The sequence below is a fragment of the Electrophorus electricus genome, chromosome 6, assembly GCF_013358815.1.
Source record: "Electrophorus electricus isolate fEleEle1 chromosome 6, fEleEle1.pri, whole genome shotgun sequence".
In the NCBI taxonomy this organism is placed as follows: Eukaryota; Metazoa; Chordata; class Actinopteri; order Gymnotiformes; family Gymnotidae; genus Electrophorus; species Electrophorus electricus.
In genome coordinates, this window is record NC_049540.1 from 27,214,933 (window position 1) to 27,283,164 (window position 68,232).

Here is a 68,232-nt window from a genome sequence, read left to right on the forward strand (position 1 = left end):
ATTCTATATACCACTCCATGGCATACTGCTGGGATATGTCCAGTCCTAACAATGCTTTACTCTATATACCACTCCACAGCATACTGCTGGGATATGTCCAGTCCTAACAATGCTTTACTCTATATACCACTCCATGGCATACTGCTGGGATATGTCCAGTCCTAACAATGCTGTATTCTATATACCACTCCATGGCATACTGCTGGGATATGTCCAGTCCTAACAATGCTTTACTCTATATACCACTCCACAGCATACTGCTGGGATATGTCCAGTCCTAACAATGCTTTACTCTATATACCACTCCATGGCATACTGCTGGGATGTCTTTCTTTGTTGAATTAGTTATATAGCAGGGAAGCATAATTTAACAGAGTTCCTAGATTGGCACAATCAATGTAGTATACTACATGCTTTTTGGCATCGCTGGCTCCTAGGTTATGTTTGTTAATTGGAAGCCTAAATGATTCAGGCCTGTGTTACATTTTGTCCCAAGATGCAAGTTAGATTCAACTTATTCCGAATCATTTAGACCTCTCACTTTATAGTGCCATCTGGTCACTAAAAACTATTGTGCATTAAACGTTATTAGTAAATCAGTACAAAGGTTAATGCAAAGAGTGTAAATGGTGTTTTAAAAGGTAAATTAGGAAAAGCACCTATTTATATATATAAAAAAAGATCAAAACAAACAAACAAACAATAACAACTCTCACCGTCGCAGTAACCGCGCATGCGACACAATGCCCGATGTCTCGTGGGTACGTTTCGTGCAGCAAGTTTACGGCATTTAGCCAGTAACGGCTAAAGTAACGGACACTCGGTGAGCTAAAACCGTTTATTACCCTCAACCAAATAAAATGACCGAACAGTCATCACTTCTTCTTAGAAAACAGCTAGCAGGTAATATGATGACTTACTTAATTGTTTATATACTTAATTGTACTTTTTGTGTTGTGTGGACAGCTAGCTATCTGGCTAGCCTAGGTTAGCTAACTAGCTACCCAGGCAGCTAGTTGGCAGTTGGCAAAGGGAAACTTTAGTTACCCATCGTTGTTTCAGGTGTTTTCAGCGTAATGTCAGCTTTTATCGGCTTTCACGAGTGATGATTTCAGATCACCGTGGAAACTCTGTAAAATTGTACGTGTGAGATGACTTATGTAGTTCGTGTGGCTAGCTGGCACGTAGCTAATAGCTAAATAGGTCAGCAAACGACGTTCTCCATGACATCTCTTTATTAGCCAGTCGCTAACGTTATATGCTACTGGTTTATCCACCATAGCTGATTCATCTTTAGGTTCACAGCTATGTTATCAACGTTACTAACAGGGCATGCTCGTTCGCTAGGTTGTGTTTACTCACAAAAGCCTAGCCTAACTAGCTACTAGCCAGGTGCGTTAGCTATGGACACTTGTGTCCAAGTACACGTGTTATCAGCCAAGAAGAGGACTGGCCGTCTAGTTACTCCGGGCCTGGTTTTCTAAAAGCCCAGTGAACACACTATTAAAGCAAATGATACAAGCCAAAACCTTAGAGCGAGTATGCTCTTAAAAAACTGTAAAATAACTAGTCACCGCCTTTGGAGGACATGACACAGAAACGTCAGCTCTTGCGCAATGACTTAGAAGTTGTTGAAAAACACGCTCAGGTTAATGTCACGTCAGGTTTGTATGTGGGAAATGTTTGCATTTGATCACAGAGCTCAACAAAAACCCTGTTGAGGGCTTTTCGGCTGGTCTAATCGATGATGACGATATCTATCAGTGGGAGGTCCTCATCATCGGGCCACCAGACACGTTGTTGTAAGTACATTATAAACGGCGCTCACTGGTTTTACTGTTATTTAACGAGTTTCCCTTAAGCGCTTTAAGATCATAAAATGGCCGATCGCTTAAGCATCATGTCACTGAGCAAACGTTGTTCTAATTTAAACATTCGATGACCTTGTATTTTCTTTTATAGCGAGGGTGGATTTTTTAAAGCAAATCTCACCTTTCCTCATGACTACCCACTTCGACCCCCAAAGATGAAATTTATTACAGAAATTTGGCACCCAAATGGTGAGTGCAGGCGACCCGTATTGTAGATACATGTACTCAGAACAGAATTACTGCATCCAGTATTCTTCTTGGGTAGCTGCCACTGCCTCAAATCCCATCTGTTCTGCCACTTTATTTTTAAAACTCTTTCTCCATGTACTTTTGAGCTGTTATTGTTGGTTAGCAGGATAACAGACATTAATACTTTTAATGTTCTTTAATCCCATGAAGGATTGTATTTGTACAGGGTATTTTTAAATATCAGGGTTTTTGATAGGCTACCTGTCAGCATGGGGGGAAAAAAACTTGTTTAGCTAAACTAGTTTCAGTATTGCCTTTACATCTTTACAGTAACATGGTAGGAGGATGTGGTTAATGTGATTAATCTCTCTTAAACAAATCTGTGGTTGTGCCATTGGATGACAGTTTGCGACCACCACCTCTCTATCATCTCCAGTGGCAAAGAACGGGGACGTGTGCATCTCCATCTTGCATGAGCCTGGAGAGGACAAGTACGGATACGAGAAGCCAGAGGAGCGTTGGCTACCAATCCACACAGTCGAGACCATTATGATCAGTGTCATCTCCATGCTGGCCGACCCGAACGGTGACTCACCTGCCAATGTGGATGCAGCTGTAAGTCCTGATGCAAAATAATATGGCATGGTCCAAGATCATCATGTCTCCAGATAGGGCTTTAGTGTAATGCTGGTATTGGATTTTACGCAGTTGTTATAGCATAAAGACGAGTATCCTTGAGTGATGCAAAGCACCCTTTTCAGTCACTTTGGATAACGTTTGCTATTGGTAGTTAGTGTGCTCATGTATAAGTTTGTGTTTGTTCAACAGAAGGAGTGGCGAGAGGATCCCAGCGGGGACTTTAAGAGGAAGGTAGCCCGCTGTGTGAGGAAAAGCCAGGAGATGGCCTTTGACTAGGCCCATCTGTGACCGCAGCACTCGCTTAAATGGTAATTTTTCTACATAGCATCTATCTGCTTTGAACTCTGAACTGTGGAGTGCCAATTGGTGAAGTATCCAAGTTTTGCAGTGCCAGGGGCTATTTTAATCCTGACCTAGGCTCAGTTCCAGCTGTGTCAAGTTCCCTACGGACATCTGGATTGCCTGCACGTTTCACTGCTGTGGAAACTGATTGCTTCAAAATTCTACAAGATGGAAAATTAGCATCCAAAAATACTTGCCCTGCAGTATATCTTTGACCCCAGCACATCCATCCTTTACACTTTACGCCTTTAACTAGCAGAGATGTTATTAAAAATGTCTCAGATTTAAAGAGGCAGTAATTGATATAAATGTATCATTTTAACCCAGCAGTCACTGACTTTTTTTTTTGTTGTTGTTTTTGTTTTGTTTTGGGAACATTGCATTTAGCTCAGAAAGGTAGGGCTGATGTTATATATTGAGCATCCAAACTGGCTGTCAGATATGTTGCTTGGATAGTACCAACAAAGAGCATTAGGATAAAAATGGAAAAACTGGTAATCTATCAGGGCAACCCAGTCCTCCCCACCTTTTGCGTGTAACCATACATAATGAAGTGTGTCATTATCCCTTACTGCCATCAAAATAAATTTTCCTCTGGCCCCACATAGTTATGAAACCCAGGGGATGTACATCTGTCACCATCTACTGTTGCACCATTTTTTTGATAATAGGGAGATGGAAGTCAATCCAGCCATTTTAAGCAAGAGGATTTCCTTTGTGTGAGAATATGATCATGTTTTGAAATGAGCTGATTTCCCTAAATCCCGTGTGTGTGTGTGTGTGTGTGTGTGTGTGTGTGTGTGTGTGACAGACTTATTTATTGTCTGGAGTGTGATGAAGCGTAATGCATTTTTGACTTGGTTTTAATAACCTGCGTCTGAGCCATCAACTCTGGATAAGGTCTCTTATGCAATTTTGCAATATTCTGTGCATTTGTTGTAAAAGATTTTGAGAGTAACATGCTGATTCTCTCACATGCTCTAATTGCGGATATCCCTGTGCCCTGGGAAAAATTCACCAGAAATGTCTCTTGCCGAGGAATCAGTACTCTCTGCTGCCTTAGTCTATTTTACTGTATGGAAGGGAGTTTGACTAATTGATGCCATGTCTGTCAGAATGCTTCTGTTCTTCAGCAAGAATCTCTTACTTTTTTTGAGGAGAGGGGTGACAAACCAAAAAGTTACATATTTGCATGAGAGAATATTTTTTTGTACAAAATGCAAGCTCAAATTTTTTTTGTGTGTATGTAAATGATATACCATAGCTGTGTTTAAACATATCTTGTTTTGTGTTGGCCTGCACTTGCCTTAACCTCATCCACTTAATTTGTGGATAGTTGGTGAAAAGACTATTGGTGGTGCACTTCTCAATCTCACTGCCCACCTAGGCTAGCTGTCTCCTCCTGCAGCCTATGTATTTATTTGTTGGTTATTTTTTTATGTTTGCTCTCCTATGCCAAGTTGTTTTGGTATCTGTCCATTAAACCAGTGTCTGTCTTAAGATACATACCTTCAAGTTTGTTGTGCATGTCCGTCACCTGTCTTACGTTTTTGTGTAACATTGGTTTAATTAACCTTCTTAAGTGCATATCAGTAACCTGTTTTTATTTGTGAGAAACATTTCGGGGGGGTTCTTGCAAGTGTTGTTTTTTTGTTGCTAAACTTGATTACAAATAACCCATTAAAAGCAATAAGTGAAAAAGGTGCTACATGTGGGAACTGAACATTAAAATGTTCACCTTTTAAAAGGTTATACTGTGAACAATTCATTGATGTTTCACTGGCAGTGAGCATCCAGCAGAAAGCTTTTCAGCATTAATACAAGTAGCAAACCAAGTCTTGCTTCCAGTTTCTAATTCTATTCCTACATGTAGCAGTGAATGGTGTACATCAAGCTATTCGTGAACTATTCGGTGTAATTATTTGACTCTCCTCAGGTGCATCACATTTTGCATCTGAAAATAATTCTGAAGTAGGCACTTGTAGCCGTAGAATGACATCTGCTCATGTAGTCCCCATTTCTGCAAGTTTAGCCAAATTAAGACGAATAAAAGACCCTGCTCATGCAGCAAATGTTGGAAGTATTGTTTCTATTAATGGATCAAATATACCACTTATTTTTAATATTTTTATTTGATTACCTCAGTTTTCACATATGGTGTATGGTTGTGAAAAGGAAATCAAATATTTGGCTGCAGTATAAAATTAACTTTAAATCTGGTAGCCTTTGATGGCAAAAAAAAAAAGACAAAACGCAAGAAAACATAACCATACTGGAAAAATAATGTTCCAAATGAAAATCTCAGTTTTTGCCTATTGTCCAGGTGCAGAGAGACTCTTGTTCATGAACTGTTTCTTTACAAAGCACACCCACCACTGTGAAAGAAATAGACATTTAAACGATTAGCTATGGGCCACTGTATTGTGCGACAGATCACATTCACATCAATGTGCATTCCATGCTGTAGCATACCAATATGCTTTCTTGGATCTGCTTAGAAACCTGATGCAACTTAGTCATGAGCCAGGAACAGTGAACACATCCCATATGTACTGTCAGTGATGGTTTACATTTGGATTGTAAAAGTCATATGATTTCGCATCACCCAGTTGATTTCAGCAATTAAATTCCACTTACTGGCTTAAGCTATTTAGAAAATACGGGCAACTAGCACAAAGTCCTGGGGAGGATTTTTATGTTCTGGGTCTGAACTGTCCAGTGATGATTATGGAGCTTACCTTGCTTGGCTTGTCAGTCTGTGGGTCAAACACGCGGTCGCACAACCTCAGACCCGTTTCCTGCCGCACTTGCTGTAGGTAAGCCCTCATAGTCTCTGTTGAGCATAAACAAATACCGAGTCAGCACCACAGAGGGTGCGGAAAACAATTAGGATGCTTTTCAAATGGGTGCGTTAACAGCCACTCAAACACACCTTGTAAGTGTACAGGTAGGTTCTATTGCTACTTTTCCATCCCTTCATCAGTGGTCCTCTTCTAACCACAGGACCACTTTGGCTAGCGTAACACGCTCACTTCAGCAGTGAGACTTGACGCATGTTAAACCGCCCAGCAACACTGCTGTGTGCGATCAGCCCGAATCCGCATGACACACACTACCCTATGAGCGCTAGTGGTGAATTGAGAATGGATATTGTTTGCATAGCTGACCCATCAGCTGTGGTGAGGAAGTGATGGTGCAGAAGAGCCAGTTTGTAAGTCCACGCTTAGTAAATGCATCTAAAAGGGAGCTATAGCCAATACACTATGCAGTAAGATCAGATACATGCTGGCTGTGTCAAAGAGGCTATAAATGTACAGAAGGCCTAACATATTCCAGTTACAAATATATTGGGATTATTGGGGCAATTAAAGCAGGTGGAGGGTACAGTTCACTGTGCCATACCTTCTTCCTGTTTGTTGGAGGGTTTGACATACATGGCATTCAGTGGGAAGCCAGGCTCTCCTGGGATAGGGAAGTTAGTGATGCCCAGTGTATACATCTCTTTCTCTCCTTGGCCCCGTGAGCTACACTGGATCGCAAAGAAGGATACGCTCGTCAGTAAGGGTCTTGCAGTTTAAGTGTTTTTGTTTATTTGTTTTTTAGTCACATGCAGTGTTAGTAAGAATGCTTTATCTCTTTAGTACACCTCAGACCCGAACTGCAAGATGCTAAGAAACTGTCTCATGCTTTTGTTTTTCCACTGAGAATACTATAAAGCCCTAAAGCACAAAATACAGATGACAACTTGTTTAAAAAGCAGCTCAAATATTAACACTGTTTGGAACAGATAACCTGTTCTAAAATCATTACAGTGACTGTTACAATGTCTGCCTGTTGCTCAGGTTTAATGATGCACAAACCCAAGGAAAGCTGACATATGTTCAAATAGGGTTTTACAATCAAGTGCTGGTTTACTAAATATCCAAAGCACAGCGAAAGACCGTTTTCTTTAGTATATCAATCATTTCCTTTGAGCCATTAGAACTTTTATTATTGTGCTTGACTAACGCGCATGCGCACCGACCTTCTGCAGCTTCTTAAGGCATTCGGAGATGTACAAGGTGACGTAGATCAATGTTCGATCAGCCTCGTTCTTAAAATAAATAAACAAAAACAAATAAAATGATTATACAAAGAAAATAATGCCAGGAAGAGGCACTTGAAAATGGTGTGTACACAGCTATGCAAGGGAGGAGAGGTTCATCATACGATTAGTAGCAAAGAACGTGTAACTTCACGCAGACGTAACGCAATGCCCTTCTCCAAATGTAGAAGGCAGAAAGGAGGGTGGTGGATCTTTCTGCGTCGACAAACGCAGAGCAGTCACTGACTACACAGCTGAGCATTGTCCTCAGGTGGTGCAGGTAGAACGTGCAGGTTGAGGCACGAGTGCATGCTTTTGTGCAGTCCCCCAACCCCTCACCTTAATTTCGTAATTCTTGAAGAAAACGTTAGCTTTGAAGTAGTAGATGGCCTCGTCGATGATGTCTTGGTCTTTGGCTGAAAAATCGAAAACGGGAACAGAAGCAGCGCTGACGACCATTTAAGGAAGCGAAATGGCAATGTCGGTGCAGGAGTTATCAAAGTGAATAAAAGAGTACACGGTTTACAAACAAAAAAGAATCCAACAACACAGCTTACTTTCTTTTGGAGCCGGGCCCTTAAACTGTGTTTTGAGGGGCAACAATGCCATATTCCCGACCAATTTGGTGTCGGCATCCATCAGATTGGAGTGGTAAGCCTGGGACAACGTTAAAAAGTGTAGCAAATGCAATGAAGCACGATTAAAGATTGTGGCTAGGATGGCCAGCTAAAGATGCAATGTCTATAACCTTTTAAGACTAAAGATGTCTATAACCTGCTCAATTATGGATAACCACAGCATGTAAACGTTATTGTATACATGAGAAGCATCGTTAGCTAGCCAACTAGTTTCCATTATTAAAAGTGCGTGTTTTAACAAATACACGAGTATGTATTTCAGATTTTTTAAAATAGATTATTTTCAAAAATATATTAAGGCTGTATATTAAATATAGTGATGGCTGGTTAACCGTGTAGCTACCTAGTTAGCTCGTTAGCAAGCTATCGTAATGTGGTTTCTCAAGAAATCTTTTCTCAAATTGTCAAAGAGGCTAACAAGACACATTTATCGTAGTTGAATTTATACATCGTCTCACCGGCATCTTGGTAAAATGTATCCCGAGTGTGGTAGGGTAGAATTAATAATGTCAGCGAGGCGATACGCCGCTTCCGCTGTCCCACCCAGTACCAATACAGGAAGCGGATAGGCTTGTAAATTCCATTGCAACTGCCCGTATGGTCCACGAGGGGGCGCCAATCACCTAACATATAAACTTATATACTTAACTTATACATACTTAACTTATATAAAACGGTTCAATCCTATAAATGACATTTTTGGACTTCCAAAAGATGCCCCAATAGCACGACACTTCTCCAATTTAGGCATTTTTATTGAAAAAAATACTTAAATATACAACTCTGAGTATTGTACTATACTATAAGAGAAAGCATTGCTCAGGATAAAGAAAGAATCACGCAGTCAGTGATGAACAGATTCTTGAGGACCCTGGTCTGTGTCAGTCCCTGGGGCCCTGTTCTACAGCAATGTCTTGCACTTCCAGGTTTGGAGAGCCCCAATATCAATGGAACTAAGATTTTCCTTTTTTTTAAATGTCCTTCCAGCTCTCATTTGCTGAATTTGTCACAGGCAGAGAAATTATATTTCTATGACAACAACATTGCCTGGGCCTTTAGGAATCCACTCTGTCTTGGAAGAACTCATCATAATTTGTGTTGCTTGGTTCCTCGTCAACTTCCTGAGGAAGAAAAACAATTAAATAATAATAAAAAAAAGCGCGCGCACACACACACACACACACACACACACACACACACACACACACACATATATATATATAAAGTAACAGTCATGTGAAGTAATTTTGCTATTTTAATAGGAAAAAACACAATTTAGGTTCTTATTAACTGTTAGGTTCTTATTAACTGTTTTGTTTTGTTTTTTACCTTTGGCTCTTTGAATTCTAGATCCTCCCCATACTGGATAGAGAAATCAATGTGTTGAAGAACAATGTTGATACCTTCCTCATCAGTGCGGTCAAAGGGCAGGAATCGCACCATGCTGAAGTCATCGATCTATGAAGAAACAGAACAGTTTTAACCATTTCAAATATAGGTTTAAGTTTTAACTTTTTTGCATTGCATTCTATTAGATTTTATTACATTCTTGTACTAAATGTTGCAGTAGATTTGATTATTCTACTACTGCTACTGATATATTTAGTTTCATTTGTTTGTTATAGATGTTCATAACGGACTGCCACCGGTCAGCTTCTGACTACAGGACCACTGCTGACAGGATGTCATTTAACTAGGGCCAAAACAACAGTGGCAATATTTGCATACAAAGAACTTCATCAGGCTGGATGTGTTCATTCCAAATGACAACTTTCAGTAAAATGCTTATATGCCCCCTAAACAGCAGTGCTCTGAAAACACAGGTGTGATAATAAATGTAAAAATTAACGTGCATGTGATGAGCTCCGTTTAGTGCTCAAGTTGTCATGACAACTAAAAGCTCCTGGATAGCTTATAAGCATGTTAGGTGTGTGGTGCACCTTCCTCGGTCCACCTTGTTTTTGACATCACTTAAAACATAGCCGCCCCAGGCACGTAGGCTCTTTGTGTAGCTAATTTACTGAATGCAAAATAAGAATTATTCTAACCTGCTGTTAATGACCTTTGTGTTAAGATATTAATTGAATTACATTTAACTTTTTGCCAACACTTTTCAATTATTTACAAACCTTTGAACATTTATAGCATTAGCTTTTTTTAATTAGTTTTTTCCCCCCACCAGAACAGTATTTGCTACCATGGTTTTCTCAGTGTGAAGGAAAGGAAAGCATGCAAAAAGTCTGATTATAAAGGGCTATTAGGCATCACGTAACTGTAGACACTGACACCAATAGCAGAGTGCCACAGTAGCTGGTATTGTAGTGGCACAGAAGTATTGGACACAGCAGTGTTACAGGAGGTTTTTTTACAAATCTGCTGAGTGTCTTGGTATCCTCCAGTCAGCTGAAGTCCTGCAGTCGGGAAAACTGACCACAGGTGAGAAATTTATGGATGACAGAAAATATGCATGGTGCCAGATAACAGTTAACAGGCAACAGACAATATCTGTACAACAAGGTGCTTCTAGTAAATAAATGTGCTGCTTTGGAAACAAAATCTGGCTCATTCAATGCAGTAGTTCCCCATGGCTTACCAAACCGCAGATAGCTTTGGTGAGTTTCTTAAATTTTTTGCTTCTCAGTGTGGTCGAGCTGTCCTCCATCATTGAATACATATCTGGGTCCAGATATCTGATGTGAACAAATTACCCCTTTGTTTATTTGTGTATTATTATTATATAGAGTCTACAGTATTTGACCACACAAATGAATAGATTTGATAAAATTTAAAAACCTTACTGAAGCTCTTACTTCTCAATTTCTTTCTTGGATTTTGGGTTAAGCAGGTCCATTTTGGTCATAAGGTTGACCTGAGGGATTTCTAGCACCACCATGGCACTCAAAGCTGCCATTACACCGGAAATAAACTAGAATGCAGAGAGAAACCCCTTTAACATGCTACCTTTGCTACTAGTTCATATGACTGTGGTAAAATCAATGACAGTGTGAACTGAGGAAAAATTGCATTATTCACGAAGGGAAGAATGAACACTTGGGCATCTCCAGGTCTGTTCTTTTACCTTGAAGCTCTCCACCATGAACTGAGAGTCGACCAAGAACACACCACACACACGGAATTCCCACTGCTGCAGCTGCTCCACCAACTGCTTCATGACCGGAAGATGAGTGTACAGCTCAATCTGACCTGCACGCAGAGGGAATCACTCTAGAATAATCAGGATTTAAGCAGAGGCCTGAACATTTATTCGGAATAATGTGGATTTGTGCAAAGACCTGACCATTTATTCATCATCCTTAAGCATTTTTCAACAGGTTCAACAACTCAGGAGAATTTATTGCCTTTCATAAATAAATGAATTTCCCTGCTCAGTGTGATCCAGCAATGTCTTTAAGTCCCAAATCTGTTTGATGATTCAGCTCTACCGAGATCTTCAAACTCATAGTAAACAACTGAGGCTATAAGCACCACAACTAAAGCTCTGAAGATGAACTGGCTCCCAACATTCAACTCCATTACAAATCCCACTACCTTGCTCATCATGGCCAATAGAAATGAATTAAACAGCTAATAACCTGGGCAGTCAAAAAGAATGTAGTCATCCTCTGTATGACCAAGACTTTCCTCCAGCCAGTCAAAGTTACTGGCAAAGTATTCCATGCAGAACACCAGTCCTCCATTGGGGCCAAACCTCAACGTGTCATCCTCCATCACATCGTCGACCTGGATCAGCTCTCGGATATCTGTCCATTTAATTCCCCCCCAAAAAAGCAAAAAAAAAAAATTTAAAAAATCATCACATTAACACCTTTCTATGCGTTGACGGTAAGAACCTGTATGACTTCTAAGGACATGCCTACCACAGATGGTGTTTCCATGGCTCTAGGCCTCCGCCACCCTGGCCGTTCTTACCTGCCATAACTGGGTAGTTAAAGTGCTCTGCCGCGGGGTCAAGGTTCACAACCTGTACAGAGCGGTTGATGGCCTCTGCGTGCTGTATCATCGTGGAGCAGTATGTGCTCTGTGAAGGTAATGAAACAGAGCTTTCATAGTCCTGGCAGTGGCGCTCTATGCATGACAGGCCTTATCGTGGGAACCTGATAGACTCCATAACGGAGCCAAATGACTGGTATACGGTAGATCATGCAGTGTTAAAAAAAACTGGCGTTTTTGTTTTTTTTTTATCCAGAGGGACTTAAAGGCAGCGACCAAAACTACTGTGTGTGGCAAATAAAACATTAACGTGAGCTAGCACAGCTCACCCACGCAACCTGACATGCGAGTGGCTTTACTCCTTTTACCTTCCCACTTCCAGCGGGCCCCATTACGAGCTGCGCATAGCGGGGCATTTTCACCAGTATCACCAGCTCCTCACGTAATACCGAATAGACTCCACCAAATCTAATCTAAATCGCCGCTGTAAAGTCCCTGTTCAAATGCCGTACATAAAACATGTTGCACAAAGCGTCCATTCTGATTTTTTTGGTCAACATCCTGTCGGCAAGTGCTGACGTCGGAGGATGCCTACGGATGTCAAAATAAAAGACAACATTTCAAAATACGAGAGCGGAGAGTCATTAATCAGACAGCCGATACCCAGATCGTGAAAGGGTGAGAACCCTGTAAGTTCAGGATTTCTGTCAAGTTATACAAGCGTACCGGACCATCTAGTACTGGTTGTTCGAAAATGGCATGACATTAAAACACAAAATACACGATTTCCATTGAAAACCAGTAGTACCCCCCCCCCCCGACCGTCAAGGTGAGTTGCTTTCAATCGGAGATCAGTGTAATGAATATCTATCGCAAATAGATTGATCGATTGATCAATAGAAAATATTTGTTTAATAGTTTAAATTAAATGATTGTGTGGTGTGGGCGCGGTCATCAGGATTAATATGTTAGTAATATTGAATACGTGGTTAGTAAAATTCACTATCTTATGTCATTTTATAGCCAGAATATTAAACTAGGATACGTGGTCTACAGGTAACAGGTAGCGTAAGGATTCATTATTTCACAACATTTAAGTTTTTATATTATGAAGTGTTTCTCACCTCGTTTTCTGATATCTATTTATGCCCATTGCACCTTTGTCTGTCAGTCATGCATCATTTACTAATGCGTTTTCTCCGTCCCCATATGCCATAAAATGTATCTGATTTCTCTAAATACATGTTCCTTTTTTCTTTTGCTTTTACACGCACTTGATTAACCAAAGTTGTACATGTACAAATGCCAGTGTACAAATTACACAAATTGTGTTGCCAGTGTACAAATTACAGGTCTACAGTGAAATTTGTATTTATTTTTAAAAAAAAATTCTTAAAATCCAGTAAAGTGTAGCTAAGTCTTTCTTGCAACCTGATAAGTGCTTTTTTTCCCATGTGGTGTGTGGACGCTAAAGAAACATTACACTTGCAACAAACAAGACGAGTCTCTCCTTGGTGTTGAGCCTATTGAATTCAAAAATCTTAATGTGCAAATGTAATTCACTTATGAACATTTGACCATCTTTTATACCCTGATGACTTTACAAACTCAGAAAGCATAATGTCCATTACATTTTTAAATTTCTATATTTTTTAGATTTTCTGTTGACTTGATTTCGACGTGTGGATTCCAGTGTGACCTGAGAGTCCTGGTAAATAGGCTCAGTACATGTGCAAAACAGGTATGCAGCAGCTGACAATAGTCCTGGATACTTACAACCCTGTTCACATTCCAAGGGCAATGATAACATATCCATTTCTACAGGTACGACTAACTCAATACCTCTAACCCAAAAAAGTAATTAAACTGCCCACTGAAATGATCTTGGATTCTCCACTGACTTATTTATTTTTTCCATCCAAATCTGAATGTGTGTGGAAACTCCCTTTTGGCTCAATCTATAACAGTATAACAAATATAAATATCTAATTAAATTTAACTGATATTCTAAATCTGAATGAATAAATACCTTAATAAAAATCCAAGCCCGTGGTGAAGTGTGTACACGTTCTCTGTTTCAGCACCCAGGCTTGACGCCAGGACAAAAGCACTATTTGTATACAGTGGATGAATTTTATGGCAAGAATTATGTATGGCAGCTGCTACAGCAGTACTACATAAATGTGACTCGCAGAGCTATCCGGACAGGTGCACAGACACCTGAGTGGCCCTCTACAGACGCAGACTTCGTTGCCAACCTGCAACTGAGTGCCTGTACCCCAGAGCTGCAACACAGCTCGAAGCCCCAGAAAAAGCACTCTGGTGCGAAAGAAAATGGACAGAAACCTCAAGTGGCATCAGGCAAAAAGACACTTGTTCTGCCTAAAATCGGTCATCGGAAAAGGTGACAAATTACACTGACCTAAAATAATACTTCACATAAAAATGATTGAGGCCAGCATTTCACTACTGTGACAATTACAGCTTGATCTCAAGGGTTCCAGAATCGAATGTAAGAAAACCAAAACAAACTGCGAAAAAGATCAAAAATGCTTCAAGTAAGTCCTTCCCAACAGGAGACTATTGAAGATGCACAGTATGTGTAATATAAAGATATACTGCCATATTGACTTTTGCCACTGTCCAGTAGCATCTCCCTGATGTTAGACGGAACACACCTTCTGAACTCTCATTTTCAGGACCAAGCCAAAGAAAGGCAGAAGTAGAGTGGGATGTGACTGAGGAGGACTCACTATCTGGCATCAGCTCCCTGTCTCTTAGTGGAAAGGAGTTTCCAGGCATCATATAAAGCAACATCTTCACTTGTGTACTGTTTGGCAGGAAGTCAGCATGGGCTTACTCTAAACATTTCACTGCTGCAGCTTGTTACATTCCAGTGTCCATTTCACTATTCATGTACTACACATTTTGTGTTTGTTACTGACATTTCTGCCTTTCTATATCTTTTGAATGCTTATATCCTTGTTGATGCAAAGCACTCTGACTTGTCTATGAAACGTGCTGTAGAAATTAACTTGCCTTGTCTAGAAAATATCAGCGGCACCTGCACACCAATACACTTCGAAGATGTCAACAATCACTGTTCTCGATGATCATACCTAAATGTTTTCTTCAAACTGCTTTTGTGTCTGTTGATGGATTTTGCTTACACAGGAATATAAATAACAAGCATTTTAGGACGTTGATATACATGATATGTGACTTTATTGTATGAAATATTTTTGAATTAAGGCCTTAAAGCAGAGAAGGCCTTGAAAAACAGGACATAAACATGAAAAACAGCACAAGTATACTGTACTAATATTAAGCAAATAAAACATTATTGCATTCTAAACAACCATTTGCTGATGAAGAGAAGACAAGCAAATACAGATGGCATATAAACAGTATTATACACGTCACTGAAGTAGGAGAACGTTGTGGTATAGCATCTGCTCTGGGCTCACGTCCTGGGCCGTGGTCAAGGAGAAAGGAGATAACAGAATCCTGAACAAAGGCAACCGGCATTCTCCGTCATTCTCTTACGACTTCTTGTATTCGATTCTCTCGACCTTTACGTCATCGCCAATGAGCTGGTACACATACGTGACAACCGTGGATGCTTGGATGTCCATCAGAACAAAAGATGGTGTGATGTTGCTGTGGAGACACACAGGTAGAAAATGAACACACGGTCGCAATACATAATGCAACTTCCACATTTTAAAAAAAATGTAATGCCCTTTTCTTTTAAGTTCTCTCATTGCTGCAAGCTTTCCTTAAAACCAAATCCCCGCGGTTAAAGGAAGGATGATTCTCATGAGGTTTAACACCATTCTACTGCATATTCAAACGGACCTTTTCTGATTCTGATGTGCTATAAATGTTAAGTTGGTGATGGCATTTGAAAATGAGGGAATATAAAGGGAGGAAGAAGACAAAAAAAGGTGGAAGATCTTAGCCCTGAAGTTGATCTGTTACAGCAGACGTGAAAGCATCACTTACAAAGCTGAATTTCATAAAGACTTTTGCGATGGAGCTGTTGTGTTTGCACGACCTGTCCCAGCAAGGGGCTCATTTGAAAGCTTATTTTCCAGTATGTACAAATGAATCTAATCTGGTCAGTGCCAAACTGACTTCACGGATTGGAGGGAAAAAAAGTGTAAACTCACGGGAAGGAGGGAGGGATAATTAAAACAACAACAAAAACCTTTACAAGGCTCGAATTCCTACTTTATGAGACTGTACCGTTTTATCAGTGCCCCTTCAGGCAAATGAACAGATCTTCATTACGCAAGTGAACGGAATCTCTTAGATCCGGTGAAGCGTGATGTCGGTGCCGTACCTCTCCAGCGCATTATAGGCTCCCGTAGCTGAGCCAGGGTTGATGTAGAACTTGTTCTCATTCTCGAAGGCCTCAAACTTGTGTGTGTGGCCCGAGATGAGGATGTCCACATCCAGCTGTCTTTGCAACAGGGCAAGGCTGGCCATGTCACCCCACGGGATCACCTGGTGTCCATGGATCAGCCCAATTTTAAACTGCCCCACAGTTACCACCTTCTGCTCTGGGTAATTCAGGTTCTGTCATTCAAAGGACAAAAACAAAGCAAACAAACAAACAAATAAATAAATAAATAATGATTCGATTTGGCATTTTTGCTCAAATAAGCCACACTGAAGGGAGCCTTTTTCTCCCAGATTGTGCAATGTAAAAGAAAAAAAAAAGCAGGAAAAGAAGACAAAAAAAAAATAGGACCTGAAAGATTTTTGTAGATTTAAAAAGATGTTATCTGATACAGTTTTGAGAAAGAATAACACAATAACCTCATCAAAGTCCCCTCTGACGATGTGCACATCTCCAGCCAGCGTTTTGAGGTAGTCATAGCTTTCCTTTGTGCAGAGGTTCCCAGTGCAGAGAATATGCTGAATCTTGCCTGGCACCAGCAGCTTTTTGAATTTGGCTGGCAGGGTATTGCATCGGTGGGGAATGTGCAGGTCACCCAATACAAGCACCAGCTGGGAATACACGAGAAAGGGTTAAGATGAAATATCACTTCACTCTGAAAGACATCATCAACAAAGCCATTCTTGCTATATAAACACTGACGCTGACAGATAAGAGTTATGCACAAAGATAATGGTTGACAAGTGAAACTATACTTACTTCAATGATATTTACTTTGTTTGCACACACATTAGACCATTACTCTATGTGTTAGTGAGTTAAAAGTCAACTTGGTTATATTCTTTTATATGCTCTTATATTCTTCAAATGACTAAACCTGTTTGTTGTTGGTGATGCTCAGTAAAATGTTTGTCTCATAAACAAAGAATAAATCAAAAGGAGGCATTAGGATAAGAAATGTGATTTAGAACTAGATCCTCACCAAATTCACACATGCCTTTTCTATCAGCAAGATGATCAATAGCTATTACTAACAAATTACCAAATTCCAAATATGCTATTGAGCATTGATCATACTCAGCCTTCGTTACAAGAGTGTTTTAAGGATTGTAATTAAATCCATTGCAGTCAAGTGTCAACAAGTGTGGGAGGAGTTTACCAAGCACATCCAAGGACATCTTTACATGTTTCCTATACAAAGCAGCACTCAGACTAGTTCCAGCAGCCCAGTGGGAGCAGGGTTACTATGAGAACATCCCGTTAGTCTGCGATAGAAGCCTCCATAAAGCAGTGTGGAGCGAACCGTGGCGCACTTACTCTGTGACCAGCCTGAATACAATGCATGTTGATTGGAGACAGGATGGGGTACAGTGGGTGAGAAGGAGTGGTGGGGGGGGGAGAGATCAAAATGATGCGTAATCACAAATAAAGGAACAACAATAAGACAAGGTTGTGAGACAGAAAAAAAGGAAACTGAAATACCAAGTGGACAAAATCAACATCAAATGAACACGTAAAACACAAATCCAAATGTTAGGTGATGGTGGTTAATAAAAGGTTAGTAATGTGTGGTTAGTGTGAAGATTGGGAGCCTAGAGCCTTGTTTGTTTTCATTTAGGAAAAGTTGTGAACACCAAACTTAAACTGCAAATGAGAATATGATTTATGAAAGATAAAATTCTTTCATTTAAACAGCAGTTGAAAACTAATCTTAGTTCATGTATTTGAAAGGTTGCCAGCGATGCACGTTATTAGGCTACAGTTGAAGCGTTTAACAGCATGCCTGTATTTGGCCTTCCAGCACTATTCATTGAAACCTTAGACGTTTCATTTATCCAGCCTTTGGGAACTTTTAGAGAAACATCTGCACTAGTCCTACTTCTGGACCACAGCGGTTTATTATGTTTTATACTAGGCAAACCCCACTGTCAACAGACAGACATAATGCTTGTTTTAACTCCATGTAACAAAAAGCGCAACGCACAAACCCAGTTTTTTTTAAGATGTTGCACCTCTTGACAGCAAAACCGAAAAAAAACACCGAAAGGATAGACGGCTAACGGGTTAAGCACTCACAAAGCAGTGGGCTATTACAATACCATCAGTGGTCCTACTGACAGCAGAAAATGAAACGAATTTAAGAACAAACTGGTCAACATAAGAAAGAAAATATCAGGCGGCGTTAGCTAGCTAGCTAACATATCTAGCGAACAGAGAGGGCTTCGATTTACGAGACATGACACGCTCCAAATATAAAGGGACATTCATTAACATGAAGCTTTCCCAGTAAAGCATCCTGAACTAACCTATTAATTATTACCGTGACGGGACAACAGGGCTTCACTCCACCTAGCCGTGGTGGCTATCTTAGCTAGCGCTAGCCGGCTAACTCCATGGGATTACTATGGTGAACGCTAGCCAGTTAGCTAGTTAGTTTGCTGCGTCCGCGTACGTTTTCAGTTTGTACGGATAATCCCGATTGTATGGTGTGAACACCAGGCCAGTCTAAATGTATAAAACGCTGTGATAAATTTAAAGCTTACCATTTTCTTTAAACTGTAAGTTTCTACTGGCTCCCCGGAAGCGACTAGTCACGCGATATGCAGCACAACTATTAGAGACGAGCGGGTTTCCGATTGGCCCCTCAGACGTATTGGCCCTTTCAAAATAAAAGCCCTCGGAATAATTTGGAAACAAACTTCGTGATTAGATTTTGCAATATATATATATATAACATATTTCTATATATTGTTTTTTGCGTTTGTGTTTTATATGATCTAAAATTTATTATTTAATAGTCATGTAGTCATGTTCGTCAAAGTTGGAACGAATAGTATACAGCGATCTTTTCCTCCACCGGACCGTTCACTCGAACGGACATGTTTTCCTAAATCAAGTGTAACGTTATTGTTGATGTCTTAATGCAGAAAATGGTTTGGTATTTCACACAGTTTGAGAGTAGAGTCCGCTAAAGATCCCCAGCAATGGATATGACAGTAAACAGCACTACTTTAGTTACGGAACCTGTGAGCGAAGGGAATGGTAAATTACTGGATGCACCACTTGCGTCGGGCAGCACAGCAACGCTGTCTTTAACAGACAAAAAGCTCGTTTGTGTGGAGTATCCTGGTTTTGTTATTAGTGTGGATAACATGCTGGACAGCGTTGGAGGTGAACAAGCACTGACCAAGGTGATCATTTACTTACTGCTAGTACTTCAGAGAGGAAGATACGGACACTTTTGGTTTCTATTTGAATGCTGATTACTCAGTAGACACAGGCACAGACATACACATGTATAATATGTAGCTCTGTTTTTAGATGTTGTACTGAATGTTACATATGTAAGATGCAATGAAATAGATTAAATATAAGCAGTATAACAAGATAAAAAAAACGTCCTTGTTGCCCTATTAGGTGTGATTCAAATACTGCAAAGCATACTACTTAAACCATTTTCTTTTGCATGTTTATAGACATATGCGGATTCATCCAAACGGCTTGAGCTACGGTTCCGCCCCAAAGATCCGTACTGTCACCCTGTTTGTGGGAACCGCTATTCCTCCAACAACCTGCTCCTCCGAGTGTGTCGCAGGAAGCGCAAAGGGAGTAGCGGCGAAGCTCACATCACCATGGAGATCCTCGGCCTCATTGGGACCACGTATAAATTTCAAGGTGGACCTCTCTATCCATGCACCTTGGCTAGGAAAAACACTGGTGTCTTCCCTCAGTCTGAACCAATCTAACTCATTCATCATCATCATCATCATCATCATCATCATCTTCTTCTTCTTCTTCTTCTTTTTTTAAGGAATGGCAGATTTTCAGTACCTTGCCATGCACAATGAGCCAGATGGCTCCAAGGTCTCTTTGTATGACAAGGTGATTTTGCGCAAACCTGAGAAGAAGGAATTCTTTGACCTTTCCGTGCCACTGTTTCTCCCACCTCCACTCTTCTCTCGACTGGATGGGCCTGTGGATTACTTCTATCGGCCAGACAGCATGCACAGGTGAGCTTTGGCTTTCTGAGGCTCAGGGGATTTGCTTTATTACACCACATTTAATGTACTAAGGGGGCTAATAATAGTAAACAAAAATAGCTCTAGACCACTGAGGAGAAAGTGTTAAAGTATGCTGCATGTTTTCTATAATGTAAATTCTATAATGTACATTTTCTATAATGTAAATTCTACCGACTTTATTGTAGAAAAAAATAGTTTAGAAAGTATTATAATCTTTGCAACCTTTAAATGTTGTCATTGGTTTTAGCTGTTGTGTTTTAAGATCTGTTTTAATGCATGATTTTATATGTATAGTATTCTTTGTATTCAATTTGAATGACTTATTCTGTTGTCTCAAACTGTACAGGGAAGGAAACATGCAGTCATTGCTCTTAAATGAGAACCTCATTGGTCCAAACCGAGCCAGGAGGCCACACAATGCCATTTTTGTTAATTTTGATGAGAAGAGTATTCCAACAGAACCCCTAGAGGCTGCCAAGATTAACTGGAAGAAGAATTCTATCCACCACAGTGATATTAAGGCAGAGGAAGAAATGAGAAAGGTTAGTTTTTAAATAAATAAGATACAATATAATACTGGAAGTGTTTTATCTGTATGTAATGGTCAGTTTGTCTTAAGATATTATTGTAACAGTCTTGATGTGGATGGGGAAAGACTTCATTCATCTGACTAAAACTGGATGAATGAGCAGAAATTTCAAAAACGTTTTAGAGCAACAAATGATTACAGATTAACCTGTCAAAGAATATTGGGGTTGCATATTATTTCTGTTGAGGAGTCTATTATTCTGAAACAGGCTTATCCACTTGAATGGCCCCCTAATTAAATTTACAACATCAGCCGCTTAAGTAATGAATATCCCTTTAATTAATACATATGTTCCCTAGTAATTTATTTAATTAATTAAATTAACTGAAGCCTGGTCACACGTTTTTTGGTCTGCTTTCTGCATTTGTTTTATATAAGCGGCTGATGTTTTTATAAGTGGCTGATGTTGTAAATTTACAACATCAGCCGCTTAAGTAATGAATATCCCCTTAATTAATACATATGTTCCCTAGTAATTTAATTAATTATTAATTAAATTAACTGAAGCCTGGTCACACGTTTTTTGGTCTGCTTTCTGCATTTGTTTTATATTTTATTGTTTTAAGAATACAGTTACTTTATATAAGTTTTGGATGATTTTAGAATGCCTCAAAACCAGTGAAAATACACACTTGTTTTAAAGAAATGCCATCAGTGTCTATGATGAGTGTCTATGACAAGTCTATGAGAGGAACACATGAGTGTGTGTGCTACCATCACTGCAGGAATGTCGGAAATCTCACTGCAGTTGCTTTAATCCAGAGTCGGCTCTGCTTTAAACCAATCTGGTTGGAACACCGTTGCTAAGCAACTGGACATCTAAACAAGTTAGGCTAAAGCAATGATTGCTTCTTCATTTTTTTTGTTGTTTTTTTTTTTTAAAGAAAATTGCTGATAACTGAACAACCATAGGTTTCAGAAAACTTAAAAAAAAAACTTTTGTCCTTAATCATTGGTAGAAAGCACAAGGGGGTAAAGCCTAAAACACAAAATGAAAAATAAACAAGTGCTAGCTAAACAAATAACATTATGATTATCTCAGGAGAAAGACAGTAAACTGTCCACTCCTGTTTTGCATTCTTGCATAATGTAGGTCTAATTTTTTCCTTTCTTTTAATTCAGCTGTTTGAGAGACGGCCCATATGGTCCCGCAATGCTGTCAAAGCGAACGTGGACATCCACCCAGAGAAGCTGAAATTGCTGCTTCCTTACCTGGCCTACTACATGGTGAGAAAGAAGCCCAGACTGAAAGCTAGCAGTCAGAATGTTTCCTCTCTCACCCATTTGCTCATGATGGAGGAGTACAAAAACTGTGTACTGTGATGATACCTTTTGGTGTTGAGTTAGAACTAGGGGGTGTCTTTGTTTGTATACATGGGGCATATGCTTGTGAAAAGGAACACCCTGATTTTATTCAGTGAACATGTTACTCTGAATGAAGTGTGTGTGTGTGTGTGTGTGTGTGTGTGTGTGTGTGTGTGTGTGTGTGTGTGTGTGTGTGCGCGTGTGCGTGCGTGTGTGTGTGTGTATCCGTCTGTAACTGCATCAGTTGACTGGGCCATGGAGAAGTCTTTGGGTAAGATTTGGATATGATCCTCGAACGAACCCAGAGGCTAAAATCTACCAGGTTCTCGACTTCCGGATCCGCTGTGGTATGAAACATGGTGAGGACCATCAGCACATCATTGTATCAGCAAAGCTACGAGAATGACACTGACCTCACCCTGATTAACAAAATTATGAGTTTCTACCATAAATGAATTTAAGACTGAAAACTAGCTCACTTCCCAGTCCTTTCTGATGGTTGTACTGGTTAGTTGTTCATTGAGCAGAATGCTTGTGTTATTCTCTCGCTATAGGATATGGTGTCAATGACATGCCAGTTAAGGCTAAAAGAAGTGCCTACCACTACTGTCTCCCAACCACTGTCAACAAAGCAGGTGAAAGAACCGAGGAAGGCTTCTTACCTGACGACATCACGCTTACTTTACTCGATAATGGACCAACAGCAAAACTAGAACAAGAGAGTTGTGGCTACAACATCTGACCAACTGGTTGTTTGCCTTTTATGTATCTTTAGTTCCCCAGCCAGCCAGTCTAAAGGAATTCACCCAAGATGGTACTTCACCCTCAAGCGCCAAACCCTCTTCATTACGATACATTCTCAAGGTGCGTTCACATTGTATCAGACTATAGCTGTATGTTCTTTCGCAGGTCACTTTGGCATTTTTCCTTACCAGATATATCAAAAGCTTTCTTCTGTGCAGACATGTTCTTATGGGTGACATTAAAAGCACAGAACATTGGGGAAACTAAGAAGAGGGAGAAACAGACAGAAGGGTGCATTTTACTGTGGCATCCTATGACCCTGTATGACCTTCCCATCTTTTGCAGGAGTCTGCTTATGTATTCCGTGAGGGAATGTTGCCTCCCTACAGACAGATGTTATATCAGCTGTGTGATCTGGACGTGGAGCAGTAAGGATCCGTTTTTGCCTGATAATCCATCCTTCCATCCCTGTAAAATCGGCATGAAAAGTCAAGTGTGACTTGGGGATGTGTTACTGAACCTCTTTCCTCGAGATAAACCCTAGTGCTAAACGTTGGAGCGTAGGGGCAGATATCAGGTGGCAGCTCACGATCGGCATTCATGTTAATGCATCCTCAGAATAAAGGGCATTATCCAAAGGAATGATGGGAAGGAGGAAGTGTGTGATGAGAGGGACGGTTGGTGTTTGCCCCAGACTGCAGATGATCTCAGGGACATCATCTCCTCCATGATCACCCAGGTCGTGCGAGCCAAGAGACCTGGTAAAAGCACCGCACACTAGATACCGCAAATATTTTTAAATACCTTTCGTATCCACTAGCTACAGCAAATGTGACTGATTTTGTTTTTGCAAGATTAGAACTAGGTTTTACACCGGTTCGCTCACTCCCAGCGTTCTGAAAGCAGTATAAACTCATTAGCAGTGAGATTCCTCTCTGTTCTTCCATGTACACATTTTAATTTGGCTACGGATTTGCACCTGTACATTTGGGACCCTTGCAATGTGCTGCTTTTCTGTTTTCTTTTGTTGGCAGCACTGGGTTAGTTGAGTATTAACTAGCTTTCAGGATCAAGAAAACACCTGCATTCTTTCCATTGCTATTTTGGGCGTGAGGTCAGGAGTTATGCGATGCAGTCTTTATTGCTCATATTTTACCACTTGTGTTGATTTAAAGGTAGCAGGCATTGCTGTTATTTAAATATACAGTGTAAATCTGCATCTGAGTGTGGGAATCTCACTCTGTAATATTTCACCGGCACCTTTAGCACTCAGTAGCTTGCAGTGGTCATGCATTAACCAGGCACTACCGAATGGTTGTTCTTTAGACTGGACGATGACTTCAGTCTGTTGCCAAGTTGAGCATTTAAATTAAACTGACGGTCGTTGTGTTTCTGAGAGGAGTGTATATTTGTAAAATGTAATTTTAAAAAATGACCTTTAAATTTTTGTCCCTTCCTCTCTCGTAGCATCATCTTCCCCAAAGCTGAAGCCAGTGAGGGCTGGACGCAAGATGGAAGAAAGTGATGAAGATGACGAAGAAGAATATGATGATGAATACAAGCCCTCCGAAGGGAGTGAAAATGAAATGGAGACAGAAATGCTTGATTATATGTAAACCTGTTCTGGAATTCTGGAACAGGACCAGGAACGTGTACATGTGCAGAACATCAGTGCACCAGCTCAAACTGTATTTTTAACATCTTTGTGAAATAAATGCTTTCTCAGCAATTCAAATATGTGTGTGTCAGTCTAAAAGCTCATGAATGCTGTTTGGCTGCTGTTGAATCAGAAATACATCCAGTCAGAAACTGCAAAAATTACGGGGTATCGGTGCAGTCAGAAAAAATGCAAATTAATGAAAAAATGTAGCAACCTTATGTGACAGGAAGGTAGACAGGTGTAAGATGGCAAGAACTTCTCACATGAAAACACTGTTTCTGGCATCACTAGCAACTTACCACTCTCCATGGTTTCAGACTGGCAGCACTTCATGATTACACAATACTCCTGTTGTCTTCCTCTGTTCATATCACAGTGCTCAAACGTGCGTGGACATGTACTGAGACATATTATCTTCTAATGCTGAAATGCACAGAACTTTTTCTTCGAATTACTGTTTCATGCACCTCAGTAGCTCAAAGCAACTCCATGACCTCATAGTGTGGGGTCAGTTTTATGTTTTCATCTCAGGTTGGTCTTTGTACAAATCACACTAACAGGTTGAATTGTGTATGGGTGGGTGGGTGTGATTGGTATTAAAAGCCCACTGAGGAACACCCTGAACTGTGCTTATGCTAACACTGGGACTAGTAATAAGCTGCTTTCATGCTGTGATAAACCTGCCTGCTCTGGTGTGTTCTGGTTGAAAGGTCTCACAATTAGTTTGTCTCTAGCGTATGTTTCAGAAAAAAAGTAAATGCAGACTAAACGTAATTTTCACCGGGTCCTGAACTAGACTTGGTACTGAATTCTGTACCCAAGTGTTTAACTATGAGAACTAAAGATAAAAACCCACATGTTGACCCTTGAGATAAGAATAGAAAGTACATCTTTTTTTTTCTTTTTTTTAAGAGATATGAGCAGACATGTTTATATATTTAAATATACACACAGTAAATAAAAGGAGAAAGACAGATCATCTGTTTCACACCTGTGCCTGGTGAATGATGATGGAGGTGTGGAGGCTTTTCGCAGCATTGTGCCTGTTGCTTAGTACTGCACATGCCACAAGTGTGAGTGAATATTTACATTTTAATATTACAACAGTTTCATAATTAAAATGTACTTTTTGTACTTAAAAAATTATATATATATATATTTTAAAGAAAGCTTCAGATTAGGTATGCTAATGGTTGCATTAACTAACTGATGATCCTGAGAACAAACTGACTGCGAGAGCTATTTCAAATGTATGAATGCTATTTTAATTGACTCCCTTCATTTATCAATTCTTTGATCACAAATCACACGTCCCAGTTTGGAAGCACTCATTTTCGATCGAAGAGTTTCTGGTGATTTATTCAAGCTCCATGTGCTGTAGCTGGGAGCTGTATACACAGAAGGTGGCATGGTGGAGGGGACAAACCACAAGGTAGGACTGTTCCGCTCCATGGATGTCTTTAAGGGAGTCCCTTTTGCTGCCCAGCCTGGGCGATTCGAGAAACCCAAACCTCACCCTGGCTGGAGTGGTGAGTGCATTTAGCTCTGCAGACACAGCAACTCATTCCAACATATCAGTTTAATTTGTTTGAATTTATATTTGTGGTCATTTACGTATATGCCCAAACATGCGTGTGCCTGCATACAGAAAGTTGAATGTGAAATTGCATAAATAGTAGGCTGTGTCCAAGTTCTTCATATGTTGGTAAGCGATAAATAATTTGTTTCGTTGAATTTGGACTGTGTAACTATGTAATCAACTACATTACAGTTATAATTAACACTGTAATCCAGATATGTTTGTGTGCTCAGGCGTTTGGCACAATTAACATAGTTTTTCTGCATCATAAATTAAAAAAGCAAGGCATGCTTTTATTTTTTTATTTGATTTCTGTGGTCCAAATTCTTCCACCTGTTTCTGCACAGGTATTCTGAAGACCAAGGACTTTGCTAAGCGGTGTCTGCAGTTAACGTTACTTCAAAATAATAAAAGAGGCAGTGAAGACTGCCTGTACCTCAACATCTGGGTCCCCCATGGCCGAAAAGGTAAGTAATCGGCACGCCTGACCATTGACCTCCATGATAGCACTAAGCCATGGTGTATGTATTAGGTGTCTGATTTCCCTCTGTAGTCTCCACTGGCCTTCCTGTCATGTTGTACATCTTTGGAGGCGGCTACCTGGTCGGGGGTTCTCAGGGCGCTAACTTCCTAAATAACTACCTGTACAGCGGAGAGGAGATTGCTGACAGAGGAGACGTCATCGTGGTGACCGTAAACTACCGTGTCGGCACCCTCGGGTTCCTCAGCTCAGGAGATTCTGAATTACCTGGTACAAGCTAGGAAATGAGTGCTTTGCCAAGCAAATTAACGCCATTTCAGTGAAAGAGTATTAACATGAGTCTTGAAACATGACATGAGAATTTAACAATTTGGATCTAATTAACTGGATCCTGTTGACATGAGAATTTAACAAATTTGGATCTAATTAAATTACTACACCTTGATTTACAGGGAACTATGGCCTCTGGGATCAGCAAGCTGCTATAGCGTGGGTGCACAGAAACATCAGGGCTTTTGGAGGAGACGCCGAGAACATTACCATCTTTGGAGAATCTGCTGGAGCCGCCAGTGTGAACTTCCAGGTAGAGTGGTGCTTTACATCCTTTCATCTAGTACCTGCATAGCTACTGTGTAGGTACTGTTTATTATACACGTGCGTACGTCTGTGTGTGTGTGTGTGTGTGTGTGTGTGTGTGTCTGCCTGCACAGATGCTGACCCCCCACAACAAAGGCTTAATTCGCAGGGCTATATCTCAGAGTGGTGTCGCTCTGTGTCCCTGGGCGGTTAACAGGAATCCTAGAGCATTTGCAGAGGAGGTACGTGTGTGTAAAAAACCTACTGCCTAAAGATGTGCATCTGTAAATATAAGGGAGGTTTAACTGACATTTAACTTTTATTTAACTTAACCCAGAGAAGTCGTAAAACGTTTTTGTACCGACCTTCCTCACCTACACTCAAATCTGTTTACTTACTACCCTCAGCAGTCAATTTGTGGCAAACAGTAATATGCCAGTGCCAATTCAGTCATATTTGGCACTGTTACCACTGCATTTAAAAATCTGCTTTTAGGCCTTAAGAAAACAGGAGACCGTTATCTTGTGTGATAAACACGGTTAAGAAAATGCTTAGTATTTTATGCTGCGTTGCTTACTCGGCTGGCAGGTTGCTAGGAAGGTAGGCTGCCCCACTGATGCGGGCATGGTGAACTGTCTGAAGATGACTGACCCTGTTGAGCTCACTCTCGCTGGAACCCTCAACCTGAAGGGCTCTCCTGCACGTAAGCAGAGCGATTACGATAATCGAAGGCAAAATAATGACCAGAATAATTCCTGCGTCAGCTACTGTCGCTGAGAAACACACACGCATGCACGCACACACACGCGCGCACACACACACACACACACACACACACACACACACACACACACACACACACTCTACTACTCTATGTGGCATTGTGATAGCATTTTGTTTTACACATTTTACACTAACAGCAAAGTTGAAAGTTTTTAGAAACAAACTGGAAGCAAAAGCTAATTAGTTCCTCTGTGTATAAAAAATATTGGTGACCATATATGTAAACAAATCGTACTTGGAGCTCCTTTATCAATTTTCCTTGTTTCGCTGTTTATTGTAACTTTCTATTCAGCAGCGTATATAATCCAGTTCATTTAAGACCCAAACACAGCTAAGCCTTGACCGTGCTTAAGTTGCCAGTTATGTCCATAATCCTCCAGACCCCATTGTGCAGAACCTGGTCCTCTCCCCCGTAATTGATGGTGATTTCCTCCCTGATGACCCCAGCACCCTGTTCCACAACGCCGCTGACATTGACTATATTGCTGGCATCAACGACATGGATGGGCATATCTTCACTGGCTTTGACGTCCCGTCTGTAAATCAGCCTATCCAGTCGACTCCAGTGTAAGTGCCTCTGCTTCTGTGTCTTCCTCTAAAGCTTCTCAGCACGTTGTAGGAGATCGTATCAGAGGAGACATTTGATCTCCTCGCCTGTGCTTTGTCCCTCAAAACACGCGCACACCTCGAGAGATTCTCCTTCACATTCTCATGTCAGCTAAATGCCGTAGATGTAGAAATGTGATTTTGGCTCTTCCATTTATGACATCACATCTCATATTTACCAGTATCTTTCAGTGCTGGTTTGGGATATAAGGACCACGATCAAGCCCAATTTAACTGAAAATAGCCCAGCTATGTTGAATTCATGTTTACCCTCATGCATATACTGTACAAGTGCACAGTATAAATAATATGTAAATATTCCTTCTATTATTCCCACAATGCAAAGCTGGAAAACATTTAGCATTTAAAAGACAAAACTATGTGTTGGACAAAACTATGAAAAACATCAATAAATAAATAAAGATGCAGATAATATTTCTGGAGCAGCAATGTTATTAGAGACTAGAAGTTATACATACAAACTAAAATGTTATGGTCCTTTGATCGACTGACACCCTGTGCAAGGTTGGGTCCTGCCAAGGGAAGAATTTCACTATTCACTTCTTTATGGACTTTGATTTGAAAGTCGTCTGAAAAATGTGGAAACTGTTCTGAGATCAGCAGTTTCAGTCTGAGAAGTCTGTGTATTCTTTTATTCTTCTACATTTTGCTGTTCCCCTCCACGCAGGGAGGACGTGCAGCAGCTCCTGACGGCCCTGACCAGGGCAAAGGGCCCAGCTGCAGCGGCTGCTGCCATGCAGCAATACACTTCCAGCTGGGGAGGAAAACCTGGCAAGGACGAAATCAAAAGAACCATCGTGGAAATTGAGACTGACTACATCTTCCTCGTCCCGACCCAAATAGCCCTGTATCTGCACGCCAAGCACGCCAAGTGAGCGACGCGCCCCACGTGTGTTAGGATTCCCAAACCACGGAAACAAGGCTGACGATCATAAAATAAACTTACTGTTCAGGCCTAAATGTGAACCGGCTTCTGGAGCTGAATGTAATGCTCCCCATTTTCTTGCATCCTTCTGCTTTCATCAGACTTGTCGTTCCGTTTTCCCGACAGAACGGCGCGCACCTACTCCTACCTGTTCTCTGAGCCCAGCCGACTCCCCGCCTACCCGTCTTGGATGGGGGCGGACCACGCTGACGACCTGCAGTACGTGTTTGGGAAGCCCTTCACCACTCCCCTGGGCTACTTCCCTCGCCATCGCAAGGTCTCCAAACACTTCATCTCCTACTGGACCAACTTCGCCAAGACTGGGTAACATATGCGACAGCCCTGCTTATGTCTTTGGGGAATTAAACCACCGATAAGAAGTGGAAACAGTTTGCTGCTTTATTAGTTGAGTTATGAACACTAAGCGTATCGCATCTTCAAAGGTTAGAAGCTCTTTAAGCATGTTCTTTCTATCATACATTTTTGACGATAGAAAGATGTTCAAAAAAATTCATGAATGGTTTCCTTGAGTTGCCCAATACTCTTTCCCCTTTTCCTTCTCTTGCTACTTCACAGAGACCCCAATGTCGGTGGCTCTGAGATACCGGTGTTCTGGCCCAGGTTCATTGGTGAAGGGCACCAGTTTGTGGACATCAACCATAACACGGGCAAGGACTCTGTCAAACAGAAGATGAGGAGTCGCTTTGTCTACTTCTGGACCACCACCTACATGAGCTTCCCAAATGTGAACGAAACAGTTTCACTTCCCGTTGATCAGTATCTGTCTTAGACACTCTGCACAGCTTCCTGTGATTGCCAAAAAAAATGGACCCAATAAAACAAACCATCTCTCTGCTTAAGGGCTTAACATTTGTTAGTTGTTTTATGAAACATTCCCGTCACCAAATTCCTGCTTGTACCAACCATATACAGTAAAATGATGATACAATTTTTCCCTTTCTATGTCAAAATCCAAATATGTACCCCTTTTCACATTAAACCTCATTATATAGCAACCACGGGTTGTATACTGTATACACATACAAGGGAATGCAGATGCCATCACGTGAATACTGTGGTACTCTCACCACTAGAGGACAGTGGAGTTCTGTACACAGTTATTACCGCCTCTTTACCTTCCAGCTTCCTCTCAGTCCTTGTGTGGTCAGTGTCTTCTTAGCTGTAGCAGGTGTGTTAGATTCGGTTTAGCACTGCAAGAAGGCAGATCTTAGTTAGACGGACAACTGGAAGCTGTGAGAGTGCAAACGTGAACAGCAATGCACAAGGTTAATGGATCCGCCAGAGTGCTAAACGTATTCGGCTTGCTTTAGAACAGAGTGCATGCTCTGGTCTTGAAAGGCTGTAGTCCAGCATTTTGGGAACGTTTTCCTGCACAAAGACACCCTTATTTATTGCACAACTTGAAGATTAAGCAAAGCGTCTGGAATATTCCATCCCTGAGGCTCCGCGCGTGCTTTAAACACAGAGGGCCGATAAAGGCTGGGGCGAAATACCACTAAAACGACAGCAATCACATTTTAGGGAAATCTGAGCCTTTTCCTTCAAGAAAGCGCTTTTCATCGTGATAAAAATTAAACAGCTCTCGTATTTAAAAAGACCGAACTACCAGACTAACCACGACTATGGGCTTTGAGATTTCTGACCAGATCCTGGATCCCGTATCGCTGTGCATGCTGGATTCTGCAGCTATATGGCCACGTGCCGAACTACATTACCACTGGAGCTATTGAATTTTTATTTATTTATTTAAATTTCCATTTTAATTTCAGCAAGTAACTCGCACTCTCGACAATGCAGTACGGTCTTCTCGGCTGTCCCAATGAGTCAAGACTATGACAAAAACACGACTCACGAAAGCCGTGCATCCCCGACCGCCTCGTGACTCTCACCTGCGGAGGCGTGTCAGCCACCGCATCGCGTTTCCAGGGCGCGTTGGACTCGCGAGCTCATTTCGGACGCGTCCGTGGGGCGCGTGCGTAAACAGGTCGCCTACAGCTCACCTGTCTACTGTCTAAGACGGACGATGCGGCATCGTGCAGCTCTCGCGGAGGGGACGTGGGTCGCGCTCGCTGGTCTTAACAGTGTGTTTCCGTGACGGTGCGTTAGTGGCGCACGCGCACACACACGCGCGCGCGCGCGCGCGTTTGACTGTCGGTTGCACCGCGCGGGGAGCACTAATCGAGCATCATGGAGAGTTGTGGCAGTTCACTGCTCTTCAAAGCGCTCGCTATAGGCGCGATCGTCCTGACCGCCGCCGTGCTGATGCACGCCCGGGATCCCTGCGACCTGCTCTTCGGTGCGGCGTACCCCGAGCTGTGGAGGAAAACCGGGCTGGCCGGAGCCCCGGCGCGGGCCGCGGCGTGCATCTCCGCGGGGGTGCTGCTTCTCGCAGCGGGCTGGCTTTACCGCTTGCTGTTCGCTCCCCTGGAGCTGCTGCGAAGCCCGGACGACGTGGGCTACATCGCCGCGGATGGTCGCTCCCGCGCCCAAGCCGCGAACGAGGTGCGTCGGAGGCGCAAGACCGGAGAGCTGCCGCCGGTTTACCCGAACGGGTGGTACCGGGCCTTAGACTCGCACATGCTGGAGCGAGGAGACGTGAGGAGCGTGACCGTCCTGGGTATGTATCTAGTGTTCACCAAAACGCGCCCGGGAGCGCGCTTGCGGAAAGCCGTGCCTTCCCGAAAACGGCCAATTCCTTTCTGTGTGGCACCCTCAGGTTTCTGTCAATTTCTTCTGTTCTTGACAAGTTTTATTAAAGGTCAGGGAGGTGAGCTACGCGATCCGAGCGTACCGGCGCATCCCTCCCCTCCTCCTGTATCTCTGTGGCTCTGTGTCTGGGCTACGTGTGTGCATGTGGTATAAAAATAGCGTTCCTCACTATCGCAACCGTTTTTCAGGTCACTCCAATCACTCTTCTCACACTAACTTGCTGTGCACCCTCTAAAAACTACAGTGCTTTGTATGGAGTGCGACATGCCCGCTTCAATTCTCAAAGCATTGCGTTCACGTTTATCAAAAGTCTGCATTCATCGGTTTATGGGAAACCGATATGTCCCCATTACTCAAGTGCATGCTTTTGTGTGTGAGTAAAAAAAGTAAAGAATTAGAACTGTAACCTGTCCACGTCATTAGATTATGTGAAATGTGTGATGTCCGTCAGGTTTCTTTAGTATTGTACGGGGGGTGGGCGGTGTCAACTCTTGGAAGCCACAGCACTAGTAGAGTTGTTGGCTTTAGCCTGTTCTACCACACCGTGTATCATATGGCTTTGCTCATATCTACCACACCGTGTGTCATATGGCTTTGCTCATAACTAACTAATTCAGTCAGATGTTAAGTCAGTTAAATATATGAACATTTTGAACATCCTGTGTAGGGCTGGAGTCTGTACTCTGGAATACAGTAGTTACATGGGGGATTTTAAAAAAAGTAAATATATTCATTGAAATTAATTCAAAGTTGAAAATTTGGGTCAGATCTCTTCTTATCTTCTCAGCATATTCACTTGACACTTTGAATGGCTACATACTTTTTTTATGCATAGCATGTAGGTGAGATATAAGGAGAACAGTACATCAGTTAGCTGGTGATGTTCATAGTCTGTGTGTAAAAACGGGGTGTAGCATAACGTGCAACCCAGAGCAGACCTCAACAAATCATATTCCTAAACAATTTAATTCCTTGCAAAGACTAGCTTTGTTGAATAAAGAAACAAGTGGTTTTATGTATTTATTTATTTTAAATATAAGTCATAAAATAATAAAAATAGTATTAAAAATAAGACTGAAAATAAATTGGTTATGTGTGTATTACTTAAGTAAAATCACTGCTGTTTCAATCAGACAATATTAGTATCAGTGTAACAGTTTGCAATATCCTACTCAATACAAAATAACAGATATACAGTGTATAACACTGTATAAATCTTAACTTTTTTTTGCTATAGGAGGACCTTATAGTACATTTTACACTGAATTCGAATGTGTTTTTAGAATCTTTCTATCACATATGGTCTGTGATACCATAATAATACAATTTTATATTAATTATATATTACTTATTCATAAATGAAGCCTAAAATATGTGCAGACCTCTAATATGTACAGTGTATGATTTTTGCCTACATTAGGTCTCAGGAACATTCATCTGTAGTGTCCAGCAGTAATCTGCCAACACAGAGGGGCTCCACTTTCCTTGGTACCGCTTTTTTGCACTATACATAATGACATATGAGTATACTTGCACAAATAACTATGGGTGAGAGATACATTCTGAAAACATATTTGGATTCAGCATGCAAATATAGACAATAGACAGATATTTTTGCAGGAAAGCAAAATCATTATTGACCAGTGTAATCTATGCAGCACATCAGCTAAGCCTTTGGAACTCCAAGAGGTAAATCGGAAAAAGCACAAGAATCAGCACAGGCGTCCCTGGGGACTGGACGGCCAGAAATGCTGACCCCGAGCATGTCACCAGTCCTGCTAGTATTGCTGTATCACTGACCTGCTCCGACCCTTCTGCTGCAAACAGAGGATTCAACTCTTTTGAATCTTGTTGCTAAGGCAGTTCAGCATCTTTGGTTACTTTTCCTGCCCTTTGTTCTTTCTAACGTGTCCTTCGGTGGGCCAGCCAGGTTGCTAGGAGAGACCTTATTATGTTGCACACTCCTTTGGGTTTTCAGTGTAAACTTCAAACAAACCACCTTTGTTAATTGTCTGGATACATCTTAGCCACTTAGAAACGATTCTTTTCATGTCTCTGTTGAAGTGTCTCTTGGATGACCATGGAGAAGGCCCGGGAACAGACCAGAGTCCTCGCAAAACATCACAGTACAAAGATGCAGTTGGAGAAAAAGGTTTTTGCAAAGCTTGATGAAACTGCTTTTCCTTTCAAATGGTGCCTCTAAGCACAGGTTATTCCAATAGTATTTTTCACCTGTGTAGCTTAATTAAATCACTCGGAACATCCTCCAGAGAGCAACTCATTCACTCTCCTACCTCTCGTATGCTCTGCTGTGAGCGAAATGGTAGCACTGAGTTCTTGGAGAGAACTCATATTGAAATAAAGCTGCATTTTTATTACTGTTAGGTTCTGGTCTTGGCGGCCAAGCAGGCACGTGAAGAACGAGGGCACTAATGTGGAGTCAGCAAAAACCCCCACACACGTAGGAATTAAGTGCAGTTGATAAGGAAACGTGTATAATACAATAATAACGCACAATAATGTAACCAAAACAAACACCACAAACACAATACCGGGTGAATATTTACAGGAAGGTATACAAAAGGTGAACCCAAAACACAGGCGCTAATCTGGAATGAGCCTTGGCAGTGCCTAAGCACAGAAAGAATCTAAACACGCCAAACTGTTCTGGGGTGCGTTTCCCGATAGCGATTAATCTCACTGATATATGAACTACTTTAAGAACGATGAACCTTTAAGAATGCCAAAAGACCAAAAACCAAAAGAATACCTTTTGCGAATGTTTCCCAGAAGCCTTCTTAGTGTCCAAACTTAGAAACGAGTTTTAAGTACTTCTTTACTGACTCCGCCTCGGCATCCCTGCTGGAAAAGCACTGGCAGTCGGAAACCGAAAATTTAAATAAATACATTTACATACATTTTCTCATTATTATATCACAAACGTAAATAATTATTAAAAACTAATAACTAATAAGTATTTAAATTACTGGTGTAAAGTAAAACATGTAAAACATTACACTTGCAATTCCTTCCTATTGCATAATAGGCACACAGTAAATCTTTCAGTCCAGAAGTACGGCAAAGCGTTGCATAAACTGAATTTTCCTAAAGCTACAGATATGGTGTATTAGAAAAAAAGATGCAAAGACAAGATTTTTGTCAATGATTGTTCAATTTAATTATCTTTCGTGTGGTGGGCACAACGTTTAGTGAAAGTAAAACTTGCACCACAATAAATGCATATTCATGTTTATAACAGAAACAACAAGCACAGGTCACTCACTCAGTGTGTCCTCCACTGCACCAACAATTCCAGGAATGTTCCCATTTTGATGCAATGCAATGCATCTCTAGTGAATGAAAATGTGAAAAATCTGGCCTTACTCTAGTCTGGCCTTACTCTAGTCCGGCCTTACTCCGAGTTACTTATTTGTGAGAATGATTAATCAGTTTGACTGGTTATGTCATAATAAGCTTATTAGAATAACTGTAGTCATTTCTTTGCAAAGAATACATTAATTTACTACTACTGCTACTACTACACTGGAAAATGTATTTAATTTAATTAAAATAATTTAATTTAATTGAAAATAAATTTTTTAAAAAGTCTAGGCTACAGCAATAAATAATCTCGTGTTCGTCACTAATTTAATGTTTAATTAGTTAATTTAATACTGGGAACATACTAACTACATAATTCAAGCGAATAGCATCAATATTTGTTGGCATTGGATGTAGTGAACACCGTTTATTTTGTGAGATTTTTCGGTACATTTGCTATATATTTCCTGCTTACCTTGCATTGCCTGAGATTTAAAAGTCCATGGGGGATTTCAATGACTGTCCTTTCACCCCTACCCTGCACAGACAGGTTTGAGCAAAGGTTTACTGCATGTACAGTTTAAGGAAATGATCTGACTCCTTATGAAAAGGTTGGGAAGGGCACATTATCCTGTATACTGTTATATTGGTGTCACCAGCACAAAACCACAGCTGGTTCTTAGATAGTTGTTCTCTCCGGTTAGCTAATATTTAAGTATTTACATAACAAATGCTTACTTGAAAGAGTTTCGCACGGCTTCAAGATAACACAGCATTTGTAATAAGGTGATAAAATGATATTGTAAATAAAAGAAATGCAGGATTGAAAAACTACAACCTGACTACTACATGGAAAAATGCAAAGGCTAGAATAACTATAGAATGAATCGGACACGTCGCATCCCCAGAGAACCATGTGTCTCATGCTTTGTTTTATTAACCATGGAAAAGTTTCAAACAGAACCGTGTTTTAGAACCACGTTAACCAGTCGGATCAGTGGAATTTGGAGATGACCGCTGGGTCCACTAATAAAAAGAGAGCAATAAACACAAGAGTGGGAGATACATTGTCTTCTACACAAATATGCTGTAGATCAAGCTAATACAAATTTCATTTCTTGACGTAAAAGGATGAGCTTAGGAATGTATCCTGATGGTCCCCACACAGCTAAGGACAACCATGTGCTAACACATTCCTCCAGCAGGACGTGCTGTGACCTGTCCTGCAGAAGGAGTGTGAGATTTGTGCCCTCGACATCCACTCTCACCATGCCTGCCTCTGCTGGGTTTCATGTTTTCTCTGCAGCAAAAGCACATCGAGTCTCCTGAGTCAGCAAGACCGTTTAATGTGTGTGTGTGTGTGTGTGTGTGTGTGTGTGTGTGTGTGTGTGTGTGTGTGTGTGTGTGTGTGTGTGTGTGTGTGTGTGTGTGTGTGTGTGTGTGTAGAACGGAAGCAGGGAGTGGGTGTGGTCCGGAGCTGCTTCCAGCATACTGCAAGGTTAACACCCAAGAGTGCTTAAGTACTAACACCCATTCTGGAGTCATGCAGGTTGTACAGTATGTTGTTCATTAAAGATGTGTTGGGCTGTTCATGAAGACTGTGTGCTTATATCTAAGCATTTCCTTGTGTCTGTGAGATTCTTCTTCCTTGCCTGTTGTTGAACTGTGCTGGGTATTGAATGTGTAAGGCTGACTGTGAAAGCATGATTTGATAATGAACATAGCCTTCTATGTAGTAATGCTCAATATGACATGAATAAAACCTAGTACCTAATAATGCCTGATGTGATCGCGAATATAGTGTGTTATGTTTTAATGCATGATGTGATAATGAACATTATCTTCCCACATAATAATTCCTGATGTAATAAAGAATATAGTGTTCTACATAATAATGCACAATGTGATAATGGATCTAGTCTTCTGTATAATAATTCCTAATGTAATAATGAACATACTCTATAATATTTTTTTTCCTAATTAACCAATGAAAGGTGCAGATTCATTAGTGATTCTGCAACTGAAATATGTAATACCCCCCCCCCCCCCCCCCCCCCCCCCGCCAGCCAGCCGCCACACCCCTACCTCATGTAGCTTGTGGAAGGCATATTTGCTAAATCTCAGGCGTGTCTCTGTGTGCAGTATTCTTTTACCATGCAGAGCTACTGGGGGCGCCCATTCTGCTCCCAGCACCATGAGGCTGTGCTAATTTGCTAAAGTCACCCTCAGGGATGAGTCACTTATGGCACGGTTAATATTTTATAGTGCTCTCCAAAGTCCACTTTCAGGCAAGTATTATTTAATTAGCCTTTAAGCAGTGAGAGCGTAGTTATCGATCTACATGCCTCGGCGTTGCACTGATGAGGAGCAGTCAGTCATCGGAGATAAAGTGGCATGATGCTCAAATGTGGGTCACAGCTGTGTGAAGGGTCTGCAGTTTGAGAGACAGCGTGCGATGTACCTCACTTGACAGGATGCAGCAGCTGGTCAGAGATTGTCACACTCAAACAGCAGATTTGCTGTACATGAATTCATGTTTCTCATACTTCTCCCCACACCTCTTTCGTCTCTCTGCTTTCACTTTTTCCTCATTCATGTTTTATTTCTTTGACTGACGCCCCCTTTTTAAATGACACTTATCCCTGTCCCAGATTCAGATCTGACGCAAGTCAGTTCAGCCTGTGTGTTTCATGGTACTTTACTTACCTACTACCCATAATGTATTCCCCGTTCACCCTAAGGGAGGTGTCACCTTTGATCCTTTAACAGAATGTTCTGGACACTAGGAGCATAAATGGCCTGTATGTGTTTTGTAACATTTGGCACTTCGCCACCTGGGGCCAATATTCACTTGCCTGGTGGTGTTTATCACTTAGCACTAGCTTTCCATATCTAAATAAATGTTAATAAATGCAAATTTAAAATTAAGATCGTTGGCCTACTGGTCTTATGTGTGACCCTGGAGTTGGCACTTTGCTTCAAAACCCACAGGGATCAATTGCACAATGCTGCCCTCTTCAGGTTATTTTCTGCATTTTCATGATGAGTTTTCTAGTGTGGGTTACTGAGGATAATATCAGTAATATTTCCAAAACGTCATGATTTATAAATGCTCTGCTTGGGTCTTTAGGTGAGCAGGTGGCCGTGTTCCGTGGTCAGGACGGGAAGGCCTATGTTGTGGGTGCCTACTGCCCTCACCTGGGAGCCAATTTGGCAGTTGGTGGGAGAGTGATAGGCAGCTGCATAGAATGCCCCTTCCATGGGTGGCAGTTCCGCGGGAGCGATGGAAAGTGCGTCAAGATCCCATATGCTGAGAGAGGTAATCGGCACGATGAGGTTGACCAGAGCTTCAGCTTGAGACACTGATGACATCCCTGTGACCTCACTGGGTTCTGTGTAAATACATAGATAGATAGACAGTATGCACCTCCAGAGAGCTAATTTGTAGTACTGTATACGTGCCTTTGTGTGTGTGTGTGTGACTGCATGCATGGCCAGTGCCTGAGTTTGCTAAGGTTCGCTGCTGGCCAAGTTGTGAGATCAATGGGCAGATCCTGGTGTGGTTCCACTGTGATGGAGAAGAGCCAGCTTGGAGCGTCCCCGAGCAGAAGGAGATCAGCCGTGGAGAGTGGGTGTACCGTGGGCGAACCGAGCACTTCATCAACGCACACATAGAGGTACTGCAGGCTTAACACAGGAACTTAAAATAGACTAAAATAAATATAAGCAGGGCTGAAAAAACATACAAAAATGAACGTCTCCACGAACATTTGACTAATCCAAAAGTCTCTTTGAAAAGTGAGAGTATGTATACATATGGCTATGTCCAATAGTTACCGCACTGATGGCCTTTTTATATATCCGTATAATACCTAAAATGCAGTTCGGCAAGAGGAAAATAACTGATTCCTAACTGCCCCTCTACTCCCACCACCCTGTAGGAGATCCCAGAAAATGCTGCAGATATCGCTCATCTGGCCCACCTTCACACGCCAGGCATTGTGAGTGGAGTGGATCTGCGCTACACCAACAGCAAGACCTGGGAGTTCCTTCGGCACAACTGGAAGGTGAGCTTCCCTACAGGCTGACATATCCAAAATTCATTTAAGTGTCCCATGGGAAATTGAACTGTCCTGTGGGGAATTAGATTTTTCCCATATGGAAGCTCGTTTTGGACACAAAGGCTGCCAAGAACTGCACAAAACTAGACTACAGTCATGCAGAAAACTAAACCACAACTACAGTGTAGCAGTACCACATGAAACCAGTCCTAAAATCTGTAGCGAACAGCACATTGCAGACAATGTCTGGGGGAGCAAATTAAGATTTTGGTAAACAAAAAAAGTTCATTTTAATTGTTCATATATTAATGAGATTAAAAATTATATTAAAATGAGCATTTTAGTAATGCAGACTTTGCATGCAATCTCTTATGGTCAAACTGGTTGTAGTTGCAGTTACACTTGTTTTAGTATCTGTATAAGGTTTTCTAAGTTGATTTGCACTGCTTTCCGGTCCTTTTTGTTTTATATAAATGCAGAGTAGTAATGCAACACAACCAAGTTAATCTTATTTCTTTTTATTCATCTATTTGAAGTCAAAGAAATGGCTAAATTGGTTGGTCTTAGAAACCACCCCATCCAAAATTGAGGACAAGTATGACTATAAATGAATATGAATGAATATAAATGAATATGAATGCCTCTGAGCTTGGCTGAGACTGCTGCACCTGCCAGTGTTTATACTGTATTATAGTTGTTGTGTTTTATAACCCACCAAAGTTCTGATTGTGGAGTTCTGTATTAGTTGGCTCAGTGGTTGAGCGCCAGGCAATAAAAGTTACTTTACCAGTAATTGTGGTTGTAGGAGATGTTAATCCCCTAAAGTACAGCTCCCTCTGCTGTGCATTGAAAAGCCAGTGCACTGGCTGGACCGGTTAAACGCCATCGTTCCAGATATGAAGCAGCTGTCCCATGAGCCCTCTCTCGTCACCTCTTATCGACAGATCACAGCGCTGTTTTTAAGTCTGCAGGGTTCCTGTCTGAAAGTCGCCCTCGAGCTTTGTATCTGCACGACTGTTCTGCTATAGCAAAGGGACTGTTGTGTCTCTGATCGATAAGGCTATTTTCTCAGGAGCACAGAAGGCTTAGACATCTTACAACGTGTTTAAACCAGTCAGCCAAGACGAGCTGAACAAGTGTGAGTAGAAAATGCTCCTCTCTAAGGTGACTCACTCCATCAAAAACAAGCAAAGAGGAATAAGTATGAGACTGATACTCACCCACCTTTAGAACTTGGCTCGAGGAATCTTTTATGAGTTGGTTAAGTCTGTTGGGAGCTGTGGAGAATGGAGGTGAGAAAGGAGCTCGCACCCTGCAGCAGGGCGAATGTGAGACTCTTAGCATACCTTTCTCCTCTGTCTGGAAGGACGCTGCCGCTAACATGCCTACTCCAGAAGATGTACCGTCAGTGTTGGTATGCTGACCGACATGCACCTTGAGGATTGGTGAGGCTAAACTGCTTCTCCGAAAATGTAACTGCTTCAGGTCAGAAGAGAAGGATGGGTTTCCGGCATAGGTGAACTACAGTGAAGAATTAGCACTTGTACTAACAATTCTGTAGAATTCTTGTCTGATAGCGGGTCGGGTTCTTACTCAGTGGAAGGATTCAGTGGTCTGTGCTGAACCAATACACAGCACACCACTGTTCCTTCAGGACTTTAGGCAGATATCCTTGCTTAGTATATGAGTATAGACAGACAAGATATGTGAAGGAATCTTAAAAAAAAACCAAACAGTCAGCCTGAAAATGCAATCAGAATCACAGGTTCATGAAGAACAGATTGACTGTTTCCTCTCTCCTACAAGCTCACACTGTATGTATCAACTTCTTCGGGGCCTTCGATACAGTTGATCATGGTCAACTTCTGTCTACATTAGCCGTCTGTGGTATTTCCCAAATTCTATGGCTGGTCCTGAATGTCTATCTGATGGAGAGGCAACAAGCTGTATTCTGGGGGAACCTTTGTTCTCAGCACAGTGTGTACAAGCTGGCCTTCCTTGATGTGTATGAATACACTAGACCAGATGTTGCCTTGTGGTGCGGAGCCGTCACGTATGCTGAAGTGACGTTGAGTGAGCTGTTGATGTGATCTCCTCCTGGATAAATACAAGCTGCTGTTGATGTGATCTACGGTTACGCAGGAGAGGCAGAATCTTTTTGCCTGTTACCTAATCCTTTAAAAACAAAAGATGTGGTTATCAATTTCAGGAAGCCTCAAAACAAACCTGATCCTCTTAAAGGAACAGGGGCTAGAGTGTGTGGAGTCAGATTAGCTCAGACCTGACATCGTCAGGAGAGTCCAGCCATGCATACATGCCATGAGGAGCTTGCATGCCTATCACCACTTGCTCTGCTGAATGTTTGTTGGACCTTCTTCTAGCCTTGCTATGCTTCTCCTGTCTTGGCAAGGTTACCTAAGTGTGTTGTGCAAGATCCGAGTCCATCCATTTCCTACAAAATAGTAAGAAATGTTTACAACCATTAAGCCCCATGTCTAGGGCATTTAAACTACTATAATCAAACTTTTGTTTATATGGGATTGACATTGGACTAATATCATGAATATTTTTAGTAAGTACTGTATTGCACTGGTTGATATCAATGGTAGTGTTGGATTTGTTTACTGAGCTGTATTGTTTTTCATCTGGTTGTACAAATTCTTATTTCATGTACTTCAGTGTCCTGTTTATTAATAAACCTGAACTTACAATAGGGAAAATGATTCAAAACACTACTTATGCTGTATGATAAAATTTTTTCCACACCACTGTAAAGTACTGATGTGCTTAGTTGCAAAGGATTGAAACTAAATCTGCAAAGCATCCTACTGGTTTGAAAATGAAAGGTTGGCTCCTTGGTGGACATTGGATTTAAACATTCCTAAGGTTTTGTTACATTTAACTTAATGACTCCACATATTCACCAGTATTGTATGATGCAACCGTAAAGCTGCTATCATCTTGTTCACATCGATGTTTCTATGTCCTCCTGTGTCTCTTGCGTGTGTGTGTGTGTGTTCCAGGTGGAGTGGACTCCAGAACCAGAGCCATATAAACACTGCTCTCAGATGCTGGTGAAGCATGCTCTTACTGTGTTCGGCAAACACTGGCCTCTTTTGGATCTTAACGTGGTGGCTAGGCAGGTAATGCCACAGCAGAGCAGCAGGGGGCACCAGTGGGTGTCACCGGGGAATCAGTGCAGTGCTTCAGTCTTGTTAATCATGCATTCAGAGACATAAGAACCGTGGTTTCTTTGTCCCACCACTGCAGTCACAACATATGTTTTTTATTTGTTTATGTACATCTTGTTAAATTAAAGCTCCGAGATTGATCCTTAGCTTTTGCATATAGGGTGCATATGTCCAGATTGGATGCATATGTCCAGATTGGGTGCATATGTCCAGATTGGGTGCATATGTCCAGATTGCATGCATATGTCCAGATTGGGTGCATATGTCCAGATTGCATGCATATGTCCAGATTGGGTGCATATGTCCAGATTGGGTGCATATGTCCATTGTTACTTTTATGAAATGTAAAATCTATTTTGTGTTATCAGTTGTATGCGTAATGTGTATTTTATGTCGTTGCCAAAGTCCAATTTCTATGATTTGGGTGGACGTAATGCTTCAATTAAAAGAGTCTACCTCCCACACAATATGAAGGATTTCGTACACGTAAAAGGAACTCATTCAAATAGGTCTGAGTGCCTTTATTCATTCCTAGACAAGAGGGGTTTTGTTGCACGAAACATTCCAAGTCCTTCACATACAATTCACCATCAGCACTCATTTATTTGAGCCTTGAATATGTGTTTGTGGTGCCTTTCAAAAAGACTACCTCGTAACCATGGCGATGCTAATTAAACACAGTGGTACGTGGGAGAGGTGTCGTTACTTAAAGCTGCACGGGGAAGTGTCGGACAGCTGCGCCCCTCATCGGGTGAAGCGCCATGCTCTATGACCGGGCTGTAGACCTGTTCTCTGCAGCTGAGGATTTGGGGTACGGCCTCGTGATGTGACGTGACGTGGAGTAACTAGGTGTGATGTGTTGGCATGCGATGCAGATGGACTGTGACGTGGCGGAAAATGATCTAAGGCAACATTGATTGCAAAGCAAACAGTGCATCAGGTTTGGGGCACACGTGTAAGAAGAGCCAGTGATGCAGTTCTTCAGCACATGTCTTTGCGCTGCTGTACGGTTGAGCTGATTAGCACTGAGAGGAGATGTGTGTTTGTGTCCAGGTGGGGCCTGGTGTGGTATTCCTGCTGTTTGACCACAGCTTCCTGGGTCGGGGGGTTATCATGCACTGTGTGACCCCATTGGAACCACTGCTGCAGTGTGTGTCACACACCATCTTCTACCAGAGCGGCATCCCCCCGCTGGTGCCCAAGTTTATCCTGCGAGCAGAGTGTATCCAGGTAACACACAACCATTTATAAACACACACACACACACACACACACACACACACACACACACACACACACACACACACACACTGCAGTAATCGTATTCTAATGGCTCTATTGGTCTAAACATTAGACATATCCCCTCTGTATGTGTGTGTGTGTATGAGAGGGTGTTAAGGTATTGTCTCACAGTTTATAGTGTTTATATTTTCTTCGTGTTTAACAATTTTGTATCTATAAATGTTTAGATGAGAGACATAGTTTTTTGTGTTTAGTCACCTTACGTTTATGTTCTGTTTACTTTCTAAAATATAGCTTGACTAATATTGCATTTTTATAGTCATGCCATACACAGTTCTTACACATGACCCAGGGATTCAAGCAGCCTGCCTTTGGGGCTTGTCTTCAGCAATCAATACCAGTAATTAATTATCTTTCAGATGGCAATTTTAAGAAGGTGTGTGATTATCTGGAAGAATAACAAGACATAACAGGGGTCAATGCTGCATAACGCTGAAGCACCTAAGGTTTTCCTAACCAGTAACCAAGAATCACTAAGTGAATGTCTCTGCCATGGCAGTTTGAGCGGGACGTGATGATCTGGAACAACAAGAAGTACATTTCTAAACCAGTTCTGGTGAAGGAGGACTCAGCCATCCAGAAGCACCGGCGCTGGTATAGTCAGTTCTACAGCGAGAACAGTCCACGGCTGCGCTACCAGCTCGACACAATGGACTACTGACCACACACAGCCTGGACTGGAGGTAAGGTTTTCCTCTGACTGACGTCTTGGTTCCCACACTGTAGAACTGGTGATGTTCTGGACCAGCTGCCTAGACCACCGTTTCTCAGGGTTCACCACGTGGTGCTTTATCCCCACTCCTTCCCAACTCCCAGCACACCTGAACCGAGCAAACAGGAACCAAACGAGTGGTATAGGTGTCCTGGAAACTAGGTCAGAGTGAAAATATAGACCATTTTTTGGGGCACTGCTTTAAAAAACACAACGCATTTATACTGTGCAATTGCTTCACGTACTGCTGCGTAGACAAACATGCTAAAAAAGAAGCATGGAATGTGAATGAATAGATAGATGGATAATTTGATTTGAGATAGAAAAATTGGTTATAGAAAATAAATAAAGTGCATTAACAGTATTGCAGCTGGAATGATTTTCCTCTCTTTTTCTTTGCAGCTTTTATGCAAAAGTTTAGCCGAATGCTATGAAATGGACAAGACACTCATTTTGGACGAGGCTGCAGCTGCTACGCAACTAGTTTTAGAGGGGAAAAAAGTCTTTCCTCAGTCTTGGAACCCATGAGTTGTTTTTCTGAACTGACTGAGCCCATATTTTTAAATATTCAAAAATGTTCCACGTTTCACATGTAAGAACTGAAAGTCTCAATGCAAGTAAGTACTGTTAGAGAACTCAATGGCCTCTCAGAGGACAGTGAATCTGCAGTGAGGGGAGATCTGCTTGCCTGTGACTGAACAGGTGTTCCTACCAATGTAAGCAATAACTGTCCATGTGCCAGTGGATGAACTGAAGCCACAAAAACAATCACGTGCCCACTGTGAAGAAGGATCCAAAGAGCATGTCCTTCTAATGTATCACAAAAACACTGTGCAAGTAAGCAACAACAAATTTAGATGTTTTGACACTATAATCATTCAGACTCGATGTAACATGAAACAATGACTAAAGGCAGAACTTACTTTGAGACTGAACCATAGTGAAATTTAGTTGTTTTAGGTGACCATAAGTAATACACTCAAAAACGAATTTTTATCATCGTATGCAGTAACGCCCAACAAACATCCCCCATAGGCAGTCTAGAGTTGCACGTCCCTCCTTCACTCTGGTACAGGTTAACTTCTTAACCGTATATCTCCATATAAGACTTTGTTTCGGAACTCTAAAGGACTGTTTTTATGGACCGTAAAGAATTTTTTTTTATCTACTCGAAGGAAACTTACTGTGACATACCCAAAAATGAGACACTGTATCCTGATAAAGGACATTTTGGAAATTGGATTCACTGTGCTGTGGTCTCAGGAGAAGAATCAAGTGCATTCTTGAAAATCATTGCATTTTTTAAGCATAATTATCACTCGGTAGTGCTAAATCTCTTCAAGTCTCTCAAAGCAGGAATCCAGTAAGACTCTGCAGGACCGGTAGCAGTCGGTCCATTGGAAGCCCCCGCCAGGAAGGCCGTGGACGTAGATGGGCCCTCCATGCCGCTCCAACTGCAGGATTGATTTTGTGGTGCAAGAGGTCACAGCTGCAGTGGAGTCGTCTAAAGCAGGACGCAGTGGGGAAACATGACATGACTGCCAATGGCGTCTCCAACCCCAGCTGGGACGTTTCCAGAGGTAGCACATTCCTACCACATATGAAGAGTTAGACCATTTCGCACTAGCTATTGACTGCTGATACGAACCAGTAGGAACCTTACTAAACTAAAACGCTTCTGTATTGTTGATAGGGTCGTGGTTTAGTTGAGATTTCTGTTCGAGTCTTGTGTTAATGAGCTAAGTAACTTCATTAGGAGACTCTAGATTACGCACAGAAAGCCTTCATGTCTGATAAGACCAACAATCTTATCAGAAGCCTGAGTTCAGAGCGCCGTGCAGAGAGCAGGCGCCTTCGTCCTTGTGCACTGATCCCCTGCACCCGATACGCTCGTGTGCCATGTTGCTAACTATGCCCGCCACTGTTCATGTAAATGTTCATGTAAACAAAAAAACAAACAAACAAAACCTCTGAAATAACTTCCAATAAGGTGACGTGAGTCATTCAAGCATGAATGCTTGTGTTAGTGTTAGCTCGTGGGAAATGTCACAGCTAAGGGCTAAGGGTGTCCTAATCTGACTTGTGGAGTGGTTCAGAGACATGTGTGCCAGTTTTTATTTAGATATAGATTGCAGTTCTACAAGTCAAAGCTTTGCTGATTGTTTTAATGTTGAGACATTTTAGTTTTTGATTTTTAAGATGAATTAAGCTGAATCCAGCCCCCATAAAAAGCTCCTCATTTCTCAGTTGTGTTTTGCATTTTTGATATGATAAGCTTTATTGCACCATAGTCCCTGTTTAATAGTTTCACATATGTACATCAGCATACAAAGCTTTCCTTTAATGACAAACTTTCTTTTTTGTGCTGTTTGAAATCCAATGCAACATTTTTTGTGTTTTGAAAAGTACAAGATATGTTTTCTTCTTATTTAAACTGCTGTGTTCCTACACATGGCTGTAGATATTGGATGCATGTAAAAAAAAATGCATATAGGTATATTAATTAGAAATTCAAAAATTAATCAGTCGTAGGTAATATCAGCTCATCAGCTCATTAGCTATTTATATCACACTGAATAAACACTGATGTGTGTAAGCTATGAGAATGATTAGTGTTGTGCACAGGTTAAAATCATCAGCCTGAAAAGAACTGCACTCTCTTCTAAAGCCAAGCTTGTCATGCAGAGCCAGTCAGCTTTAACACTCTCTCGTGACCAGCTCTTAATGCCGAGTGGCATTAGTTCATCTGTCTGACCACGCTGACATGACTGGAGTCTTTTACAACATGAGCCATATGCTGGATCCGGTCTTGCTAATAAACGTTGAATGTCATCCAACTAGACAGAGAGAGAGAGAGAAATCACATGAGGTCACTGCACTGGAAACATGTCAGTATGCAGATGTTTTTCACATCTGCCGATGGTGCCGTGTTAAAGGCAACTAGCTGCACTACACCTGCACTTTCTGTCTGCTTGGAGACTAGATGCCCATTCGGTCCTAGCGGAGACCGCACGGTAAAGCACAAGGCGGAGAAATCAAATGTGACTCACTGTGATGGTCTGAGATGCAGTAAGCATTCTGCATTACTTTTGTTAGCCTCAGCTGCAGTTATTTGATGAAAGTTCTAGGCATTTGTACTGAATTTTTAGGGTTTCAGTAAATTCTTCAGGTTGCACATATCTATTATAACCATTATGGAATGGTTGTAGATAAGAGATAATTACATAATTGGGGGGGAAATGTCCTTTTTATTGTTCATTTGGTATTGTTGGTCAAGCTGTTTTAAGTGAAATTCAAGAAAATGTTTTCTGGATAAACTGCTGGCAATTATTTTTGAAATCCAATGCAACAAATTCACTGTATGCCGCATTTTTTTCAGTTGTGTTAAATATGAGAAAAATGTGACTTTGCTTCACTAATGCTCTGAGGTAGTATGTTTACTTATGTGCAACGTCTTCTACTTGGAATATGAAAGCCTTTTACTAAAGTAAATTATTCAAATATAAACTTTAAAAGGTAGTGTGGAAGACATTTATGGAAAACAGTTCTATACTCGGTTTAAAGAAGAAAGAGTCACCTGACCTGAACCACAGAGTGCGCCAACACACTACAGTCTGAGTACAAATGTGGACCTGTGAACCTCACAGGTGGAGGGAACCTCACCTAATTCTAGACTGTCCAGTGTATGTCATTGGGACATGTAGTCAAAATATAATTACTGGAATCCTGTATAAATTTGAATCCAGATTCATAAATAAAATCCTCAGAATACAAAACAATTTTCTCTTTTTCTCAATTTTCTGAAAATCAGTTATACATATTCTTTTTGAAAGCACAAAGAATGGGATGTCATATATACATAGATTTATGAATAAACTATTCAACCATGCTTGGCCTGATGTTCAAATCTCTGAAATGCTTGACCTTGTTAATGTTATATTGAGTTTCTGCACATTGCATTTCAAAAACCATGTGCAAAAGAAATGCATGTTTCTCAAGACTGATGTTATTCAGTGTTATTTCAGTGACTGGAACTTTAGTTAGGTTAATCGGTACCAGAGGGCCACAATGCCGTTTACATAACAGTGATAAGCAGGCAGTCAGAATATGTCTATAATAGACTGGAACCGGTGTCGGAGACATTACCCAGAAAGGGAATGCGACTCCTTGAGCTACTTTCCAAGCAGGACAGAGCTTTCTGGAACACCAGTGACTTTTTAAGTGCATGGATAATGTGTGTGATCTCGAGGTTGAGTCGGGAGGAAGGAAACAGACCGCAGGTGGTGGGCCCCCAATGTGCGGTGATTTCACCTCCTCCTGTTCCAGAAGAACAGGAGAGGTCCCCTGGTCCTACCCGTAACCCAGCATCTGTGAAGCCTAGTGTGCAAACAAGTGTGTCACCTCGATGAAGGAGCAGCACAGACAGCTGTGGCCAAGGATCAAGAGTTTTTGCGTGTGTCGAATGCGCAAAGTGCTGTACCTCCCACAGTTCCAGATCCAGATGGGCCGAAGCCGCGTATCAGGAATGCGATCCTGTCTCGGCAGGGTTTGGTCCGTGAATGTTTGCTTAGTGAACTTTTTAATAATCCCTTAAGAAAGTCAGTGCGGAATGTCAAGGTTAGGAATGGACAGATGGACAGGACGGTGGGACGCCTGGACCTCCGAGCCAGGAACCAGCCAACTCCGGCCAGCTACATGAGGACACAGCCTTGGCACTAGATGAGTGCCCAATTTGCGCAGAGTCCTACCATCCCAAGGGCAAGCATGGCGTGGTGCTGCTAAACTGTGACCACGCCATGTGCCAAAGCTGCCTGTCGACGCCGCTCGCCCGCGCGTCCGACCAGCCGTGTGCAGTGCCCCCTGTGCGGGCAGAAGACGCCCCTGTTGCGGTGAGAGATCTGCAGGCTTCAGGAGGCCGCCGGGCTCCTCTCCTGCCCTCGAGACGCTGCCGTCTTAATGGCACGGCTGGAAGCGGAGCCGGAGCTGGCGTGGGCGCTGGGCCGCGGGCTCTGTTGGCGGGCGGAGGAGTACCCGCTACTGCGGGCGGAGACGGGCCGGGTGTGGGGCTGCTTCGAGCACCCCTGCCGGCTGGTGCGAGCAGTCAGAGGAACGCGGCTCCGTTTCCTGCTGCTTCTCACACTGTACCTGGTAGAGCTGAGCTTCCTAGTGCTTGTCTTTCTGCCCATCGTAGTTCTGCTTCTCCTCTTCACCCTTGCCAGCCAGGCCAAGGTGACTGGGACTGACAAACACTTTTAACTGTGGGCTTTAACTGCAGCGATTGAGAGCATTTCCAAACTAATACAGCCATGAAAAATAAGCTTGAGTGTATGATCCTTTTTTAATCAGCAAGAAGAGTGCTTTTCTGGTATTGAGATAAAACTGAATTAGGAGCTGTGCTAGAGAGGACAATCATTTTAAAATATGATGGGAAGAAAAGGAAATAATGTCTTTTCTTTTTGTCAACAAGCTGCTTATCTATACTGTCTCAGATAAATTGTTTTTTGTCTGTAAAAAACGAGGCCAAAATGAGGTCTGGTGATAATAACAGAAGGCAACGATTAATCTCTGTCTGGTTTTGGGTTTAATAATAAATTCTGCTCGGGTGAAGTCCTCTTCTCCACCACTCTGATGTTCCACTTTTTGGAGGAACAGATTTGACATCATTTATATCCATAGCAACCATCAAAAGTTGGTGCATCGCCACAACACTTCTGTGAACTTGACTCATACTAAGAAATTCAGGAAGCAGGCTTCCTTTTTGTAAGGAGCTGATTTGATCTAAAAATAAAGAGATTTGTGGACAATAGTTTTTTTTAAGAATAAATCTCTGATCATTTGACACTTTTGTTATCCATCTATCATTTATAGAAGTATAGTTGACGTATTTGTGTTCTGGAGTACACTTTCTGCCCTGCACATTAAGTCTGCCTGCGTAAAACACTTCTCCCATATGAGTCAGTTTTGCTTCCAGTGCAGATGAAAGTGACAAAGTCTACTTTGTCATTAATAATAAATTGACCCACTGTACACAACACAGATTTTATTTTTTTTTTAGTAATAGGTTTGAAAAATCTTTGAAAACACTGAGAAGTAGCATATGCGTGGCATGGAACGTGTTAACAGGCAAGAAATATTTCTCTCATTTTCATCTGTGAGGGTCATCAACCTTTTATAAATCTTTTTAAGGTCATTTTTTAATGTTGTTTTTTTTTGCACTGCCATTCTGACATCCGCCGAGTAAAGAGGTGTGTCTCCAATGTGATGTGAGGTGTCTTCAGTCTTCAGTGTGTGTGTGTGTGTGTGTGTGTGTGCGCGCGGGCGAGAGAGAGAGAGAGCGAGAGACTGTTCTCCTGGCAGGAGCATTCTTATATAATGGCTGCATTGCAGGCTGGCCCTAAAATATCGATGTGAGGGGAGGAGGGTACCAGACTCAGGGCGGGGAGGTTCCTACCGCTTACTCAGCCTTCTATAAGGCTCCCACAAACAGGAACCCTCCGAAGTTAATCGCAGCAATAGACTGAGGGAGCAAGTTTGCACCGCCAATTCCTCATGAATCACTTGGACTACCTAAGCACGCAAATGAACTACCACATTATTTCACATATCAGTCAGTTGTTATCCAAAATCATAGACGACTATTCATAGTGGTGCTGGTTAAACTTTGTGCAGCTAAATAAAGACTTCCCATGGGGTGTGCAGGCTTAATACATTATTTAAAGTCGACGGCATAGCCAATCAAGATCAATAGTGACCTTATTCACAAACCCCCAGTCATTCCCATACTGGATAGCGCTGACATTCCCAGTCAGAGGCAACGCTACGAGGATCAGAAACGTTTCCCCCTCTAACAGTGAAATATTCACTGACTATCGACTACGGATTAACACCATACATGTATTAACTCATGATGGATCATATTATATATCTAATATATCAAGACATCTGTCTGTACACCGCTTTAAAAGACTCTACACAACGAATATACAGTGGTAAAAATGCAAGCCCCAAGTATCATTCTGAATCCCCACCCGCGTGGTCTGCTGCGGCTCATTAACACCCCGCGTGCTTACAGAAAGCCTACACGAGGACACTTTGAAACTTCGCACTCTGGGAGAGATGCTTGTTTCCCTGGCAACCGTGGTTCTTTCACCTCGCTTTTTTCTGCATTGCAAGCTAGGCCCATGCACTGCTGTTCGTAGTTGCGGGTTACTTTTCCCTTAGAAAATCACACCTCGTTTTCTCCTTTAACCTTTCGCAGTCGTGGACAGACGTGCGGTGGAGCAGAAGGCCTGGACATGTGTAGAGAACAGAGAATAGACTACACTTGAAGGCTGCGATGTTTCAACACGGAATGTACCGCCCGCAGCAAGAAAACTTGATACAGAATATCTGGTCTTTAAAAGTAATTTACCTTTTCTTTTTTTTTCTTTTTTTTTTGCATGCTTGAAAATAAGGATATGTGTACGACGAAGTCATATTTGAGCAGGTGCGTTTTGTAATACCCCAAACACGGGCAGTAAGAGGTTTACTGCTACATAGGGCCGAGAACGAAACCGAGAAATTACATTAAGACGAATAGACTGAGTTCCACCTACTGTTTTATGGCACGGGTTTGGGGAAATACACGGATCGAAATTGTCTCATTTTATCGGTAAGATCTATTTTAATTAAATTTCATTTAACATTGCTTCAATATTGAAAACGATATATTACTTTTTATTCAGTAAAAGACGTGCACTTTTTCTTAATTCTTTAACGCGTTTTTTTGTTACATTAATAGTTAACACTAATAATCCGTATTTACGCACATTAGTAATCTGAATTTCCTTCTAATTTTAGATTAAAACGGTGGCGTTTGGAACCACACTTCATTTAGTTGACGGTAAAGTGTGATAATCCTGAACGCCAACGCGAAAACCGGAGCGGCAGCGGGGGCGCGCGTAGCTGCGCGAGCACAGCTGTCAGCACCAAGGACAGCCGCTCAGCCTCGAGCGTCGCATCAGTTCTCAGCCAGAACACAGACGACGGACACTGGGGCGGACGATGCACAGCGCATCGCAGATTAGGATGTGACTTACCAGGGCGACAGGTGATTTGGCCATAACCCGCGGCTGGGAGAAAACAAGGCTCCGCATGAAACATCAATGAAGAGAGGCAGTGCATCCGCTGATATGCGCAAAAGCAAACAGTGGTTAGGACCCAGGACTGTGCGCATTCCGAGACAGTGAATATAATCCTTGCAGCCGGGGTTTGCCTTTTGCTAAGATCGCACTGCTGGACTGTGGTTTAATACCCCTCACCGAGTACGTGGGCTTCTACCCAAAGGTAGACTGCAGCGAGCCTCCAGAACCGAGGTTGGGGTGGGGGGGGGGGCGCGGACAGAACCGGGGCTCTCGGTGCGCTTCGGCTCTCGCCACGATGCGTCTGCTAGCGCTGGCGGTGTTCTTCTCGTATTCGTGCGTGCGGGGCGGCTGCGAGCCAAAGACCGTGAACATCGGGGCCGTCCTGAGCCAGAAGAGGTATGAGCAAGTGTTCAAAGACGCGGTCAACCAGGCGAACGTGGTTTACGGGAGGGAGAAATTCAAACTCACCGCAATCTCCGTCACCCATAAAGCCAATGCTATTCAGATGGCGTTATCTGTCTGCGAGGACCTCATCTCCAGCCAGGTAAGTTCCTCAGGTTTCGCAACATTTCTTCGTCTCAGAGATTCATGCAGAACTCATGTGAAGTGCCCACGTCATCAGAATCACGGCAGCCACTCTCAAAGCCCAAGCCCGTATGTAGGAGGGGGGGGAATGGTAAATGGATATTTGTATATTCTTCAACAATTAAGTTTATTTCAAGAGAACCTATTTTAAAAGACGGAGTCCACGTTGGTAGTTAATTTCTCGTCGTAGTAGCCTTCGAGTAACTGCCATACGAGTACATTAATAGTAATCCTTAAGTTGCATAAATACTGTACTGAGGGCACCAGAGCTTCGACAGAGTTCCGTTTGTGTGACCAGTTTTCACATAAAGGCCGTTTGCTGAAAGTGGCCCGGTTGCAAGCTCGTGATTGGAATCAACACTTCTCATTTCCCGCAATGATTCCGTAGTGTGGCTATGAAAATGGTAAGTCGTGCCTCACTGCACACTACAAAGCTTTTTAAAAGATCGCTGAGTTAAGGAGAGCATCTGAAAAGGCCGTGAGAAATGTCTCGATCGTAAAGAGAGTATGTGTATTAGGTTTTTTTTCCCCCTCCACGCCTGTCATAAGGTGCCATATGACTATTATTCGACAAAACGAGGCCAAGCTTAGAAAATAGCCGCGCGCGCACTGCAAGCATCTGCAGTGCAACGCTGATTTCACAGGTGAGGCGCGCGCGACAGGATGTCGGGGGGTAAGCGCGAGCGGAACTCCGCGCAGGTGAAGAGACCAGTGTAGCCCACGTCGGCTCTCGCATTCAAAAGCACGTTCGCATGGACAGTCATATACACTTTAGTTTAATTGTCCATCTCTAAATTTCTCAACAAACTCACGGGAAACCCTTCAGAATACGTAACATAATACATGTGATGTTCAAATAAAAACTTTATAGTTTTTCAACCAAAGATGAAAATGGTCTATTTTACTGAAGCCAAATATCCACCCGTTTTGGATTACCACGTTGATTACGTTTTCGTACACACTGAAGCCATCCAGTTTGTTCTATCGGTGTAGTTATAGCATGCACACATCTAACCGATTTACTCAAACACAGTGTAGAAAACGTAAGGAGAGACCGGAAAATGGCACCGCATGTTGGAAAGAGACGTATTGCAGAGTGCTGACAAACTCTAAGGAGTGATAATCGCATCGTTAAAAATCGCTGGTAGTTGTCTTTTCCTAAAGTGCTGAAGTCGTGCTTTCCTCTGATATAGGGTTGAGCTGCAAAACAGGATGCTGTGTAAATGCACACGTGAATGTGAAAACACACACACACACACACACACACACACACACACACACACACACACACACACCCCTTTAAAACATTTTACGTTCCAGAGATTCCATTTTAACATCTATGTATGCCAGACCAGTTCCATGTACACATAAAGTGCTCCTGGCTTAGTGTTAATAGTGTTGAATCAGAAGAAAGACTATTCGCTGGCAGATGGCGCAAAAGAGATGGTGGAGCCCATGCTGGATAAAGATCCATGTTTGAAGCCCAACCATACAGCCACTGTGGGCATGCACAATGCCAGACTTGTTTTGTTGTTGTTGTTACTTGCAGTCTCCCTAATATTTCTACCATATTTTCACTAAATATGGTTGCATTGTAAGCAACTAAAATCCCTCTGAGAGGAGTGTTGCCCAGGCAATATCTGTCATGCAGACAAGATAATGATTGTTGCTTCTCATGAGGATCTCTCTGCAGTGCTGTCTAGACATACATTTGTGGATCTTGTACATTATTAGTCTGGGACGGAGCGGGCAGAACATTTTGTACCAAATCTGCGCTGTTATTTCAGACACATGAATCTGGGTCAGCCATCTCTGTTTTCCTAACCTTCTCACAGATGTCTCGGAAAAGATTTCTATCATTAATCAACGTACATGTCAGTCTGCCTGGCTATTAAATGATCAACGATTTAGAACAGCAACTCATTTGCTTAGCATCAGCATCCAAATCCAGGTTTGTGCTCTCCCTTCTGAGAGTCAAGTGTGGACTGTTTCTCTCTGAAAATGCCTGCAGGTGTATGCGATACTGGTGAGCCACCCTCCACAGTCCAGCGACCACCTCACACCCACGCCGGTTTCCTACACGGCAGGATTCTACCGCATCCCTGTGGTGGGCCTCACCACCCGAATGTCCATCTACTCTGATAAGGTTGGTGGTCAGCACGGGAACAAAAGGACAAAGCCTAGCATGCCCTTTGGAGCAGTGTGCAGAAACGCAGTGATGCTCTTTTGTATGTAGTAGCACAATGCAAGATTCTGCGTCAAGCTCATAGTGTAATATTTTTGCTCTATTGTTTCCTAAAAAAAATCCGGTGTGCGCCTAATGTTTATACATTTGCACACACACATAAAATCAGATAGAATATTTAGAAATGCTAACATTTCTCCCCTCTGCATTCATCTCCTCCTCCTCTTCCTCCCCTTCCTCGTCCTCAGAGCATCCACCTGTCCTTCCTGCGCACCGTACCACCATATTCCCACCAGGCGCACGTGTGGTTTGACATGATGCGCGAGTTCCGCTGGAACCACATCATCCTGGTCGTCAGCGACGACCACGAGGGCCGTGCAGCACAGAAGAGGCTGGAGACCCTGCTGGAGGAGAGGGAGACGAAGGTGAGCTGTTCCAGAACACGGGCGCGTGTGTGTGTGTGTGTGTGTGTTACGTGTGTCTTTAACTCAGAGGTCTTCTACGTCTATAACTGTTGACTTTTCTGTTGCATGAACACATCTCTTCCATTACATTCTGTAAATGTCGGCTAACGTTCTGGAGCCAAACACATCAGCAGCGTCTAATGTGGTCTAATCTAACTGAAGTTTGTGTATGTTTTTCCCATCTCACGTTGCTTTTTGCCATAGTCAAAATCTCCTGAGTCTGTCCACAACAGGAGCAAAATGAAAATCTTAACCTGGGGCTTTGCAAAGCATCACTGGCTCACAAACAGAGCAGGTTAGCATTCCATGTAATAGGTTTATATATCTCATTCTCAGAGCAGCGACTCTGTTAGTCAGCTGTTTCGGCGCAGTTTTCAGCAGTTGTATGTGATTTATTAAGGTTTCAATGCCTGCATTGTGATGGTTATGAACTCACTGAAGTATCTAGATGGTATTTCCTCAGGGAAGAGCTAAATCGATCTCCTAAATCGACATTGCTCTGTGTTGTGCTAATTACCGTTGCCCTCATTCCCGATAGAGGACATTATTAACAGTGAGACTATTTTGGTTTAGTTGCAGTTAAGCTTTAACACTGCAGAGAATTTAATGTTTTGTGTTGTCGGTTTCACAGTGGTACTTCTGTACATTGAGATGAAATTCCTCTCAAAGTGTTTGTAAAATGCTGCTCATAAAATTTGCATGGAGAGTTTTGCAAGGCTCTGTCAGTGAGAACTTTTTTATCTTGAAGTTGACTGTAGGTCACTGTATATTGTGTGACAAACATAAAATCATCTGACCAGAAATGCAATGTATTACAGTGTGACAATCCTTACATTTCAGTAAGTGTTTTTTCATCTATAATGACACTTGTTTGTAAGAAAATATCAATGGAATGACCTGGAATTGGTCATTTTTCCTTATAAGGAATGCCTTGCATGACAAAATGTCAGTAAATTTGACACTATGTATGAACATTTCTGGTCACACTGCTCACATTGGTCACATGCTCACATTGTGAACCGATGGTGACATCATTTCTGGATGAAGTAGGTAATATTTTCTGATTCATGGTTTCATGGAGTAAGATTTCGAGCTGTACTTGGCTTCCGTTCAGCTGTGCAGACATGACTCATGCTTTGCTGATGGCCTGACATGTAAATCTGCATACTTCCAGTGTTCCCTAGGCTTTACCCAGCATCCATTTTGATTATGGCTTGCACTATGAATCCTGCCACAGTTTGTGAAACTCTAGCAGACGTTGTTGTTCCTTCCTTCTCGACTTGTGAGTCATATATTGTTTGCTGTATTTTCTCTGGCTGTTTTTTTCCTCAAAAACAGACTCGCTGCCTCAAATTGCTACAGTTAGTGGCAGATTCCCTCAGCAGTTCTGCTATTTGTATGGGCGATGCCATCACACAGTACATTTGAAGACAAACACATTGTGCACCTCAAGCCTTTTTTAAATGTTATATCTTAAAGATTAGAGTAAAAAGTGAGAGAAGAAACTGTTGGGATTGGCAAGTGTTATTTGTCTTTATTTATTATACATTAAAAAAAAAAAATATATATATATATATATATTTATTTATTTGTTTATGAGAGTGATGCAATGCTTAATGTTTTTGCATTCAACATTGATATTGTCGTTTATACCACAAGCTCTGGTTCTCTTTTCTTCAGATAATTAAGCCCTGGCGCATCAGAGTGGGTATTTTGCCTCTCTTAGCAAATAGGCTAATGTTCATATTGCTTCAGCTGTCAAAATGTGAATGTGTCACCTGCAATTACTGAACAGTCACATGTCAAGGTACAGGATGAAAAGAGCAGCATATTCTGCATGTTCCTAGGCTGACACAGTAGGCACTGGAGTTCAGAAGTACCAGTAAGAAGCTGTAATGGCGTTTCATGCTTAATGTGCTTAATTTGAAAAGGCCCTGCAAAATAGAATTCAAACCAGACCCAGAACCAATCAGGAGAGAATTAAGCATTGTTCAGATTAGAATCGGACTCACAATCAGACTCAGAATCATATTCAGAATCAAAACTAGAAATGAGACCATGGCCAAAACCAGAATTAGATCCAGAATTAGAAAGTGCTCAGTCATAGTGCACCATGGAATGTTAAAGGATTTTATACTGTTGCAGTATAGCTCAGTCTAAGCACAGTATTTTCTCTGAGGCTGCTGCCCTCAAAAAGACAAAACAAAACAGATCATGAGAAATGTACACTACAGGGCAACAGTGAAGGCCAGAAGCCTCTAAACACACTGCCTCCATGGGCAGACACACAGCATCGACACAATATAGGCACTACAGACTATACAGACTATAGATATTATTATTCACTTATGAATCTCTAAGAAGCTAATATAACAACGAGAACGTCATGTCATCTGTGTTGAATGTACGTTTTTTTGTTTGTTTGTTATATAACATTATGACTTTACAATTCCCCCAAAGACATTGTGATGGCATCTTTGGTTCCTCTGGCTTTTTTCGGGTCAGTTCTGTGTCTTAGGCAGAACAGCTCTTTGATGTCTTTTGAAAGCCCCAGTGTTTGGAATTCCAATTTGGAGAAGGAAATGGAGATTTGTTGGATGCTTTATTGCCCATCACTTTCAACTGTTTATAATATTCTTCTGTGTCTGCATATTTTCTCTGTGCACATTACTCATCAGAATAAAAAAAGGAACTATGAAAACCTCGACCAACTGTCCTATGACAACAAGCGAGGACCCAAGGTATATTTGCATGGTCAATGCACGCCGCCCACCAACTTTCCAAACGTAGCAGCTAGAATCCCAGCCCAGCCAGTCACCGGCCAACCCAGAAATGCCCTTGGTAGCACGTGTTTCTTTTTACATTGAGAATTTTTTTTGTACCCTTATAATTTCAAAGACGAATGGAATTGTTTTGAACAATTATGATTTTGGCTTCCAAAAAAAAAAAAAAAAAAAAAAAAGATTAAAAAGAGAGAGAGAGAGAAAGAGAAAAAAGAAAACATGCTCCGCTTCCGTCATTACCATTTTTCCTTTTAAATAAAGGAATGCATGATTCAGATGAAAAAGGCAAAAAAAAAAAGAAGTAAAAATCGGTTCGTTTGCGGTCGTGTGGGAGGCGGCACTTCCCCTGATACTCCGACCTCCCTTCACGCAACACTTCCTCCTTGTTTTTCAACTGTTTTTTCTTTTGGGGAAATCAAGTCCCCTCGCCTCTCGCTTCCTTTCTCCTGGTTTCAGTTTCCGGTTGCACTGGCGTCTTTTGCCTTCCCCAAACCTCTAACATGCACGTTCTTCTCTGGAGCCTTGATAACCCTCAGCATTGCATGCGGCAACACAGACGTTTTTTGTTTTTTTTTCCCCCTCTAGCCTTTTTTTTTTCCAGATAATTTTTTTAGTTTATCCGGTTCTCCTGGAGATCTCTCATTTTTTCCCTCCTTTTTCAATTCCACAAAAGAAAAGAAAACCGACCAAACCAATCAAAAAAAGGTAACTCAGGCAGCATGGTTCAGGGGTGGGAGGGTAAGTGTGAGTTTGACTGACTGTGTGCCCCGATCTCAGGCAGAGAAAATCCTCCAGTTCAACCAAGAGACTAACTTAACCGCCCTGCTTCTGGAGGCCAAAGAACTAGAGGCTCGTGTGATCATTCTCTCCGCCAGGTAAGATGTTAACTGGCTCTCCGAAAAAGTTCCACTTTGCCAGTGCTACTGTGTGTTCAGTAAAGAAGCTGCAAGTACACTCCACGTAGGGCTGCGTCTTCACCTATTGAAGGGCTTGTCCTCGATTTGAGCTTCAGTTCTCACTAAGGTCTAACAGTATCCTCAGTAACACTCATCAACAAGAAAGCAAAACAATCAGACTACGTAGTAGTTTAATTCAGTAGTTTAATTAGTAGTTTAATTCATAGTTTAATTTAATTCAGTTATTTTTTAATGGATATTTGACTTGACCTCTTTTTTAAACTCAAAACATTTTAACTAAACTTGTCCCCAAGGTGAGTTACAGAAGACAATTAGAACTGCAAGACAATTTTTTTAATCATTATTATTTCTTTCAGGTTAAAAAATTATCCTAATTTCTAAAGCCTGTTGAAGCGCATATATTTATTTATAAGAGCAAAAATAAGAGGGCAAGAGAACCAAAGTAGCAAGGGTTAAGAGGCCATCGTAGAACAATAGTGACTAATGTGCGTTTGCCCACAGTGAAGAGGATGCTGCTGCCGTGTACAAGACCGCGCGCTTCCTCAACATGACAGGATCCGGCTACGTGTGGCTGGCCGGAGAGAGGGAGATGTCCGGTAAAGCTCTGAGTGAAGCTCCAGACGGTACGTACGGGGCCCCAGAAACTGCCACCCACCAGCCAGAGGCGCTGGGAAAATGCCCCAAACTGGCAACATTTCTGGTGCCTCTCTCCCTGTAGTCTGTAGTCAAAGGGAGATGTCAGGGGTTCACTGGTGGGTGTGGAGAGTGAGTCGTGGATGTGAAATGTTGGACGTTGAAGCATTTTGATGTTTGAAGGTTTTAAATGAGTCACAGTAGAATACGTTGTGTTGTTTTTGTCAGTAGACTTTGATATTTGTTCTGTGGTAACATGCAAAGAAAGGCTGAAGCACAAAGGAAAACAATTTATGCGATATTATATATGTGTGTGTATGTGTGTGTGTGTGTGTGTCTTGGTTAATCAGGGGAATGTTTTTTATTGTATCACGTTTATGGCTTGGCTCTAGTGGTGAGCACTAACTGTCCGTTTGTCTTGGATACTGCACCTGACTCCGTTGCCATGGTTGCACCTGAGCATTTGGTCACTTCAGACTCTCTGTCATATCTGTGTCTGAACCGTCGTGGAGTGTTTGTGGTAAGATCACCGGTGTAAAGCTGCATGCTGCACTGTGTGTAGTCCAAGCAGGGTTCTTAATACCAGCCACCAGTAAAAACTGTGGCCATTTGTTGATGCTGGTGAGCTTAGTCACAAATGTTTCCCTCTAGCAGAGTTGAAGAATATTGAACCCTTTTGCAGGAAACAAATGCCCAGTTGAAGCTGGATTGGTGTATAACGTATTAATGTTAATCTATGCAGTAATAATTAATTAATACTTTAACAATGTTCTTAGTTAATTTATTTCCCTTATTAAGGTTTGTTCGGCTTGGTTTATCGATAGGTAGTGTGAGAGCTCAGAAAATCTAGCTTCACTGGTTTCATGGATATGTCATATGCCTGTCCTAAGGTGTCTAAACATGATGTCTCCCTGGTCATGGTCCCTGTTTTTAAGTTTTGTTTTACGTTAAACCACTACACAAAACATTTGCTGGGTTGTTATTTGAGAAAGGCCTACTGTATATCCTGAGTCCATGCAGGGACCCTGTGGGAATTCCCATACATGGAAAAGGTTCCCATACAGAAAAAGGATCCTAAATGCCAAGGGAGCAGCAGTTCGCTCACTGATTTAATCCGATGCTGACGCGCAGGGCTAATCGGCCTCCAGCTCATCAACGGCAAGAACGAGTCGGCTCACATCAACGACGCGGTTACCGTGGTGGCACAGTCTGTGCAGGAGCTATTCGAGAAGGAGAACATCACAGAACCGCCACGGGGCTGCGTGGGCAACACCAACATCTGGAAGACCGGACCACTGTTTAAACGGTCAGGATGGGTAGCAGCTACAGCATGGCTCCGTGTGGAGTGGTGGTGCTTGTGCCTATGTGTGTGTGTGTGTGTGTGTGCAGGGGAAGGAAGGGTTGTACTTTTATGTGGTGCAAAACATAAATTTGATTCAGTGGCCAAGATAAGGAATTTGTACTTCATTTGTTAATATGTGTGTGTGTGTGTGTGTGTGTGAGACAGAGAGAGAGGAAGTAGAAAGAGAGAGACCATACCCATACCTCTTTATTTTAACTGACCTTTACCTCTTTACTGCAGAGTTCTGATGTCATCCAAATACCCAGAAGGCATGACAGGACGTGTGGAGTTTAACGATGATGGTGACAGGAAGTACGCCCATTACAGCATCCTCAACTACCAGAAGAGCAGGCTGGTTCAAGTTGGTATTTATAATGGGACTCAGGTACATGGTCTTTCCCTACAGTTATACTCACCTGTCACTAGAACTCTTGACATTTTCCATGATCTGTCTCTTAATATGAGTCTTATTGTGCAAACATGTCTGAGGTTTTGTTGGTTTTTCCAGCCAATTTTTAATTTCGTTTTTCTTTTCTTCTGAGAAAGCTTATTCTAAGACTTCTTTGAACACGTTAGCTTGCTCTTCCCTTAAGGTGGTGTTAAACAAACAGAGGAAAATCATCTGGCCAGGAGGGGAGACGGACAGACCGAGAGGCTTCCAGATGTCCACAAGACTAAAAGTAGAGTGTCTACTGAAGACCACCAATTTCAATTTCCTCAACTTTCAAAGCTCCTCGGGCATTTTGTTTGGAGTCACCCCCAAAGTGTAACGTGGAGTGATCACGAGGCGAACAAATACGCCTAGAAGAGCGAGATTTACTAACGGCAAAACCACAATCAGAGGCGTTAGTACAGTCCAGGGTCCATGATCCAAGGCAGAGGGTCCAGGAATAGACAATAAGCAAAAAGAAACAAAACACACGATGACAAAAAGGGGATGCAGGCTACAACAAAAATACAATAAGAACTAACACTAAACACTAGTGACTACAAACGGACAGAGAAAACACGAGGCTTGGAATAGCCAGGAATAACACACAGAAGCTAGTGTTTAATACGGTGACCAGCAAAACCTAACAGGGAACTTAACAGGACTTAAATACATGTTTAGCCAAAGTTAACAAGACACAGGTGATACAATAGAGAGCAAAAACCAAAACAAGGACTAGAACAGGAATGAAGAAAATGAAACAGTAACATGAGACACGGCAACCATGGAGACAGGGATGCTAGGAGGGGACAACCGTGACACGAAGACTTGATCGTTTCTTGGGGTTATTCAGACTTACGTCAAACACCCCCCCCAATTTCTTCTCGCTTTTGCAGATAGTCACCATTCATCAGGAGCCCTTTGTGTACGTGAAACCTACCTTGATGGATGGCACGTGCAAGGAAGAGCACACACCTAACGGTGTCCTAATTAAAAAGGTGATCTGCACTGGACCGAACGAGACTATCCCAGGTGAGACCGAACGAGACTATCGCTGTGGGTTCACTTCCTCCCATCATCCAGTGATGCATGCATATATAATGGTGCATGCAGCCAAGAGTTCAAGCATGACATTAGTGCCGTGCATATGTGTGTGTGTGTGTGTGTGTGTGTAAGTGTGCAAATGTTTGGCCTGTGAATAAGGCCATTGTATGTGGTAGTGTCTTTTCCAATAGTAAATATGCTGGTGTGTGTTTTGTGTGTGTGTGTGTGTGTGTGTGTGTGCGTGTGTTGAACTTTGCCTTAATGTGTATCTTGTGTGAATTTTGGACGACAGCTTATAAAAACTAAAGATTAAGAGCTTCGAGTGTAAGTGTGCTTGATTTATGTGATAATGTTAATAGATGATAAAGAAGCCATTTTTTAAAAGCACCACCCTCCAGCTTTATAGGGTTTTCTATGTAATGTGTTCCACCCTGTCATTTTGTCTGCTTTAAAAGGTCATTTTCTGGATGCTGATTATATATGCTAATGACCACTGCTCTTATTGGCCTCAGAGGGGAGGTGGCGAGGCCACTGTGGTGGAGGGTGTTCCCATATTTACACACTCTCACTGACAGAATGTTTATTCAGCTGGGACGAGACATTTGCTGAATGCGACATCAGATTCGATCAGCTTGCAGAACCGTTCTCAAAAAAAGGAAGAAATACGTCACAATACCAAACATTTTACATTTCACAAATTTTGGTAGATACAAGGACAAGTGACATATGTGGACTGGTGATTATTACTATATCTCAATTAATGCAGCACTGCTTCCGATTCAGTCTTCAGATTGTGCCAAAATTCAGCTGCACTTAAATATGAAGTTGCTCTCCACATAAATCTATGGGTGCGTTGCCAAGGTAACACTGTAGATTACATCAACACTGCTGCAGTGTAACTGTACAATTAATTGCAGTGTATACTGAGTAACAATGTGTAACAATGCAGTAGTACACTCTACTGTAAGGTCCTCCTCACAAGCTTGCCTAACTGTTCCTAGATCCGGACTACATTTACATTTACATGACTATGTATGTGACGAATAAACCGAACTTGAACTTGAACATTTATGGCATTTATGGCATTCAAGTTGTGTACAACTTGAGCAACTGAGAGTGAAGGGCCTTGCTCAGGAGCCCAACAGTGGCAACTTGGAAGTGACTTACTTGTTTACTTACATAACGCTAGACAGCGTGTTAGTGCTCTGGTGTGTTATACTCCTGTAGCTCACCTGACTGAGCAGGTGCTAGTAGTGTTAGGGTCCTGGAGTAGTGGGTGGTGTAAGGTGGGGCTGATGGCATAATCTAAAGTGTTACTGCTGCAGGTAATTATTTATACATTGACACTCCAAGAAACCAACAGAGCATATTGTCTCTCATTCTTCTAACTAAATACATTTTATATTAGTTTCAGTATTTACCGGATAATATACCTCAGGATTCATAAGTAAATAGTACCATATAAAATCGTCTCAACTGCATTGAGCTGAGAGAACCAAACTGGAATTTGCCCAAATCTTCTTTAAGAGCACCAGGGTTGACTGGCATCGTGAGCAGATGTGCACGGTGCCGTTCTGGCGTTGGGAGCGAACGGAGTGAGAGTGACCGGTGAAGGGCAGGCTGTGGGACACATGTTCCGAGTGAAGTGACCGGAGCTATTCCACGAGGCGCTGGCAAAACGGGCGTCAGGGCCAACAGAGTGGTCAGGCAAACAGCAGGCCAATCCTCCACACAGGCAAAGACAAGAGAAGGTCTGAACTGAGGAAAGAAGGCAGGGCCGAGGTCAGGCAACGTGCTTTACAAATGAGGAAAAACAAAGACAATACAAATAAATTAAGTTTAAAAGCATTTTAAAAGGATGGAAATTAAAACGTGACTAAAACAGATGTAAAGATAAGAAATGAAGAGGTAAATAGAACTTTAAAAAAAATTCTGACAATAATGCAGGAAGGAAGAGTGAATGAAACAGGAGGCGAGGTTCAGACGTGCACACAAATCACTGGACTAGCGGGTGAGGATGTGAAGTCACCAGTGCTAATGAGCTGCAGAGGTGTGTGTGATGAATGGAAGGTGCTATAGGAGCAGAGGGAGTGTAGCTGATTCAGGGGTGAAACAGTATAAGTACTGGTAGCAAAATGGTTGTAGACTTTAATTCAAAATTGCCAGTTTATTGTAAGATAATAAATATAGTGTCATACAATTATACTATAAAACGATTATTCAGTCTCTATTCATTTACTTTAGTCAGATTTAAAAAAAATTTCTTTTGGGGACGCTGTACTTAAAGCATCAAGTTTTTTGTTTTTTTTTACTGTTTTCTGGATTAAGCAGCTCAGACACATTTTAGGGGCTCTCGCGATGCCATTGGCCAGTCCGAGGCATTACGTATTTCTTTTCTCTGAATTCCTTGCATGGTCAGAATGCATTCCCGATTCCAGTGAATTCAGATGATTGGTTCAAATTATGTTGCCAGGAAGTAAATCATGGATTTGAAAACCTGTACTTCCAGTGAGCACTGAATAGAGGATCTGTAGGGGCTAAATAAATGGTCTTACAGATACTAGAATACCTCTGTGGAGAAACCCAGAGTGAAGCATTTACGTCCTGGATTTACCCACGACAGCAGGCTCATAAAACGGTAATCGTTCCAGATGTCTGTGCTTCAAATTGAACCTTTACTGGTTGGGTTACAGGACGTCCAATTGTGCCACAGTGCTGTTATGGATTCTGCATTGACCTTCTGATCAAGTTGGCCATGACCATGAACTTCACCTATGAAGTCCACCTGGTGGCTGATGGGAAATTTGGGACCCAGGAGAGAGTGAGTTCTCACAAGTGCCAACAATACCTCTGATCGTGCAGTGGATGTTGTACCATCTATGAGTATTATACATGCAGGACTGGAATTTAATCTCCGATTTGCTTTCCTTGTAGGTCTGTGCGAAACTGTTTGATTTCATGTGGGACTAAAAAGTGAAGGCTTTGTCATTGCAGTCTTCCCACAACACAGCCATAGACACACAGACAAATGAATATTCGCTTTGTATTAAATGAGTGTTTTTTGCAAAAAAGTAATAACCATTGTAGGATGTCAGTTAGTTCTTTGAACAAACTGTGGAAACAAACCTTTGAAAAAGGCATAAAGATATTAAACTAAGAACCACAATGAACAACTTCTGAGATGTTTTGCACAGTTAAAGGAAGGTGGTGTGGTCCACTTCCTGTTTGTGCTCCACACCATGTGACTCAGGCTGCACATACCGGTGCGGTTCTGGACTGCGATCAGGCCAAACTGGTATTAAGTTCTGCTCTCATCGTCTTCAGGCTCTTCATGCTGTGCTGCATCTAGATTTCAGCTCGTGTAGGAACTACACATGAAATTTGCTTCCCTGACACAGGAACCAAAGTTTCCCTGACATGGATTTTCTCTGAAGTTTCCTCTTTTTTTTTTTTTGAGTTAATCAAGTAGAATTCCTTTATCCTTTTAAAACCATTTTCCGGTTGTGTAAATCTGATGACATCAGGTGAACAACAGTAACAAGAAAGAGTGGAACGGCATGATGGGGGAACTCTTGGGTGGCCTGGCGGACATGATTGTGGCTCCGCTCACGATCAACAATGAACGTGCCCAGTACATTGAGTTCTCCAAACCGTTCAAATATCAGGGCCTCACCATCCTCGTGAAAAAGGTACGTCCATTCCTTCCAAACTCAATGTGTGAAAAACATTGTTGTATTCAAGCCCTTTAACTGTAGGACGCCGTATTCTTCTGTGTGAATGACTATACTCATTCTATTATCACAGTATATTCACAGACACATATAACAGAGTCACTTTCACCATTATCCATTGTAGACTCGAGACTTGAATCTATATGAATTCTCTAAGTGCTTAATAAATGATTGATTACTGTATATCCTGGCTATAATGGATTCGGTTATTATCTAGCTACCACCTTAGTTCAAATTCAAACAAGGAAAAGCTCTCGATTTCTGTTTCCGGCTCCATGTTCTTGCATCGCTGTGCGTCCAGTGTCATTGGGTCACCAGCCTAGGCCGCCTGTCGGACCAAGGGCAGAGCGCGCGCTGCGTCTGGGCTGGGTGAGCAGATGTCATTGACGTGATGCTGTGTGTTGCAGGAAATTCCACGCAGTACACTGGATTCGTTCATGCAGCCTTTCCAGAGCACGCTGTGGTTGCTGGTGGGTCTGTCGGTGCATGTGGTGGCGGTGATGCTCTACCTACTAGACCGGTTCAGGTACGGAGGGGGGGGGTGGCTGGGCTCGGTACGTCTCCTGCGTGTATTTGTGTAAGGGGGTGTTCAGCTCCAGTCGATGGGAGCAGGGGACCACAAAATGCCTTTGTTTCTATGGTTACCACAAAAGTCATGAAAGAGATGAGTGGGTATCATTGTCACTGCAGGTTTAGAGGTGGGGATGTTGATTGGCTGTCCTCTGTAAGACCACTCCCTTCTCCTGCATTGTTTCTCAAAGACACACACACACACACACACACACACACACACACACACACACACACACGCACACACACACAGACACACACACACTTACTTTTGTTTTCCTCCCAGCTGCTGCTGCTGCTGTTTGTTGCTGCTGAAACATCTACAGTTCTCTCCTTTTCACTCACCTGCTGTTTCTCCTGATCTTCTCAGCCCATTTGGAAGGTTTAAAGTAAACAGTGAAGAAGAAGAAGAAGATGCCCTCACGTTATCGTCGGCTATGTGGTTCTCCTGGGGAGTGTTGCTGAACTCTGGAATTGGAGAAGGTGACAAAATTGAACAAACCTTTACAGCAGGACTCACAGTCCCAAGACAATCTCCTCCATCAAAAAAGGGCAAAGCCGCAGTGCAGTGCACAAACCACTGGACAATGATTAAATATTTGTGCTATGTGTCCACATCAGGTGAACTGTAACAGTTCCACTTTGTATTCCTCCCATTTTGGTTCAGGATGAACAGTTGGGCGCTTATTTCCGTACGT

The 68,232-nt window shown here is 42.0% G+C and overlaps 8 protein-coding genes across 18 annotated transcripts in view; 5 read left to right on the forward strand and 3 right to left on the reverse strand.

The window, feature by feature from the left end:
* The first annotated feature begins 741 nt into the window (after positions 1–741).
* Positions 742–4,793, forward strand: ube2g1b (ubiquitin-conjugating enzyme E2G 1b (UBC7 homolog, yeast)). Its single transcript, XM_027004209.2, has 5 exons — positions 742–903; positions 1,700–1,802; positions 1,963–2,060; positions 2,497–2,675; positions 2,889–4,793. The coding sequence occupies exons 1-5, from the start codon at positions 861–863 to the stop codon at positions 2,973–2,975; spliced, it is 510 nt and encodes a 169-aa protein (XP_026860010.1). The 5' UTR covers positions 742–860; the 3' UTR covers positions 2,976–4,793.
* Positions 4,794–5,154: 361 nt separating this feature from the next.
* arpc3 (actin related protein 2/3 complex, subunit 3) lies at positions 5,155–8,322 on the reverse strand. The gene is made up of 7 exons (XM_027004208.2): positions 8,222–8,322; positions 7,683–7,782; positions 7,465–7,541; positions 7,066–7,134; positions 6,444–6,570; positions 5,780–5,874; positions 5,155–5,416 (listed from the first exon to the last, which is right to left on the reverse strand). The coding sequence occupies exons 1-7, from the start codon at positions 8,225–8,227 to the stop codon at positions 5,354–5,356; spliced, it is 537 nt and encodes a 178-aa protein (XP_026860009.1). The 5' UTR covers positions 8,228–8,322; the 3' UTR covers positions 5,155–5,353.
* Positions 8,323–8,497: 175 nt separating this feature from the next.
* On the reverse strand, positions 8,498–12,266 carry gpn3 (GPN-loop GTPase 3). Its single transcript, XM_027004105.2, has 8 exons — positions 12,083–12,266; positions 11,694–11,802; positions 11,357–11,524; positions 10,843–10,967; positions 10,574–10,689; positions 10,357–10,453; positions 9,093–9,221; positions 8,498–8,884 (listed from the first exon to the last, which is right to left on the reverse strand). Exons 1-8 carry the CDS (start codon positions 12,128–12,130, stop codon positions 8,819–8,821), a joined length of 858 nt encoding a protein of 285 aa, XP_026859906.1. The 5' UTR covers positions 12,131–12,266; the 3' UTR covers positions 8,498–8,818.
* Positions 12,267–14,920: 2,654 nt separating this feature from the next.
* vps29 (VPS29 retromer complex component) lies at positions 14,921–18,747 on the reverse strand. Of its 2 annotated transcripts, XM_027004098.2 has the most exons (5): positions 18,663–18,735; positions 17,437–17,448; positions 16,539–16,730; positions 16,060–16,295; positions 14,921–15,374 (listed from the first exon to the last, which is right to left on the reverse strand). In XM_027004098.2, the coding sequence occupies exons 1-5, from the start codon at positions 18,663–18,665 to the stop codon at positions 15,257–15,259; spliced, it is 561 nt and encodes a 186-aa protein (XP_026859899.1). In that variant the 5' UTR covers positions 18,666–18,735; the 3' UTR covers positions 14,921–15,256. The 2 variants fall into 2 exon arrangements, with proteins under 2 accessions (XP_026859899.1, XP_026859900.1); XM_027004099.2 differs by lacking the exon at positions 17,437–17,448 and having other exon boundaries at positions 18,663–18,747.
* A 236-nt stretch (positions 18,748–18,983) lies between these two features.
* On the forward strand, positions 18,984–24,514 carry gtf3c5 (general transcription factor IIIC, polypeptide 5). Its single transcript, XM_027004086.2, has 11 exons — positions 18,984–19,310; positions 19,596–19,794; positions 19,931–20,129; positions 20,488–20,683; positions 21,853–21,957; positions 22,280–22,394; positions 22,590–22,670; positions 22,811–22,899; positions 23,125–23,207; positions 23,398–23,540; positions 24,247–24,514. The coding sequence occupies exons 1-11, from the start codon at positions 19,104–19,106 to the stop codon at positions 24,393–24,395; spliced, it is 1,566 nt and encodes a 521-aa protein (XP_026859887.2). The 5' UTR covers positions 18,984–19,103; the 3' UTR covers positions 24,396–24,514.
* Positions 24,515–25,443: 929 nt separating this feature from the next.
* cel.2 (carboxyl ester lipase, tandem duplicate 2) lies at positions 25,444–30,200 on the forward strand. Its single transcript, XM_027004233.2, has 11 exons — positions 25,444–25,512; positions 25,821–25,968; positions 26,366–26,485; positions 26,572–26,769; positions 26,952–27,082; positions 27,210–27,317; positions 27,664–27,778; positions 28,239–28,425; positions 29,153–29,356; positions 29,537–29,734; positions 29,987–30,200. Exons 1-11 carry the CDS (start codon positions 25,444–25,446, stop codon positions 30,198–30,200), a joined length of 1,692 nt encoding a protein of 563 aa, XP_026860034.2.
* A 199-nt stretch (positions 30,201–30,399) lies between these two features.
* On the forward strand, positions 30,400–48,506 carry zgc:92275 (uncharacterized protein LOC436885 homolog). The gene is made up of 8 exons (XM_027004259.2): positions 30,400–32,048; positions 38,592–38,780; positions 38,960–39,138; positions 39,403–39,528; positions 42,546–42,665; positions 43,767–43,943; positions 44,515–44,698; positions 45,130–48,506. Exons 1-7 carry the CDS (start codon positions 31,619–31,621, stop codon positions 44,674–44,676), a joined length of 1,383 nt encoding a protein of 460 aa, XP_026860060.1. The 5' UTR covers positions 30,400–31,618; the 3' UTR covers positions 44,677–44,698; positions 45,130–48,506.
* A 4,426-nt stretch (positions 48,507–52,932) lies between these two features.
* The window catches only part of grin1a (glutamate receptor, ionotropic, N-methyl D-aspartate 1a), a 25,810-nt gene continuing 10,510 nt past the window's right edge, over positions 52,933–68,232 (forward strand). For 6 of the 10 annotated variants that reach the window (XM_035527433.1, XM_035527434.1, XM_035527432.1 and 3 more), the window contains exons 1-14: positions 53,107–53,394; positions 55,447–55,581; positions 55,869–56,045; positions 58,763–58,825; positions 59,645–59,742; positions 60,286–60,407; positions 61,549–61,723; positions 62,000–62,144; positions 62,353–62,439; positions 63,086–63,221; positions 65,927–66,054; positions 66,758–66,922; positions 67,372–67,490; positions 67,905–68,017. In XM_035527433.1, the coding sequence (XP_035383326.1) occupies positions 53,146–53,394; positions 55,447–55,581; positions 55,869–56,045; positions 58,763–58,825; positions 59,645–59,742; positions 60,286–60,407; positions 61,549–61,723; positions 62,000–62,144; positions 62,353–62,439; positions 63,086–63,221; positions 65,927–66,054; positions 66,758–66,922; positions 67,372–67,490; positions 67,905–68,017 (1,912 nt within the window). In that variant the 5' untranslated portion in view covers positions 53,107–53,145. Of the gene's footprint in view, positions 53,395–55,446; positions 55,582–55,868; positions 56,046–58,762; positions 58,826–59,644; positions 59,743–60,285; positions 60,408–61,548; positions 61,724–61,999; positions 62,145–62,352; positions 62,440–63,085; positions 63,222–65,926; positions 66,055–66,757; positions 66,923–67,371; positions 67,491–67,904; positions 68,018–68,232 lie in introns of all 10 variants that reach the window. The other 4 variants (XM_035527438.1, XM_035527440.1, XM_035527439.1 and 1 more) reach the window with 2 other exon arrangements.

Excerpts from the sequence above, each read along its gene's own strand:
- ube2g1b (XM_027004209.2), top strand. The coding sequence starts at position 861 with ATGACCGAACAGTCATCACTTCTTCTTAGAAAACAGCTAGCAG. Across the intron at positions 2,061-2,496 it reads AGAAATTTGGCACCCAAATG|TGGCAAAGAACGGGGACGTG; the intron begins GTGAGTGCAGGC and ends TATCATCTCCAG. Across the intron at positions 2,676-2,888 it reads CTGCCAATGTGGATGCAGCT|AAGGAGTGGCGAGAGGATCC; the intron begins GTAAGTCCTGAT and ends TTTGTTCAACAG.
- arpc3 (XM_027004208.2), bottom strand. Across the intron at positions 7,542-7,682 it reads GGGCCCGGCTCCAAAAGAAA|CCAAAGACCAAGACATCATC; the intron begins GTAAGCTGTGTT and ends TCGATTTTTCAG. Across the intron at positions 5,875-6,443 it reads CTCCAACAAACAGGAAGAAG|AGACTATGAGGGCTTACCTA; the intron begins GTATGGCACAGT and ends TATGCTCAACAG.
- gpn3 (XM_027004105.2), bottom strand. The coding sequence starts at position 12,130 with ATGCCCCGCTATGCGCAGCTCGTAATGGGGCCCGCTGGAAGTGGGAAG. Across the intron at positions 10,454-10,573 it reads TCCAAGAAAGAAATTGAGAA|ATATCTGGACCCAGATATGT; the intron begins GTAAGAGCTTCA and ends TGTTCACATCAG. Across the intron at positions 8,885-9,092 it reads TAGAATTCAAAGAGCCAAAG|GAAGTTGACGAGGAACCAAG; the intron begins GTAAAAAACAAA and ends TTTCTTCCTCAG.
- vps29 (XM_027004098.2), bottom strand. Across the intron at positions 16,296-16,538 it reads TCAGAGGGGACTTTGATGAG|AACCTGAATTACCCAGAGCA; the intron begins GTTATTGTGTTA and ends TTTGAATGACAG. Across the intron at positions 15,375-16,059 it reads GCCTATAATGCGCTGGAGAG|CAACATCACACCATCTTTTG; the intron begins GTACGGCACCGA and ends GTGTCTCCACAG.
- gtf3c5 (XM_027004086.2), top strand. The coding sequence starts at position 19,104 with ATGGATATGACAGTAAACAGCACTACTTTAGTTACGGAACCTGTGAGC. Across the intron at positions 22,671-22,810 it reads AACCACTGTCAACAAAGCAG|TTCCCCAGCCAGCCAGTCTA; the intron begins GTGAAAGAACCG and ends ATGTATCTTTAG. Across the intron at positions 22,900-23,124 it reads CATTACGATACATTCTCAAG|GAGTCTGCTTATGTATTCCG; the intron begins GTGCGTTCACAT and ends CATCTTTTGCAG.
- cel.2 (XM_027004233.2), top strand. The coding sequence starts at position 25,444 with ATGATGATGGAGGTGTGGAGGCTTTTCGCAGCATTGTGCCTGTTGCTT. Across the intron at positions 25,969-26,365 it reads ACCTCACCCTGGCTGGAGTG|GTATTCTGAAGACCAAGGAC; the intron begins GTGAGTGCATTT and ends GTTTCTGCACAG. Across the intron at positions 28,426-29,152 it reads CCTATCCAGTCGACTCCAGT|GGAGGACGTGCAGCAGCTCC; the intron begins GTAAGTGCCTCT and ends CCCTCCACGCAG.
- zgc:92275 (XM_027004259.2), top strand. The coding sequence starts at position 31,619 with ATGGAGAGTTGTGGCAGTTCACTGCTCTTCAAAGCGCTCGCTATAGGC. Across the intron at positions 38,781-38,959 it reads GATCCCATATGCTGAGAGAG|TGCCTGAGTTTGCTAAGGTT; the intron begins GTAATCGGCACG and ends ATGCATGGCCAG. Across the intron at positions 43,944-44,514 it reads TGCGAGCAGAGTGTATCCAG|TTTGAGCGGGACGTGATGAT; the intron begins GTAACACACAAC and ends CTGCCATGGCAG.